Source organism: Lithobates pipiens, unplaced genomic scaffold (assembly GCF_037356315.1).
Source record: "Lithobates pipiens isolate NorthernLeopardFrog02 unplaced genomic scaffold, aLitPip1_a1.2 Scaffold_23, whole genome shotgun sequence".
Lineage (NCBI taxonomy): Eukaryota > Metazoa > Chordata > Amphibia > Anura > Ranidae > Lithobates > Lithobates pipiens.
The window spans coordinates 143270657-143340042 of NW_027507785.1; the positions used below are offsets into that span (position 1 = coordinate 143270657).

The window sequence follows — 69386 nt, forward strand, 5'->3', positions numbered from 1 at the left end:
GTCCCCTGCCCCAAAAGACCCCCATTGGACTGTTTTACAGAGAGCCGCTTCGAGCCAGGAAGTGTGGGAGCTGGAGTTTGGGGGTGGAGCTCCTCTACTGTAGTGCTGTTTTCCTTCCTTCCATTGTGTGGGGAGCCTTGGGGAAAAGTGTTCCGGCAAAACACAGGATTCAGGACACATGTGAAATTGTGCATTCACTCACTAGGCTGCTGTTAGAAATTATTGGGGCCCCATACAGCTATACTCATGGGGCCCCCATCCCCTGAGGAGGGAAAGAGGTGGGGGGAGTGAGGCAAGAAAGGGGAAGGTAAGAGGAGGAGGTGAGAGAGAGGCAGTGGTGGGGGGGTGAGAGAGGGGAGGGGGGTTAGTGAAAGGGCGTGAGAGTGGGGTGAGATGGTGGGGGTGAGAGGGATGGGGATGAGAGAGAGGGGGTGGGGGTGAGAGGATGGGGATGAGAAGGTGGGGGTGCAAGAGGGGGGATTAGAGAAAAAAGTGGTGGGTGCAAGAGAGGGGGTGAGCGAGAGGCAGAGAGAGAGAGAGAGGGGGTGAACAAGAGAGAGGGAGAGAGAGAGGGGGGGTGAGCGAGAGAGAGAGAGGGGGTGAGCGAGAGAGAGGGGGTGAGCGAGAGAGAGGGTGTTGAGAGAGAGAGAGAGAGGGTGTTGAGCGAGAGAGAGAGAGAGAGGGTGTTGAGCGAGAGAGAGGGTGTTGAGCGCGTGCGCGCGCGAGAGAGAGAGGGTGTTGAGCGAGAGAGAGAGAGGGTGTTGATCGAGAGAGAGAGAGAGAGAGAGAGGGTGTTGAGCGAGAGAGAGAGAGAGGGTGTTGAGCGAGAGAGAGAGAGAGGGTGTTGAGCGAGAGTGAGAGAGAGAGAGGGTGTTGAGCGAGAGTGAGAGAGAGAGGGTGTTGAGAGAGCGAGAGAGGGTGTTGAGTGAGAGAGAGAGAGGGTGTTGAGCGAGAGAGAGAGAGAGAGAGAGGGTGTTGAGCAAGAGAGAGAGAGGGTGTTGAGAGAGAGAGAGGGTGTTGAGTGAGAGAGAGAGAGAGAAGTTGTTGAGCGCGAGAGAGAGAGAGACAGGGTGTTGAGCGAGAGAGAGAGAGAGAGAGGGTGTTGAGAGAGAGAGAGAGAGGGTGTTGAGCAAGAGAGAGAGGGTGTTGAGCGAGAGAGAGAAGGGGGGTGGGTGAGAGAGAGAGAGGGGGTGGACGAGAGAGAGAGGGGGTGGGTGAGAGAGAGAGGGGGAGAGAGAGAGAGAGGGGGTGGGGAGAGAGAGAGGGGGGTGGGGCGAGAGAGAGGGGGTGAGCGAGAGAGAGAGGGGGTGAGCCAGAGATGGGGGTGAGCGAGAGAGAGGGATGGGGGTGAGCGAGAGCGAGGAAGGGGAGCTAACACAGAGGAAGGAGGGGCGTCACACAGAGGAAGGGGGGTCACACAGAGGAAGTAGTGGGGGTCACACAGAGGAGGAGTGTGGGTCATACAGAGGAGGAGTGGGGGTCACACAGAGGAGGAGGGGGTCACACAGAGGAGGGGGGTCACACAGAGGAGGAGGGGGGACACAGAGGAGGAGGGGGGTGACTCAGAGGAGGAGGGGGTGACACAGAGGAGATGGGGGGTCACAAAGAGGAGGAGGGGGGTGACACAGAGGAGATGGGGTGGCACAGAGGAGATGGGGGGTCACAAAAAGGTGTAGGGGGTCACACAGAGGAGATGGGGGCACACAGAGATGGGGGTCACACAGAGGAGGTAGGGGGTCACACAGAGGAGATGGGGGTCACACAGAGGAGGAGGGGGGTCACACAGAGGAGATGGGGGCACACAGAGGAGATGGGGGTCACACAGAGGAGATGGGGGGTCACACAGAGGAGGAGGGGGTCACACAGAAGAGGAGTGGGGTCACACAGAGGAGATGGGGGGTCACACAGAGGAGATTGGGGTTACACAGAGGAGGAGGGGGGTCACACAGAGGAGATGGGAGCACACAGAGGAGATGGGGGTCACACAGAGGAGGAGGGGGTCACACAGAGGAGGAGGAGGGTCACACAGAAGAGGAGGAGGGTCACACAGAGGCGATAGGGGGGTCACACAGAGGAGATGGTGGGTGCGAGAGAGGGGGTGAGTGAGAGGCAGAGAGAGAGAGGGGGTGAACAAGAGAGAGGGAGAGAGAGAGAGGGGTCGAGTGAGCGAGAGAGAGAGAGGGGGGTGAGCGAGAGAGAGAGAGGGTATTGAGAGAGAGGGTGTTGAGCGAGAGAGAAAGAGAGAGAGGGTGTTGAGCGAGAGAGAGAGAGAGAGAGGGTGTTGAGCACGAGCGAGAGAGGGTGTTGAGCGAAAGAGAGAGAGAGAGAGAGAGGGTGTTGAGCAAGAGAGAGAGGGTGTTGAGCAAGAGAGAGAGAGAGAGAGGGTGTTGAGCGAGAGAGAGAGAGAGGGTGTTGAGCGAGAGAGAGAGGGTGTTGAGCGAGAGAGAGAGAGAGAGAGGGTGTTGAGCGAGAGAGAGAGAGAGAGAGAGAGAGGGTGTTGAGCGAGAGAGAGAGAGAGGGTGTTAAGCAAGAGAGAGAGAGGGTGTTGAGAGAGAGAGAGGGTGTTGAGCGAGAGAGAGAGAGGGTGTTGAGCGAAAGAGAGAGAGAGAGAGAGGGTGTTGAGCGAGAGAGAGAGAGAGAGAGAGAGGGTGCTGAGCGAGAGAGAGAGGGTGTTGAGCGAGAGAGAGAGAGGGTGTTGAGAGAGAGAGAGAGGGTGTTGAGCGAGAGAGAGAGAGAGGGTGTTGAGCGAAAGAGAGAGAGAGAGGGTGTTGAGCAAGAGAGAGAGAGGGTGTTGAGAGAGAGAGAGGGTGTTGAGCGAGAGAGAGAGAGGGTGTTGAGCGAGAGAGAGAGAGAGGGTGTTGAGCGAGAGAGAGAGAAGGGGGTGGGCGAGAGAGAGAGAGGGGGTGGACGAGAGAGAGGGGGGTGGGCGAGAGAGAGAGGAGGTGAGCGAGAGAGAGAGAGAGGGGGTGGGGAGAGAGAGAGAGGGGGTGGGCAAGAGAGAGAGAGGGGGTGGGCAAGAGAGAGAGAAGGGGTGGGCAAGAGAGAGAGAGGGGGTGGGCGAGAGAGAGGGGGTGAGCGAGAAAGAGAGGGGGGGTGAGCGAGAGAGAGGGGGGTGAGCGAGAGAGAGAGAGAGGGTGTTGAGCGAGAGAGAGAGAGAGGGTGTTGAGCGAGAGAGAGAGAGAAGGGAGGTGGGCGAGAGAGAGAGGGGGTGGACGAGAGAGAGAGGGGGTGGGCGAGAGAGAGAGAGGGGGTGAGCGAGAGAGAGAGGGGGTGGGGAGAGAGAGAGAGAGGGGGGTGGGCAAGAGAGAGAGAGGGGGTGGGTCGAGAGAGGGGGGTGAGCGAGAGAGGGAGGGGGTGAGCGAGAGAGAGGGGGGTGAGCGAGAGAGAGATGGGGGGTGAGCAAGAGAGATATGGGCGGTGAGCGAGAGAGAGATGTGGGGTGAGCGAGAGGGGGTGAGTGAGAGCGAAGAAGGGGAGCTGACACAGAGGAGGGAGGAGTCACACAGAGGAAGGGGGGTCACACAGAGGAAGGAGTGGGGGTCACACAGGAGGAGTGGGGGTCACACAGAGGAGGAGGGGTCACACAGAGGAGGGGGGTCACACAGACGAGGAGGGGGGACACAGAGGAGGAGGGGGTTGACACAGAGGAGGAAATGGGGGGGTCACACAGAGGAGGAGGGAGGTGACACAGAGGAAATGGGGGGGTCACATAGAGGAGGCGGGGGTGACACAGAGGAGATGGGGGTGACACAGAGGAGATGGGGTGTCACACAGAGGAGTTGGGGGGTTACACAGAGGAGTAAGGGGGTTACACATAGGAGATGGAGGCACACAGAGGAGGAGGGGGGTCACACAGAGGAGATGGGGGGCACACAGAGGAGATGGGGGGTCACACAGAGGAGATGGGGGTCACATAGAGGAGGAGGGGGGTCACACAGAGGAGGAGGGGGGTCACACAGAGGAGGAGGAGGGTCACACAGAGGAGATGGGGGGTCACACAGAGGAGATGGGGGGTCACACAGAGGAGGAGGGGGGTCACACAGAGGAGATGGGGGGTCACACAGAGGAGATGGGGGGCACACAGAGGAGGACATGGGGGGCACACAGAGGAGGAGATGGGGGGTCACACAGAGGAGCTGACAGAGCAGATGAGACCTCAGGAAACACATTGTGAGGCAGGACTCCAGGAGGAAGCAGGCGCGATGATTAAATCCACAATGCAGCCCCGCCCCCGCCTCCGCCTCCACACCTGACCAGCACCAGCTCCGCAGGGCCATTCACAGACCCCCATGTCTGCCGCCCGGCCCGCCCCGCACATGGCCCATTCGGCCAATCGCAGGGCTCCTGCTGGCTCAGAGCACAGTGCACCTGTGTCATAGTGATAGCGGGCACGGAATCATGCGCACAGCCCCTCTAGATGTTGCGGCCGGGGACAGAGATCTGGCGGCCATAGGTCCGTGGAATGTGTGCCCGGGTTTCCAGCAGGCGGAGACCCGGGCACATGTGTCAAAACCCGGACTGTCCGGGTCAAAACCGGACAGGTGGCAATCCTAGGGGCTCTCTGTGGGATGTTCGCCCACCAAGCAGTTATTGTGGCTCAGTATAGTGTGTTATTGTGGCTCAGTGGAAAGTGTTAGTATAGTGTGAGTATAGTTTGAGTATAGTGTGTCAATATTGTGTAGTTTCAGTGTAGGGTTTCAGTATGGTGTGAGTATAGTGTACTGTGTCAGTATAGTGGGATTATAGTGTAGTGTGTCCTTCCTAAGTCCACAAACACAAGACCAATATTTTGGCTATAGCGCGGTCAGCATGTGGTTAACAGCTTCCCACCCGCCATATAACAAAATTACATCTGAGAAGTGGTTTCATTATCCTGACTGGGCGACATATGGCGTCCAACAGGATAAGATGCGATTGTGTGCCCGTGAGGGCGTGCATCGCAGCGATCGGCGGTGTGTCAGTTTGACATACTGCATCTTCGAGCTAAGGAGCCTCTGACATAGGTTCTTTACCATGTGATCAGCTGTGTCCAATTACAACAAATGTTAGATGACATGCTAGTAAATTTTTGGCAGACAACGGTCTGTTGTCAGATTTTTGCATCGTATGTACACAAGCTCGTTGCACAAAAGTCCAAAGTACAAATACGCATGAGCGGAATCAATGCTCACCAAACACGACATTAGCAGAAGGTGCCCAAAGGGTGGAGCTCAAGAGCTGAAATTCCACATAGTACATCACTGCATTTGTGTTTGTTGGCCGACAATTGTGTAAAATCTTGTATGCAGGACAAGTTCACGGCACATGCCTTTCGGACAAAAGTCTGACGTTTTGTTGGCCAACAATCCGATCATGTGGACGAGGCTTAAGGCATGGTAGACAGATGTGGCTCGCAGCAGGGGTCCAGTTAGAGTTGCCCTCTCATCCCTTTAAAACCAAACACATGTGAATTTCACGGGTTCTGTGGCTGAGTCAGGTGGTAATTTAACTCACTTGGTGCCTTATCTGCATTAAATTGGTTTCAGAACCTGTGTAATTCATATGTGTTTGGGTTTAAAGGGATGAGGTGGCAACTCTAGGTCCAGTGAGGCCAAATTTTTACCTGAATTCTGCCCTGAAATGGCACAACCACCGGAGATACGTGAACAGGCTCCATAGTAGAGTTGCCACCTCATCCCTTTAAACCTGAACACATATGAATTACACAGGTTCTGAGGCTAATTTCATGCAGATAAGGCACCAACTGAGTTTAATTATCACCTTAATCAGCCACAGAAACTGTGCAATTAATATGTGTTCAGTTTTAAAGGGATGAGGTGGCAACCCTACTCCATAGAGAGCCGGTCACAATCTCCTGATATGCAAATTGGCAGTGGGGAAACCCATTTCCAGTTCACACTAGTGTGAACCCAGTTTTATAGCTGTAAAGGGTGGGCCAACTCAATATTGAACCCTACAGACTAAGACTGGGATGCCATTAAAGTTCATGTGCGTGTAAAGGCAGGTGTTCCAATACTTATGATAATATAGTATTTATATTATAAGACCTAGAAACAAATCTGGCAGAACATTGTGCTGGGTTATAGGGTTAATCTTAGCAACATCAACACCAGTAATGAATCAGATACTCACTCACTGGTTCAGGGAGGTGTTGGAGAAGGTGGATCCTCACATTCAGTTTGTCTAAGGGTACAATGGCTACCTGACATCAAGAAGGTAAGACAATGTTAGATTTGGATCACAAACTGTATTTCCATGTACTATGGCTCACGCCTTTCAATAAAGTCTGCTTACCCTCCATCCAGCCACCACCATGGAACCAAACCAAGCTTTGTATATTATATCAAGTTATACCATTGCAGCATATAGTAAAAGTTCAAAGCTTTGGCTTGCAACCTTGTCCCTGTATCACCCTATCCACTAGGGATGAGCTCAGGCACGTTCGCATGGTCCACGTGCAGAGCCCGCCAGGAAGTCGGCGCAGCGCTGTGCTAATCACAGCCAGTGAGACATTGCCCGATCTCTGCAGCCGCGCATCGGGGCAATGTCTCACTGCCTGTGATTAGTGCAGCGCTGCGCCGACTTCCTGGCAGGCTCTGCACGTGGACCATGTGAACACGCCTGAGCTCATCCTTACTCTCCACATTGCATACCCTTTTGCAATTTATGGCCACAAAGTGGCATTCAGAGCTTCCGATCTGGAAGATTTTACCCCCTTCCTGACCAGAGCAATAAAATCAGCGATTTTTATTGTGACTGTGACATTACGGCGGACACAATTTTGACACTATTTTGGGACCACTGGCATTTATACAGTGATCAGTGCTATAAAAATGCACTGATTACTGTGTAAATGAGACTGGCAGGGAAGGGGTTAACCACTAGGGGGCAATGAATGGGTTAAGTGTGTCCTTGGGAGTGATTCTAAATGTGGGGGGGCTACTACTCACATGACAGCGATCACTGCTCCCGATGACAGAGAAATGCCTTGTTTACTTCCCCACTTCCCCATTCTGCCACTCCGCGACACGATCGCTAAGAGACCGGCGGACATCAAGTTTGCCAGTTCCGCGGGCACGGTCATGCTGTGCGCACTAGCCCAGCCCATACAGTTAAAGGGGATGTACAGGTACACCCATTTGTCCACTGCTGCCATTGTGCCGACGTATATCGGCTAGTAGTTAATGATGAAACTTCTACATTGCTAGTCTAATGTACAATACTACGGTGCTGCTTGTAAATTTACTTTGGAGGAGAGTTTTGCCAAATGCTGTGTGTAACTAAATTATCTTCAGGCCTCCTTGACCCCTGTGTATTAGGATGTGTTATATATACACGTTAATGTATGTGATGTTAACCCCCCCTTCATGACCAGGCCATTTTTTCTGCGATATGGCACTGCATTACTTTAACCCTTTCATCCTGAAGCCTATTTCTGACACTTGTTGCTTACATGTTAAAATCATTTTTTTTATGCTAGAAAACTACGTGGTCCCCCTTTTAATTAATATATATATATATATAAAAAAAAAATATATATATATATATATATATATATTTTTTTTTTTTTTTACTAGAGACCCTAATAAATTGGTGATTGTTGAAATTGTTTTTTTTTTTGGTCTCATGATATTTGCACAGTGCTCTTTCAAACACATTTTTTGGGGGGGGAAAATACACTTTTATGAAAATAAAACCCCCAGAGTTCTCACAGAGTTCTGATGGACTTTCCAAATGAACAGACTTGGCCACACACAATCACACCAAAGTCCGACGGATTCCTGAGCTGCTCCGGGTCGACCCCCTGGATGATGCGGCTGCGCCGGGGGGGATACAGGTGAGGGCGGTAGACGCTATGAAGCATCTTGGTATATATTTGACAGTGAACCCTAATCAGTACATCAACAAAAATTTAATTCCACTGTTGAATAGATTTAGGTCTAAGTGTGACGTCTGGAGTAGGTTGCCGTTATCAGTGATGGGTCGCTCCAGCCTGATAAAGATGATATGGATGCCACAATTGCTATATGTCTTACATAATGCACCGGTATGGATATGCAAAAAGTGGTTCAAAAAACTGGAAACCCTCTTCCGGGAGCTTATCTGGAGGAAGGGTATAGCCCGGATACGACTCCAGACGTTACAGTTACCGTTAGATAGAGGAGGCTTGGCGGTGCCACACCCTAGGAATTACTACCTGGCGGCGCAGCTGCAGCATCTGGCGGGTTGCGACTCGGAGCAGGGAAGAAAGTTAAGGGGAGGGATCAGGATGGTAGGAGCCCCACACGAACTTATGGCCGAGGCCTTGGAGGCAGACTCCTTTCAGCACAGTAATTCTGTAACTAAGATGCTGGGTAAGATATGGAAAGCGGTGAAATTAAAAATGGGATACACTGGGCTGCCAGAATTTACACCACTCTGGGACAATAAAAACCTACCGGAATTATTTAAAATAGGTAAGGTGGGAAGTGGAAGGCATAACCAAATTGATCCAACTCTACGACGGAGGGACCCTAAGAACATTCCCGGACTTAAAGCAGACCTATGATATACCCCAACAATCATATTTTAGTTATCTACAGGTGAGACACGCCTTAGCAGCACAGTTCGGGGTGCACACGATACGGTGGGATAAAACACCCCTACTCTGGAAATTACTTACAACGGATAGGGCAAGTGGGTGTATATCAGAAATTTATAACCAGTTAGGTATGAACCTAAACCTGGAAGTTGATCACCCGAATTTAAAAAGGAAGTGGGAAGAGGACATAGGGGAAATATCAGAGGTACAGTGGAGGAGAATATTGGAGCTTGGGCCGGTGACGTCGGTCTCCCCCTCTCAAAGGATCTCACACTTGATGTTAATACACAGGGCTTATTATACACCCAAGAGACTATGCCTGTTTGGCAGGAGAGCCGACGATAACTGCCCTAGATGTCGGGGACAGGGAGACCTTCTCCATATGATGTGGCGCTGCCCAAAGTTATTTCGGTATTGGAGGGAGGTGGTGGACACTATCAATAAGATCCATGAGTTAGAATTGGTAATGAACCCGATCCTGTGTGTTCTGGGTTGTAGACAGGAGCGGAGAGAATCAAAAAGTACTACGGCGGCAGTGGTACGTTGCTTATTCCAAGCACGTAGGCTGATCGCGCAAAGATGGCAAGCTGAGAGGGCCCTGTCGGTGAGTGAATGGACCCAAAGTATTAATGAATTAGTATGGAAAGAGAAGACACTATATGTAAAGAGAGGGAATTTTAGAGTGTGGAAAGAAATCTGGAGGCCCTGGATAAATGAGATGGGTTATCCTATTGATTAAAAGGAAGTAGTAGAGGGAGATACAGGTGTTGTGGTGGTGGTTTACCGTAGTCCTCGTGCTTATTTGAATGAGGGGGGAGGGTGAGGGTTGGGGGGGGGGGGTAGGGGAAGGAGGGGGAGGGAGGAGGGGATTGGGGGGGAGAGGGGAGGGAGGAAAGGAGTATGGGGGGAAAAGGTGAAGGAGTAAAACTAGGCTGTTGTTGTTAGTAGTTTCTTTGTTTTTAGAACGATTTGTAACCTTTGATGGAAAACTTAATAAAGAAGATTGGAAATAATCATTACAGGCCACGATGATGAGGAATCATGCTGAGACATAAATGAGCTGAAAGGTGATTAAGTCTCTTGCATAGGATTTCTGATGTGGAAAAAAGAAAAGAAAAAAAAAAAAAAAAAAAAGTCAGACGGATTCGAACGTGGTGACGTACGACCAGACTAGAATAAGGAAGTTCATAGCCAGTAGCTAATAGCTGCCCTAGCGTCGTTTTTTGTCTGTCGGACTAGCATACACATGAGCGGATTTCTCGGTAGGAACTGGGTCCGGCGGAGTTCCGGCGGAAAAATTTGAAACATGTTCCATTTCTAAAGTCTGTCGGATTTTTACAAATCTAAAGTCCGCTGCAGCCCACACACGATCGAATGGTCTGCCGGAATTGTTCCGTCGGACCTTTGATGTTGAAAAGTCCGCTCGTGTGTACGGGGCATAACAGAGGAGATCTAGTGCTAGTATTATTGCTCTTACTCTGACGATTGTGGCAATACCTCACGTGTGATTTGAACACCATTTATATATGCGGCGTGACTTATGTATGCGTTTTCTTTGCTGCGCAAGCATGCGAAGACCTGGGGGTGCTTTAAAAAAATCTTATTTTTTTTCTTATTTTGCATTGTCCCTTTTAAAAAAAATTAAAAATTCTGATCACTTTTATTGCTGTCACAAGGAATGTAAAAATCCCTTGTGACAGTAATGGGCATGTGACCGGAACTCTTTATAGAGGGATCAGGGGTCTAAAAGACCCTCCTTTTGCACTTACAAGTATTCAGAACACAAAAATCAGCGATTCTGAATACTGTTATTTTTTTTTATAAATCTGTGCCGTTGGGATTTTACATCGGAGACCCGATCCAAACCAAATCTGGCTTTGTTCAGGTCTCAGCCTAGGCGGAGGACGTGCCGACTAGTGGCTCAGGTCTAACAGTGGGACAGGAAGAGCAGCAGGAGGGGGGGTGGGACGCCTCCTCTCGAACGGCTTTTAGCCGCCTTTGGTTGTTATCACTAAAAAGCCAAACGCCCGTTCTAAAAAAAAAAAAGTAACCCCTTCAAGCCACAAACGCAAATTTGCATACAGTAAGAGCGATGTCGTGTCCAAATATTGTCCTTTTCCTTTTTTTTTCCCACAAATAAAACTTTCTCGTGGTGGTATTTGATCACCTCTGCGTTTTTGTTTTTTTAATTCATTTTTTTTTTTTTGCAATATAAACAAAAAAAGACTGACAATTTTGTGGGAAAAAATCGAATTTTCTGCTATAAAACATATTCAATAAAAAAAATCGAAAAAAAAATAAAATTTTCTTCAGTAATTTAGGCCAATGGGTATTCTGCTACATATTTTTGGTAAAAAAATAAATAAGTAAATGGTGGATAAATCGGGCACTAAGTGCCACTTTTGACACTTTTTTGGGGACCAGTGGAATTAACCGCTTCCAGACCGCTCCACACATATATACTGTGGCAGGCCGGCCCGGCTGTGCGAAATCACGTTCCAGTACGTGATTTAGTGCACAAGGTTTGGGGGGCGCGCGTGACTCGCTCACGCTGTAATTGGACACAGTGGGAGCCAATCAGCGGGTCCAACGGGACGCAATGTCCACCGGGACCAGCTGGTTGTTCACAGGAATGGCAGAACGGCAGTCTACCTATGTAAACCAGGCAGATTGCCAATCTGTGAGGGAAAGATAGCATTCTTGTGTTTCTGATCTCTTTCTTTCCCCAGTCACAGCAACCCCCCCCAGTTGGAAAGCACCCCTTAGGGAACAAGTTTAACTCTTTTGTCGCCCCTGATGTTAACCCCTTCCCCTCCACTGTGACTAGTACAGTGACAGTGCATATTTTTAGCACTGATCACTGGACTGGTGTCACTGGTCTCCAAAAAATGTCAAAAGTGTCTGATCTGTTTGCCACAATGTCGCAGTCCCGCTAAAAATCACAGATCACCACCATTACTAGTTAAAAAAAATCAATAAAAATTCCATAAAAATATCCCTTAGTTTGTAGAAGCTATAACTTTTGCTCAAACCAATCAATATACGTTTATTGGGATTTTTTTAACCAAAAATATGTAGAAGACATATTGGCCTAAACTGATGAAGAAATTTGATTTCTTACATTTTTTTTTGGGATATGTTTTATAGCAGAAAGTAAAAAAATTATTTGTTTTTTTTTCAAAATTGTTGGTCTTTCTTTGTTTATAGCGCAAAAAATAAAAACTGCAGAGGTGATCAAATACCAACAAAAGAAAGGCGAAAGTGAACCTTGTGGGGCTGAAGTGGTCAATGGTGATCAGTGCTAAAAATATGCACTGTAACTGTACTAATGACACTGGCTGGGAAGGGGTTAACATCAAGGGGCGATTAAAGGGTTAAATGTGTTCCTAGGGCAGTGATGGCGAACCTTGGCACTCCAGATGTTTTGGAAGTACATTTTTTTTTTTTGCAAATATAAGTTTATTCAAGAAATTTTCACACACAAAAAGGGGTAGAGCCCCCGAATAAAAAAATAACAACATAGGCAGTGAAGGTCGCAGCCTCCAGGATGTGCAGCACATTAACAGGAATACGACTCCCAGCTGATATAATACATCGTAAATAGTAAGGCGACTGTACCATAAACAGCCGGCAGAGGGGGTTAAAGATACATCAGAGCCAGTCTGGAAGTACATTTCCCCATGATGCTCAACTACACTGTAGAGTACATGAGCATCATGGGAAATGTAGTTCCAAAACATCTGGGGTGCCAAGGTTTGCCATCACTGGTCTAGGGAGTGCTTACTGTGTGGGGGAGGTACTTGTACTGTGGGAAGGCAGAGATCCATGTTCCTGTTTTGAGAAACGCAGGATCACTATCTCCCCTCCTCACAGAACGGCGCTCTGCCTGGTTTACATAGGTAGATCACCTTTCTGTTTCTCTTGGGAACAATCGGATCTCATCTGCTGGACCCACTGATTGCCTCCCTCTGTGTCCAATTACAGCGGAAATGGGGTTGTTGAGGGCACCTACAGGTACGCGATTCTGTGCAGGTGAGCCGCTTTGCCGCTGTATATATCGTACACAGTCATGTTGGAACAGGAAGGCGCCATCCCCAAACTGTTCCTACAAAGTTGGGGGTATGAAATTGTCCAAAATGTCTTGCCAAGCCCAACCCCTGAAAAACTACCCCAAACCATAATCCCCCCCTCCACCAAATGATTTGGACCAGTGCACAAAGCAGGGTCCATAACCACTTCAATACCGGGCACTTTCACCCCCTTCCTGCCCAGGCCATTTTTCAGCTTTCAGTGCTGTCACACTTTGAATGACAATTGCACAGCCATGTGAAATTGTTATCATTTTCTTCACACAAATAGAGCTTTCTCCTTCACTGATGGGTGCTGATGAGGCTGCACTGATGAGGAGGCACGAATATGCCACACTTATGGACACTGATAGGTGGCATTGATATGTGGCACTGATGAGTACTGATGGGTGGCACTGGTGGGCACTGATTGGCGGCACTGATGGGCAGCAGTGATGGGCATTTATGGGCAGCACTGATAGCCAGTACTGACTTGCATCACTATTGGCGCTGGTGGGCATTAATGGGCGGCATTGATGGGCAGCAGTGATGAGCATTGATGGGCAGCAATGATAGCCAGCACTGACTGGCATCACTATTGGCCACTGATTGCTGGCACTGGTGGGCACTCAATTGTAATTGGGCATTGATTATCAGTGCCCTGATTACATACCTAGCAAGATCCCCTACGGCTATATCACCCTGAATGCGCTCGATCTCGTCTGAACCCGGTTGCTAAGAAGGGTCAGGCCTGGTTAGTACCTGTATGGGAGGCCACCTGGGAAGACCAGGTCCCGTTGGCATTTTTTTAATATGTTGTTGGCATCAATGACCTGTTTTATTTTTCTGCTTGTTTGCCGAGATGACCATCTTCGCGTTTGTCAAGAGGGTCAAGAGGGTCAAGAGGGTCAAGAGGGTCAAGAGGGTTGAGAGTGGCCAGCAAGATCGTCTATGGCCACATCACCCTGAATGAGCCTGATCTCGGATGCTAAGCAGGGTCAGACCTGGTTAGTATCTAGATGGGAGACCGCCTGGGAATACCAGGTGCTGTAGGATTTTTTTTAATATGTTTTACTGCTTGTTTGCAGAGGTGACCATCTTTGCGTTTGTCAAGAGGGTTGAGAGTGGCCAGCAAGATCACCTATGGCCACATCACCCCGAATGCACCCAATCTCATTTGATCTCGGATGCTAAGCAGGGTCGGGCCTGGTTAGTACCTGGATGGGAGACCTCCTGGGAATACCAGGTGCCGTAGGCTTTTTTTTATATGTTGTTGGCGTCGACGACCTGTTTGATTTTTCTGCTTGTTTGCCGAGATGATCATCTTGGCATTTGTCAAGAGGGTTGAGAGTGGCCAACAAGACTGCCTACGGCCACATCACCCTGAATGCACCCAATCTCGTTTGATCTCAGATGCTTAGCAGGGTCGAGCCTGGTTAGTACCTGGATGGGAGACCGCCTGGGAAGACCAGTTGCCGTAGGCTTTGTTTTAATATGTTGTTGGCATTGATGACCTGTTTTATTTTTCTGCTTGTTTGCCGAGGTGAAATTGTTGGCGCTTGTCAAGAGGGTTGAGAGTGGCCAGCAAGGTCGCCTACTATACATCACCCTGAATGCGCCCGATCTCATCTGATCTCGGATGCTAAGCAGGGTCGGGCCTGTTTAGTACCTGGATGGGAGATCGCCTGGGAATACCAGGTGCCGTAGGCTTTTTTTTATATGTTGTTGGCATCAACGACCTGTTTTGTTTTTCTGCTTGTTTGCCGAGGTGACCATCTTGGTGTTTGTCAAGAGGGTTGAGAGGGGCCACCAAGATCGTTTACAGCCACTTCACCCTGATTGTGCCTGATCTCATCTGATCTCAGATGCTAAGCAGGGTTGGGCCGGGTTAGTACCTGGATGGGAGACCGCCAGGGAATACCAGGTGCCTTAGCCTTTTGTTTAATATGTTGTTAGCGTTGACAACCTGTTTTATTTTTCTGCTTGTTTGCCGAGGTGGCCATCTTGGCATTTGTCAAGAGGGTTGAGAGTGGCCAACAAGATCACCTACGGCCACATCACCCTGAATGCACCAGATCTCGTCTGATCTCTGATGCTAAGCAGGGCCGGACCTGGTTAGTACCTGGATGGGAGACTGCCTTGGAATACCAGGTGCTGTAGGCTTTTTTTTAATATGTTGTTGGCGTCGATGACCTGTTTTATTTTTCTGCTTGCTGGCCGAGGTGACCATCTTGGCGTTTGTCAAGATTGTTTAGACTGGCCAGCAAGATCACCTATGGCCACATCATCCTGAATGAGCCCCGATCTCGTCTGATCTCGTATGGTAAGCAGGGTCGGACCTGGTTAGTACCTGAATGGGAGACCGCCTGGAATACCAGGTGCCGTAGGCTTTTTTTAATATGTTTTTGGCATCGACGACCTATTTTCTTTTTAAGCTTGTTTGCCGAGGTGATCATCTTGGCATTTGTCAAGAGGGTTGAGAGTGGCCAGCAAGATCGCCTATGGCCACATCACCCTGAATGCGCCCAAACTCGTCTGATTTCAGATGCTAAGCAGGGTCGTACCTGGATGTGAGACTGCCAGTGAATAACAGGTGCCATAGCCTTTTTTATAATATATTGTTGGCGTCGACGACCTGTTTTATTTTTCTGCTTGTTTGCCAAGGTGACCATCTTGGCATTTGTCAAGGGGGTTGAGAGTGGTCAGCAAGATCGCTTATGGCCACATTACCTTGAATGCGCCCGATCTCGCCTGATCTTGGATGCTAAGCAGGGTCGGGCCTTGTTAGTTCCTGGATGAGAGCCGCCTGGGAATAACAGGTGTCCTAGGCTTTTTTTAAATATGTTGTTGGCGTTGATGACCTGTTTTATTTTTCTGCTTCTATGCCGTGGTGACCATCTTGGCGTTTGTCAAGAGGGTTGAGAGTGGCCAGCAAGATCACCTACAACAACATCACCCTGAATGCGCCTGATCTTGTCTGATCTCGTCTGATCTCGGATGTTAAGCAGGGTCGGACCTGGTTAGTATTTGGATGGGAGACCGCCTGGGAATACCAGATGCTGTAGGCTTCTTTTAATATGTTGTTGGCGTCGACAACCTGTTTTATTTTTCTGCTTGTTTGCCGAGGGGACCATCTTGGCGTTTGTCAAGAGGGTTAAGAGTGACAAGCAAGATCACCGACGGCCACATCACCATTAATGCGCCCAATCTCATCTTAGGGTGCTAAGCAGGGTCGGGCCTGGTTAGTATCTGGATGGGAGACCACCTGGGAATACCAGGGGCTGTAGGCTTTTTTAAAATATGCTGTTGGCGTCGACGACCTGTTTTATTTTTCTGCTTGTTTGCAGAGGTGACCACCTTGGAGTTTGTCAAGAGGGTTGAGAGTGGCAAGTAAGATGGCCTACAGCGACATCACCCTGAATGTGCCTGATCTCATCTGATTTCGGATGCTAAGCAGGGTTTGATCTGGTTAGTACCGGGAGGGGAGACCGCCTGGAAATACCAGTTGCCATAGCCATTTTTTTAATATGTTGTTGACGTCGACTACCTGTTTTATTTTTCAGCTTGTTTGCCGCGGTGACCATCTTGGCGATTGTCAAGAGGGTTGAGAGTGTCCTCCAAAATTGCCTACAGCCACATCACCCTGAATGCGCTCGATCTCATCTGAATTCTGATGCTAAGCAGGGTCTGGTCTGGTTATTACCTGGATGGGAGACCGTCTTAGAATACCAGGTGTTGTAGGCTTCTTTTTAATATGTTGTTGGTGTGGACGACCTGTTTTATTTTTCTGCTTGGCGTTTGTCAAGAGGGTTGAGCGTGACCAGCAAGATCGCCTATGGCCACACCACCCTAAATGCATCTGATCTTGTCTGATCTCGGATGCAACGCTGGGTCGCGTCTGATTAGCACCTGGATGGGAGACCGCCTGGGAATACCAGGTGCCGTATGCTTTTTTTAATATGTTGTTGGCGTCAATGACCTGTTTTATTTTTCTGCTTGTTTGCTGAGGTGACCATCTTAGCATTTGTCAAGAGGGTTGAGAGTGGCCAGCAAGATCAGCAATGGCCACATCACCCTGAATGCGCCCGATATCGTCTGATCTCGGATGCTAAGCAGGGTTGGGCCTGGTTAGTACCTGGATGGGAAACTGCCATAGAATACCAGGTGCCGTAGTTTTTTTAAAAATATGTTGTTGGTGTCGACAACCTGTTTTATTTTTCTGCTTGTTTGCTGAGGTGACCATCTTAGCCTTTGTTAAGAGGGTTGAGAGTGGCCAGCAAGATCGCCAACAGCCACACCCTGAATGCACCCGATCTTGTCTGATCTTGGATGCTAAGCAGGGTTGGGCCTGGTTAGTACCTGGATGGGAGACGGCCTGGGAATACCTGGTGCCGTTGGCTTTTTTTAATTAAGTTGTTGGCGTCGACGATTTTTTTTTTCTGCTTGTTTGCCGAGGTGACCATCTTGGCGTTTGTCAAGAGGGTTGAGAGTGGCTAGCAAGATTCCCTACGTCCACTTCACCCTGAATGCGTCTGATCTCGGATGCTAAGCAGGGTCGGGTCTGGTAAGTACCTGGATGGGAGACCGCCTGGGAATACCAGGTGCCGTAGACTTTTTGTTAATATGTTGTTGGCGTCGACAACCTGTTTTATTTTTCTGCTTGTTTGCCGAGGTGACCATCTTAGCATTTGTCAAGAGGGTTGAGAGTGGCCTGCAAGATCGCTAAGCAGGGTGGGACCTCGTTAGTACCTGGATCGGAGACCGCATGGGAATATCAGGTGCCGTAGGCTTTTTTTTAATATGTTGTTGGCGTCGACGACCTGTTTTGTTTTTCTGCTTATTTGCAGAGGCGACCATCTTGGCGTTTGTCAAGAGGGTTGAGAGTGGCCAGCAAAATCGACTGAGGCCACATCACCCTGAATGCAACTAATCTCGTCTGATCTTGTATGCTAAGCAGGGTTGGGCCTGGTTAGTTTCTGGATGAGAGACCGCTTGGGAATACCAGATGCTGTAGGCTTCTTTTAATATGTTGTTGGCGTCGACGACCTGTATTATTTTTCTGCTTGTTTGCCGAGGGGACCATCTTGGCGTTTGTCAAGAGGGTTAAGAGTGAAAAGCAAGATCACCTATGGCCACATCACCATTAATGCGCCCAATCTCGTCTTAGGGTGCTAAGCAGGGTTGGGCCTGGTTAGTATCTGGATGGGAGACCACCTGGGAATACCAGGGGCTGTAGGCTTTTTTTAAATATGCTGTTGGCGTGGACGACCTGTTTTATTTTTCTGCTTGTTTGCAGAGGTGACCACCTTAGCGTTTGTCAAGAGGGTTGAGAGTGGCAAGTAAGATGGCCTATGGTGACATCACCCTGAATGTGCCTGATCTCATCTGATTTCGGATGCTTAGCAGGGTTTGATCTGGTTAGTACTGGGATTGGAGACCGCCTGGAAATACCAGTTGCCGTAGGATTTTTTTTCAATATGTTGTTGACGTCGACTACCTGTTTTATTTTTCTGCTTGTTTGCTGCGGTGACCATCTTGGCGATTGTCAAGAGGGTTGAGAGTGGCCAGCAAAAACACCTATGGCCACATCACTCTGAATGCACTGGATCTCGTCTGATCTGGGATGCTAAGTAGGGTCGGGCCTGGTTAGTACCTAGATGTGAGACCGCCTAGGAATACCAGGTGACGTTTTTTTTTTAATATGTTGTTGGCGTCGACGACCTGTTTTATTTTTCTGCTTGTTTGCCGAGGTGGCCATCAAGGCATTTGTCAAGAGGGTTGAGAGTGGCCAGCAAGATTGCCTATGACCACATCACCCTGAATGCGCTTGATCTCATCTGATCTCGAATGCTAAGCAGGGTCGGGCCTGGTTAGTATCTGAATGGGAGACTGCTTGGGAATGCCAGATGCTGTAGGCTTTTTTTAATATGTTGTTGGCGTCGACGACTTTTTTTTTTTTCTGCTTGTTTGCCGGGGTGACCATCTTGGCGTTTGTCAAGAGGGTTGAGAGTGGCTAGCAAGATTGCCTATGGCCATATCACCCTGAATGCACCCGATCTCATCTGGGTAATACATGGTTAATACCCGGATGGGAGACCGCCTGGGAAGACCCGGTGCTGTAGGCTTCCATTTAATATGTTGTCGGCGTCGATTACCTGTTTTATTTTTCTGCTTGTTTGCCGAGGTGACAATCTTGGTATTTGTCAAGAGGGTTGAGTGTGGCCAGTAAGTTTGCCTATGGCCACATCACCCTAAATGTGCCTGATCTTGTCTGATCTCGAATGCTAAGCAGGGTCAACCCTGGTTATTACCTGGATGGGAGACTGCCTGGGAATACCAGGTGCTGTAGGCTTTTTTAAATATGTTGTTGGTGTCGACGACCGGTTTTATTTTTCTGCTTGTTTGCCGAGGTGACCATCTTGGCATTTGTCAAGAGGGTTGAGAGTGGCCAGCAAAATCGACTGAGGCCACATCACCCCGAATGCAACTAATCTCGTCTGATCTTGGATGCTAAGCAGGGTTGGGCCTGGTTAGTTTCTGGATGAGAGACCGCTTGGGAATACCAGATGCTGTAGGCTTCTTTTAATATGTTGTTGGCGTCGACGACCTGTATTATTTTTCTGCTTGTTTGCCGAGGGGACCATCTTGGCGTTTGTCAAGAGGGTTAAGAGTGAAAAGCAAGATCACCTACGGCCACATCACCATTAATGCGCCCAATCTCGTCTTAGGGTGCTAAGCAGGGTTGGGCCTGGTTAGTATCTGGATGGGAGACCACCTGGGAATACCAGGGGCTGTAGGCTTTTTTTAAATATGCTGTTGGCGTGGACGACCTGTTTTATTTTTCTGCTTGTTTGCAGAGGTGACCACCTTGGCGTTTGTCAAGAGGGTTGAGAGTGGCAAGTAAGATGGCCTATGGTGACATCACCCTGAATGTGCCTGATCTCATCTGATTTCGGATGCTTAGCAGGGTTTGATCTGGTTAGTACTGGGATTGGAGACCGCCTGGAAATACCAGTTGCCGTAGGCATTTTTTAAATATGTTGTTGACGTCGACTACCTGTTTTATTTTTCTGCTTGTTTGCTGCGGTGACCATCTTGGCGATTGTCAAGTGGGTTGAGAGTGGCCAGCAAAAACACCTATGGCCACATCACTCTGAATGCACTGGATCTCGTCTGATCTGGGATGCTAAGTAGGGTCGGGCCTGGTTAGTACCTAGATGTGAGACCGCCTAGGAATACCAGGTGACGTTTTTTTTTTAATATGTTGTTGGCGTCGACGACCTGTTTTATTTTTCTGCTTGTTTGCCGAGGTGGCCATCAAGGCATTTGTCAAGAGGGTTGAGAGTGGCCAGCAAGATTGCCTATGACCACATCACCCTGAATGCGCTTGATCTCATCTGATCTCGAATGCTAAGCAGGGTCGGGCCTGGTTAGTATCTGAATGGGAGACTGCTTGGGAATGCCAGATGCCGTAGGCTTTTTTTAATATGTTGTTGGCGTCGACGACTTTTTTTTTTTCTGCTTGTTTGCCGGGGTGACCATCTTGGCGTTTGTCAAGAGGGTTGAGAGTGGCTAGCAAGATTGTCTATGGCCATATCACCCTGAATGCACCCGATCTCATCTGGGTAATACATGGTTAATACCCGGATGGCTGGGAATACCCGGTGCTGTAGGCTTCCATTTAATATGTTGTCGGCGTCGATTACCTGTTTTATTTTTCTGCTTGTTTGCCGAGGTGACAATCTTGGTATTTGTCAAGAGGGTTGAGTGTGGCCAGTAAGTTTGCCTATGGCCACATCACCCTGAATGTGCCTGATCTTGTCTGATCTCGGAGGTGACCACCTTGGCGTTTGTCAAGAGGGTTGAGAGTGGCAAGTAAGATGGCCTATGGTGACATCACCCTGAATGTGCCTGATCTCATCTGATTTCGGATGCTTAGCACGGTTTGATCTGGTTAGTCCCGGGATTGGAGACCGCCTGGAAATACCAGTTGCCGTAGGCATTTTTTAAATATGTTGTTGACGTCGACTACCTGTTTTATTTTTCTGCTTGTTTGCTGCGGTGACCATCTTGGCGATTGTCAAGAGGGTTGAGAGTGGCCAGTAAGATCGCCAACGGCCACATCCTGAATGCGCCCGATCTCATCTGATCTTGGATGCTAAGCAGGGTTGGGCCTGGTTGGTACCTGGATGGGAGACCGCCTGGGAATACCTGGTGCCATTGGCTTTTTTTTAATATTTTGTTGGCGTCAACGATTTTTTATTTTTTTTTCTGCTTGTTTGCCAAGGTGACCATCTTGGCGTTTGTCAAGAGGGTTGAGAGTGGCTAGCAAGTTTGCCTAAGGCCAATTCACCCTGAATGCGCCCAATCTCGTCTGATCTCGGATGCTAAGCAGGGTCGGGTCTGGTAAGTACCTGGATGGGAGACCGCCTGGGAATACCAGGTGCCGTAGACCTTTTGTTAATATGTTGTTGGCGTCGACAACCTGTTTTATTTTTCTGCTTGTTTGCCGAGGTGACCATCTTGGCATTTGTCAAGAGGGTTGAGAGTTGGCAGCAAGATTGCCTATGGCCACATCACACTGAATGCTCCTGAACTCGGATGCTAAGCAGGGTCGGGCCTGATTAATACCTGTATGGGAGACCGCCTGGGAATCCCCAGTGCCGTTAGCTTTTTTTAATATGTTGTTGGCGTCGACGACCTGATTTATTTTTCTGCTTGTTTGCCGAGGCGACCATCTTGGCGTGTGTTAAGAGGGTTGAGAGTGGATAGCAAGATTGCCTACATCCACATCACTCTGACTACGCCCGATCTCATCTGATCTCGGATGCTAAGCAGGGTTGGGTCTGGATGTGAGACCGCCTGGGAATACCAGGTGCCGTAGGCTTTTTTTTTAAATATGTTGGTGGTGTCGACGACCAAGATGGTCACCTTTGCAAATAAGCAGAAAAATAAAACAGGTCGTCGACGCCAACAACATATTAAAAAAAGCCTACGGCACATGGTATTCCCAGGCGGTCTCCCATCCAGGTACTAACAAGCCCTGATCCTGCTTAGCATTCAAGATCAGACAAGATTGGGTGCATTCAGGGTGATCTGGCCATAGGCATTCTTGCTGGCCACTCTAAACCCTCTTGACAAACGCTATGATGGTCACCTCGCCAAACAAGCTGAAAAATAAAACAGGTTGTTGACGTCAACAACATATTAAAAAAAAGCCTACGGCACCTGGTATTCCCAGGCGGTCACCCATTCAGGTACTAACAAGGCTTGACCCTGCTCAGCATCCGAGATCAGACGAGATCGGGCACATTCAGGGTGATGTGACCATAGGCGAACTTGCTGGCCAAACCCTCTTGACAAATGGCAAGATGGTCACCTCGGCAAACAAGCAGAAAAATAAAACAGGTCGTCGAAGCCAAAAACATATTAAAAAAAAAGCCTACGGCACCTGGTCTTCCCAGGCGGTCTTCAATACAGGTACTAACCAGTCCCAACCCTGCTTAGCTATTGAGATCAGATGAGATTGGCGCATTCAGGGTGATGTGGCCGTAGGCGATCTTGATGGCCACTCTCAACCCTCTTGACAAACGCCAAGATGGTCACCTCGGCAAACAAGCATAAAAATAAAACAGGTCGACGATGCCAACAACATATTAAAAAAAAGCCTACAGCACCTGGTATTCCCAGGCAGTCTCCCACACAGGTACTGACCAGGCCCGAACCTGCTTAGTATACCAGATCAGATGAGATGGGGAACATTCAGGGTGATGTGGCCGTAGGGGATCTTGCTGGCCACTCTCAACCCTCTTGACAAACGCCAAGGTGGTCACCTCGGCAAACAAGCAGAAAAATTAAACAGGTCGTCGATGCCAACAACATATAAAAAAAAGCCTACGGCACCTGGTATTGCCAGGCGGTTTCCCATCCAGGTACTAACCAGGCCTGACCGTGCTTAGCATTGAAGATCAGACAAGATCGGGTGCGTTTAGGGTGATGTGGCCGTAGGCAATGTTGCTGGCCACTCTCAACCCTCTTGAGAAATGCCAAGATGGTCCTCTCGGCAAACAATCAGAAAAATAAAACAGGTCATTGACGCCAACAACATATTAAAAAAAAAGCCTACGGCACCTGGTATTCCCAAGCAGTCTGCCATCAAGGTACTAACCAGGCCCGACCTTGCTTAGCATCCGAAATCAGACGAGATCAGGCATATTCCACGTGATGGGGGTGTAGGTGATCTTGTTGGCTACTCTCAACCCTCTTGACAAAAGCCAAGATGGTCACCTCGGCAAAAAAGCAGTAAAATAAAACAGGTCGTCGATGCCAACAACATATAAAAAAAAGCCCACGGCACCTGGTACTAACCAGATGCGTCCCTGCTTAGCATCTGCGATCAGACGAGATCAGGCGCATTCAGGATGATGTTGCGGTAGGCCATCTTGCTGGCCACTCTCAACCCTCTTGACAAACGCCAAGATGGTCACCTCGGCAAACAAGCAGAAAAATAAAACAGGTCGTGGACGCCAACAACATATTAAAAAAAGCCTACCACACCTGGTATTCCCAGACAGTCTCCCATTCAGGTACTAACCAGGCCGACCCTGCTTAGCTTCCAAGATCAGACGAGGTCGGGAACATTCAGGGTGATGTGGCCGTAAGGGATCTTGACAAGCGCCAAGATGGTCACCTCGGCAAAAAAGCAGAAAAATAAAACAGGCTGTCGACGTCAACAACATACAAAAAAAAGCCTACGGCACCTGGTATTCCCAGGCGGTCTTCCATCCAGGTAATAACCAGGTCCGACCATGCTTAGCATCCGAGATCAGACGAGATTGGGTGCATTCAGGGGGATGTTGCCGTAGGCGATCTTGACTAGCCACTGTCAACCCTCTTGACAAACGCCAAGAAGGTCACCTCGGCAAACAAGCAGAAAAATAAAACAGGTCGTCGACGCCAACAATCCCATCCAGGTAATAAACAGGTCCGACTATGCTTAGCATCCGAGATCAGACGAGATCGGGTGCATTCAGGGTGATGTCGCCGTAGGCCATCTTGCTGGCCACTCTCAACCCTCTTGACAAACGCCAAGATAGTCACCTCGGCAAACAAGCAGAAAAATAAAACAGGTCGTGGACGCCAACAACATATTAAAAAAAAGCCTACCACACCTGGTATTCCCAGACAGTCTCCCATTCAGGTACTAACCAGGCCGACCCTGCTTAGCTTCCAAGATCAGACGAGATCGGGAAAATTCAGGGTGATGTGGCTGTAGGGGATCTTGACAAGCGCCAAGATAGTCACCTCGGCAAAAAAGCAGAAAAATAAAACAGGCCGTCGACGTCAACAACATATTAAAAAAAAGCCAACGGCACCTGGTATTCCCAGGCGGTCTTCCATCCAGGTAATAACCAGGTCCGACCATGCTTAGCGTCCGAGATCGGACGAGATCGGGTGCATTCAGGGTGGTGTCGCCGTAGGCCATTTTGGCTAGCCACTCTCAACCCTCTTGACAAACGCCAAGAAGGTCACCTCGGCAAACAAGCAGAAAAATAAAACAGGTTGTCAACGCCAACAATCCCATCCAGGTACTAACCAGGCCCGACCCTGCTTAGCATCCGAGATCAGACGAGATATCGGGAAAATTCGGGGTGATGTGGCCGTAGGGGATCTTGCTGGCCATTCTCAACCCTCTTGACAAACGCCAAGATGGTCACCTCGGCAAACAAGCAGAAAAATAAAATAGGACGTTGATGCCAACAACATATTAAAAAAAAGCCCACCGCGGGGCGCATGCGCGCAGCTCGACATGACGGACGCCTTTCACTAGAGCTCCGCATTCCCCACAGCGGTTCCGGGACTGTATAAGCTATCTACAGCGAGTTCAGAATCCTCAACCTCTTTACGGTCGGTCATTGATTGGCTGAGCGATGACCAAAGCGAACGCATTCACGTTCGCGCCAATTGTCGTCTTCCCCGTCATTGACTATAACATATACTAACCCGGAAGTGTCTGTTTGTCTTCTGGGAAAGGTACGGTCGGAGCTATATTTTTTACAGCTGTTAACTGCTCGTGTAACGCGATATCTTACAATTCTAACAAGAGGTCCACTATGGTCATAAACTATGGGCTTGTATACAATTTAATTTAATGCAAATTAACTCTGGTTTCCTGAAATGTTTTCATAATGAGGTGTGGAACGCACGCCGGCGGCCATTTTAGACCGGAAATTAGCTCCGGTGACACGGGTTGAATTAATCTGTGCCTAATTGGGGGTCTTGGTATTTAAGTGAGTAGGTTGCAGTTGAGTTGTACCCCAGATGACGTCTTCTATGACGAAACGCGTCGGGACTCTACTGCAATCGTGTTTTATCTTGCTAAGTGCTTAAACTACTGTACACATGTGAGTTTTGTACTTTTATCTTTTATTTTTCTATAAAAACGGAATTACACTATTTTTGGTCCCTGTTTTCTCTTCGTATGTATTTAAACATGCCTATGGATATATCTGGCTGGAGTTAAAATTACCTCTCAACATATGAAGGGATTGTTTATATTCGAGGCCCCCCTGGATAACTGGTTGCTGTGAGAATCTGCATTTGGTTGCAAAAGTCTGTATGATCCCCCAAATGTAAATTTGTGAGGATCCAATTATTCCGGTAAGCGTTCAATTCGCTTGGTGACGGGAATCCTCACGTGGTTATTGCACGAGTTTTTCTGAAAGGAGGTGTAACATATTTCCTGCACACTTGTGGATTATAGAAGGATACTATACACAAAGGACTCTGTACTGTGTTATTGGGACTTTGTTTTCCCCTTTTTCCTTTTTTTCGTTTCCTGGAATATTTTTTGGAATAGTGTTTTCTTTCATTTTTGAGTCACAAATACATGTTTATATAAGTCATTAATATTTATGTAAGAATTTATGTGTTATGTGCACCATTCCACGGTGAGATTTTTCACTGAACACATTTGTATAACTTTGCACTTATAAGGAAGGTATAATTATGTTTGGTGTCTAAAAATTCTCTGAGAAGCGCTACACTTTTATACAGCATTTATCTACAGCGAGTTCAGAATCCTCAACGCCGGTACAGCTCACCGACACAGCCGAGCACTCCCCGGCATGGTTTTAACGGGCCACGGCGGAAAATCAAAACCGAAGCCTATCAAAGAGGCGCTCGCGCGGGGTTCCTCCAAGATGGCGAAAGCACAGATGGCTTCACAACATCTCAGCTCCACCTCAGGCATAGCGGACCCGCACAGCGATGACGAGGAAGAGTGTGGACCTAGCTCAGAGGACTTCTCAGCGCTACTATACTCAGGTATGCCGCAAACTCCATATCCTCATATGGCCACCCCCAAGCGAGATCCTCGAGACCTGCAATCACCGGAATCCATCCGGAAAGGTACTCCATCGAGGGCTCCTACCATAAGCCTTGCTAGCCCTAGAGTATTTGTACCCCGCTGAACTGTTCAAGTCTCCTCACCATTGGTTTTACCACCTTGAGAATGTTCCTGGGAATCTTGTTCCACCGGCCTGAATAGCTTGCCATGTTCAACAGACTGCTGTGTGCATAGAGAAAACAGTTTTTTCTTTTTTTTTTCTTATTTCCTCTTCTCCGTTTCATGGCCATATGTGGCTATCACAAGACATTACCATCTGCTCTCCATCCAGGGCCTATGGCCCTAAGTTATGCTGCACATGAGAAGGTCTATGTACCGTATCCATTGAGTCTCTCCTGTGCTGCCTCTGACGGTGATTTTGCTCCCCCCTTTTTTTTTTCTTTTTACCTCTCCTCCACACAGAGTCTGATAATAAAGTTATTTGGTTTAATGTTTCTATTTTCTATAGAGTTGATTTATATCATGATGCTATCTCAAATGATCTCATTGGAATTGGAAAATGTTTTCCCGATGTGCTGCGGGGAATAGTCACTGCTCTCCCCCATGCTAGTGCGCCTTCTCTATGGCGGGTTTTCCGGTTCCAGTTGTAGAGACCGCGCACCCTAAGGTCGGGCGATTTGGATTTCCCTGTTTCACAACAGCCTTTCTATGCTTCGCCTTACGCAGTTGTTTTTTTGTTTTTCTGTTCTTTCCCCACTTTTCTTGCTCTTTCTATTGTCCTCCCCCTTTGCCTCCACCCCCCCTTCTGGTCGGTTGGCCCGGGCGGATCCCGGGTTCGGTTGTAATTCCTGCCCACGAGTCTATATTACAAAAGATTTGCCGGCATCCTGGCCCCTCTTCTGGCGAACTCGTTCAACGCACTGTTAAAAGGGGGTACTTTTGGGGGTGATACATTCACGGCCTCCGTTTCCATGATACCGAAACCCAATACTGACCATACCATCTGGTCTAACTATAGGCCCATATCGCTCTTAAATGTCGATATAAAACTTTTAGCGAAGATCCTATCTACACGTTTGAACCCACACATCGGAGGGTTGATCCATAGGGACCAAGTGGGTTTCATCCCTAAGCGCCAAGCGAGTGATAACGTACGTCGGGTCATCCTTTTACAGCACCTAGCCAGATCACGAGGCATACCCATGCACCTTCTATCCCTCAACATAGGCAAAGCTTTTGATACTGTGTCCTGGCCCTACCTTACTTATATACTGCAAAGATGGGGATTTGGCCTGCACTTTCTCCGCTGGATAGACGATCTATATACTCACCCTGAAGCTTTTGTTCGTTACTCCGGTTTTAGCTCGAACAGGTTTCCAATCCAACGTAGTACTAGGCAGGGGTGTCTTCTGTCCCCTCTAATTTTTGCACTCGCCATTGAGCCATTAGCAGCCCTGATTAGATCAAAGCCAGATATCCAAGGACTAGAAATAGCTTCCACGACACATAAATTATGTCTCTTTGCGGACGACGCCCTCCTTTTTATCACTTCACCCCATACTACCTTGCCAAATCTTTTTAATGTTCTTGACGCGTTTGCTCGGGTCTCAGGACTTGAGGTAAATCAAGCTAAATCTAGAGCCCTCGATGTGTCCCTCCCTGTGGAGATTCTCCAACGTCTGCGCGAAAACTACCCCTTTCAATGGTCCATATCCCATATACCCTATTTAGGAATAAAACTGACTAGAAATCCAGCCCAATTATACCAAGCAAACTACATACCCATGCTGCGTAATCTCTCATCACTTCTTAATGCCTGGCAGCCCCTGTGTGTCTCCTGGTTGGGACGTATTGCGGCTGCAAAAATGTCCCTATTACCCAAACTGCTGTATTTGTATAGAGTGCGCTCAGTCACGGTCCCGCTATATTTCCATAGGGCTATCCAGAGCCAAACTCTTAAATATATTTGGGGTAACACAAGGCCTAGGATCTCTAAAACTGTTCTTTTCCGCCACAAACTTAGAGGGGGCTTGGGGATACCAAATTTTAAAAATTATTATTATGCTGCCCAATTGTCGCAAATGGCCCTATATCACGCTACATCTGAAATCCCACTGTGGGTTAGTCTGGAAGCTGTAGAGGCCCATCCCATATCAGTTTCCCTCCTCAGACACGTAAACTACTTACCAATCCTGTTACCTGTCATTCCCTCAAAATTTGGCACACGGTAGACATTCCTTTTAAATTGCAATCACCCCACCTGCCCTTGCTCTCATTTTTGGGTCATCCGAACTTTTACCCAGCCTGTGTGGAGCCAAATGCCTTTTTGGCGTGGTCCCGTGCAGGCCTAACCCGTGTGTGTGACCTGTCTTCGGGTAACTCCTTCACTGCATTCCCAGATCTGCAGGCCCAGGCGCAATTACCCCCTAAAGAGTGTTTTCGCTATCTCCAGATAGTCCACTTTCTCCAGGCAATGGTCGAACCCTGTCCCAACCTCAGCTCTTTGTCTCCATTTGAATCCATATGCTACTCAGACCCGCACGCCCCAGGCATTATCTCACGCCTTTATACCTGCCTCTCCTCCGCATCTGATGACCCTCCACGATACTCTGTACAGTGGGCCACAGACCTGTCGGTCAATCCCGATGCGGAGTCATGGACTGACATATGGGCCAATACAAAAAATTCCTCGCAGAACGTTGTTGCCTCTGAAGCCAACTATAAGGTCCTAATGCGATGGTACCTGGTTCCTTCTAGAATTGCTAAATTTGTACCTAACTACTCACCAAATTGTTTTAGGGGCTGCAAAGATCAGGGCAACCAAGTCCATATATGGTAGACATGCCCAGTAGTGAAGAGATTTTGGACTACAATTTTCCAAATATTATCCTTATTGATGCAAAGCCCCATAGATCCTGACCCTGCAATGGCTTTACTGAACTGGTTACCCCATTAATTTACTAAAGCCCAAAATCGTCTTTCTCCAGGTGATGACCGCAGCCAAACAAACTATTGCGAAAGCCTGGAGGACACCCACCCTGAATATTTCCGAAGCAAAGCATAGAGTCACGCAGACTATGATCCATAGTACGATAGAGGCAGTAATCCTGGACAAAATCCCCCAATTTAATAAAATATGGCAACCTTGGTTAGACAACTTACTACCAAAAGATTTCAACACTCGCCTCATGGCTCCCTAGCCCAGAACGGCGGCCGTCTGGGCGCGATAGATACTGCCCAGGGTTCGCGTGGGCTATCCGGCCATTCCCTTTCTCTTACCCTACCCCTTTCTCATGTACCTCCTCTCTCCCCTATAAGTCTCTACATCTCTTCTCTAACTATTCCTTCTTCTCTTTCTCTTTTTCTGTATATAAAATTTGACACGCGGAACTTGACCATCTTCAGTTACCTCTTGTGATAGCTTACATTTCGAAAATGTTGTTTACATGTCTCTCCACTTTTTGAGATCATAAGTTTGCTCCAACCCAGCTCCCCTTCATAATGGATATGCACCATGTATATATGGTTTTCGGATCTGTTTTGGATCTTTCTGACGTAACTATTTCCGCAAACTTAAAGTGCAGTATATCTGGTTACTCTTTAATATTGCTACTATTGTAAAATGTTCTGCTCTTTCTGTTGTGTATTATTTGATCTCTTAATAAAACTATTTGAAAGTAAAAAAAAGCCTACCGCACCTGGTATTCCCAGGCGGTCTCCCATCCAGGTACTAACCAGGCCTGACCCTGCTTAGCATCTAAGATCAAACAAAATCAGGCGCATTCAGTTTGATGTAGCCATAGGCCATCTGGCTGGCCACTCTAAACCCTCTTGACAAACGCCAAGATGGTCACCTCGGCAAACAAGCAGAAAAATAAGATAGGTAGTTGACGCCAACAACATATTAAAAAAAAGGCTACCGCACCTGGTGTTCCCAGGCGGTCTCCCATCCAGGTACTAACCAGGCCTAACCCTACTTAGCATCTGAGATCAGACGAAATCGGGAACATTCAGGGTGATGTGGCCGTAGGAGATCTTGTTGGCCATTCTCAACCCTCTTGAAAAAAGCCAAGATGGTCACCTCGGCAAACAAGCAGAAAAATAAAATAGGTCGTCGACGCCAACAACATATTAAAAAAACCCTACGGCACCTGGTATTCCCAGGCAGTCTCCCATCCAGGTACTAACCAGACCTGACCCTGCTTAGCATCCAAGATCAGACGAGATCGGGTGCATTCGGGGTGATGTGGCCATAGGCGATCTTGCTGGTCACTCTAAACCCTCTTGACAAACGCCAAGATGGTCACCTCGGCAAAAAAGCAAAAAAATTAAACAGGTCGCTGACGGCAACAACATATGAAAAAAAGCCTACAGCACCAGGTATTCCTAGGCGGTCTCCCATCCAGGTACTAACCAGGACCGACCCGGCTTATCATTCGAGATCAGATGAGATTGGGCACATTCAGGGTGATGTGGCTTTAGGCATTCTTGCTTGCCAATCTCAACCCTCTTGAGAAACGCCAAGATGGTCACCTCGGCAAACAAGCAGAAAAATAAAACAGATCGTTGATGCCAACAACATATTAAAAAAAAGCCTACGGCACCTGGTATTCCCAGGCGGTCTCCCATCCAGGTACTAACCAGACCTGACTCTGCTTAGCATCCAAGATCAGACTAGATCAAGCACATTCAGGGTCATGTGGCCCTAGGTGATCATGCTGGCCACTCTAAAGCCTCATAACAAACGCCAAGATGGTCACCTCGGCAAAAAAGCTGAAAAATTAAACAGGTCGCCGACGGCAACAACATATTAAAAAAAGCCTACGGCACGAGGCATTCCTAGGCGGTCTCCCATCCAGGTACTAACCTGGACCGACCCTGCTTATCATTTGAGATCAGATGAGATCGGGCACATTCAGGGTGATGTGGCCTTAGGCATTCTTGCTGGCCAATCTCAACCCTCTTGAGAAACGCCAAGATGGTCACTTTGGCAAACAAGCAGAAAAATAAAACAGATCGTCGATGCCAACAACATATTAAAAAAATGCCTACGGCACCTGGTATTCCCAGGCGGTCTCCCATCCAGGTAATTACCAGGCCCGACATTGCTTAGCATCCGAGATTGGGCGCATTCTGGGTGATGTGGCCGTGGGTGATTTTGCTGGCCACTCTAAAGCCTCATGACAAATGCCAAGATGGTCAACTCGGCAAAAAAAGCAGAAAAATTAAACAGGTCGCCGAGGGCAACAACATGTTAAAAAAAGCCTATGGCACCAGGTATTCCTAGGCAGTCTCCCATCCAGGTACTAACCAGGCCCGACCCTGCTTAACTTCCGAGATCAGACGCGATCAGGCGCATTCAGGGTGATGTAGCCATAGACCATCTTGCTGCCCACTCTCAACCCTCTTAAAAAAAAGCCAAGATGGTCACCTCGACAAACAAGCAGAAAAATAAAACAGGTCGTTGACGTCAACAACATATTAAAAAAAAGCCTATGGCACCAGGTAGTCCCAGGCGGTCTCCCATGCAGGTACTAACCAGGCCCGACCCTGCTTAGCATCCGAGATCAGACGAGATCGGGCGTATTCAGGGTAATGTGGCTGTAGGGGATCTTGTTGGGCACTCTCAACTCTCTTGACAAACACAAAGATGGTCACCTCGGCAAACAAGCAGAAAAATAAAATAGGTCGTTGATGTTAACAACATATTAAAAAAAAGCCTACGGCACCTGGTATTCCCAGGCGGTCTCCCATCCAGGTACTAACCAAGCCTGACCCTGCTTAGCATCCGAGATCATATCAGATCGGGCGCATTCTACCTGTCCACTCTCGACCCTCTTGACAAATGCCAAGATGTTCACCTCCTCAGCAAACAAGCAGAAAAATAGAACATGTCGTTGACGCCAACAACATATTAAAAAAAAGCCAACGGCACCCGGTATTCCCAGGCGGTCTCCCATCCAGGTACTAACCAGGCACGACCCTGCTTAGCATCCGAGTTCAGATAAGATCGGGCGCATTGTGGGTGATGTGGCAAAAGGCGATCTTGATGGCCACTCTCAACCCTCTTGACAAACACCAAGATGGTCACCTCAGCAAACAAGCAGAAAAATAAAACAGGTCGTCGACGCCAACAACATATTAAAAAAAGCCTACGGCACCTGGTATTCCCAGGCAGGCTCCCATCCAGGTACTAACCAAGCATGACCCTGCTTAGCATCTGAGATCAGACGAGATCGGGCGCATTCAGGGTGATGTTGCCGTAGGCGATCTTGCTGGCCACTCTCAACCCTCTTGACAAACGCTAAGATGGTCACCCGGCAAAAAAGCAGAAAAACAAAACAGGTCGTCGACGTCAACAACATATAAAAAAAAAGCCTACGGCACCTGGTATTCCTAGGCGGTCTCCCATCCAGGTACTAACCAGGCCCGACCCTGCTTAGCATCCAAAATCAGACGAGATCGTGAACATTCAGGGTGATGTGGCCATAGGCAATCTTGCAGGCCATTCTCAACCCTGTTGACAAACGCCAAGATGGTCACCTCGGCAAACAAGCAGAAAAATAAAACAAGTCATCGACGCCACCAACATATTATAAAAAAAGCCTACGGTACCATGAATTCTTAGGCGGTCTCCCAACCAGGTACTAACCAGGCTCGACCCTGCTTAGCATCCGAGATCAGATGAGATCAGATGAGATCAGGTGCATTCAGGGTGATGTGGCCATAGGCGATCTTGCTGGCCACTCTCAACCTTCTTGACAAATGCCAACATGGTCACCTCAGCAAACAAGCAGAAAAATAAAACAGGTCGTTGATGCCAACAACATATTAAAAAATAGCCTACGGAACCTGGTATTCCCAGGCGGTCTCCCATCCAGGTACTAACCAGGCCCGACCCAGCTTAGCATCAGATGATATTGGGAACATTCAGAGTGATGTGGCTGTAGGGGATCTTGCTGGCTACTCTGAACCTTCTTGACAAACGCCAAGATGGTCACCTCAGCAAACAAGCAAAAAAATAAAACAGGTCGTCGACGCCAACAACATATTAAAAAAAGCCAACGGCACCTGGTATTCCCAGGCGGTCTCCCATCCAGGTACTAACCAGGCACGACCCTGCTTAGCATCCGAAATCAGATAAGATCGGGCGCATTCTGGGTGATGTGGCAAAAGGTGATCTTGATGGCCACTCTCAACCCTCTTGACAAACACCAAGATGGTCACCTCAGCAAACAGGCAGAAAAATAACAAATGTCGTTGACGCCAACAACATATTAAAAAAAAGCTTACAGCACCTGGTATTGCCACGCTGTCTTCCATCCAGGTACCAACCAGGCCTGTGTCTGCTTAGCATCCGAGAACAGACGAGATCGGGAACATTCATGGTGATGTGGCCGTAAGGGATCTTGCTGGCCACTCTCCACCCTCTTGACAAACACAAAGATGGTCACCTCGGCAAACAAGCAGAAAAATGTAATAGGTCATTGATGTTAACAACATATTAAAAAAAAGCCTACGGCATCTGGTGTTCCCAGGTGGTCTCCCATCCAGGTACTAACCAAGCCGGACCCTGCTTAGAATCCGAGATCAGATGAGATCCGGCGCATTCAGGGTGATGTTGCCTTAGGCAATCTTTCTGTCCACTCTCAAGCCTCTTGACAAACGCCATGATGTTCACCTCAGCAAACAAGCAGAAAAATAGAACAGGTCGTTGACGCCAACAACATATTTAAAAAAAGCCTACGGCACCTGATATTCCCAGGCGGTCTCCCATCCAGGTACTAACCAGGCACAACGCTGCTTAGCATCTGAGATCAGACAAGATCGGGCGCGTTCTGGGTGATGTGTTAAAAGCAGATCTTGCTGGCCACTCTCAACCCTCTTGAAAAACGCCAAGATGGTCACCTCGGCAAACAAGCAGCAAAATAAAATAGGTCGTTCACGTCAACAACATATTAAAAAAGGCCTACGGCACCTGGTATTCCCAGGTGGTCTCCCATCCAGGTACTAACCAGGCCCGATCCTGCTTAGCATCTGAGATCATATGAGATCAGGCGCATTCTGGGTGATGTGGCCATAGGCGATCTTGCTGGCCACTCTCAACCCTCTTGACAAACGCCAAGATGGTCACCTCGGCAAACAAGCAGAAAAATAAAACAAGTCGTCGACGCCAACAACATATTGAAAAAAGCCTACGGCACCTGGTATTCCCAGGCAGTCTCCCATCCAGGTACTAACCAGGCTCTACCCTGCTTAGCATCCAAAATAAGACGAGATCGGGCGCATTCAGGGTGATGTGGCCTTAGGCAACCTTGCTGGCAACTCTCAACCCTCTTGACAAACGCCAAGATGGTCACCTCGGCAAACAAGCAGAAAAATAAAACCGATCGTAGACGCCACCAACATATTAAAAAAAGCCTACGGTACCTGATATTCTTAGACCGTCTCCCATCCAGGTACTAATCAGGCCCGACCCGGCTTAGCATCTGAGATCAGACGAGATCGGGTGCATTCAGGGTGATGTTGCCGTAGGCTATCTTACTGCCCACTCTCAACCCTCTTGACAAATGCCAAGATGTTCACCTCCTCAGCAAACAAGCAGAAAAATAGAACATGTCGTTGACGCCAACAACATATTAAAAAAAGCCTACGGCACCTGGTATTCCCAGGCAGGCTCCCATCCAGGTACTAACCAAGCATGACCCTGCTTAGCATCTGAGATCAGACGAGATCAGGCGCATTCAGGGTGATGTTGCCGTAGGCGATCTTGATGGCCACTCTCAACCCTCTTGACAAACGCTAAGATGGTCACCCGGCAAAAAAGCAGAAAAATAAAACAGGTCGTCGACGTCAACAACATATAAAAAAAAGCCTACGGCACCTGGTATTCCTAGGCGGTCTCCCATCCAGGTACTAACCAGGCCCGACCCTGCTTAGCATCCAAAATCAGACGAGATCGTGAACATTCAGGGTGATGTGGCCGTAGGCGATCTTGCAGGCCATTCTCAACCCTCTTGACAAACGCCAAGATGGTCACCTCGGCAAACAAGCAGAAAAATAAAACAGGTCGTCGACGCCAACAACATATTAAAAAAAGCCTACGGCACCTGATATTCTTAGGTGGTCTCCCAACCAGGTACAAACCAGGCCCGACCCTGCTTAGCATCCGAGATCAAATGCGATCAGGCGCATTCAGGGTGATGTAGCCGTAGGCCAACTTGCTGGCCACTCTCAACCCTCTTGACAAACGCCAAGATGGTCACCTCGGCAAACAAGCAGAAAAATAAAACAGGTCGTTGACATCAACACAGGTATCTGCATAAACTGGGGGAAGTCTGTTTTATTCCACTGGCGGATGGGCAGTTGAAGAGGGTCACTTAATTTAAGTACCTGGGAGTAGAGATGCACCTCAATCTGGGGCAATATATCAACCTCAATCTGAACCCGGTGGTCACCCTGCTGACCCAGAAATGCAACACGTGGAGATCCCTGCCCTTATCGCCAGTGGGACGTGTAAATCTGGTTAAATGTCGGTTCTGCCCAAGTTTACTTACCTCTTTCGCCAGACTCCTGTACCTATACCTAACAGATTTTTTAGACAATTAGATAGCACCATCACGTCCTTTGTTTGGAATGGGAAAGCCCCCAGAATAGCCAGAGTGACCCTTCAACTGCCCCTTACACTCGGGGGTCTGGCGCTGCCATGCTTCCTGAAGTACTATTGGGCAGCGGTCCTATTGATGATTAAATGGTGGCTCTCTGAGAGCCCAGCTAATCCTGCATCCTCATTGGTGGCAGCTTTGTTGGGCTCGTATGCATAAATGAGATACCTGATCCATAGGGGGCCCTGCTCTAACCCTGGGATAACCTTCCTGATGCGCACGACTCTGAAGGGGTGGGAAATAGTTAACAGGCAAATGGTGAATCCAGATGTCTGGTCCCCAACAACTCCCCTCTGGTGGAGTCCCCGTCTACCTCACTTCCACTCCATCCCTGATCCAATTGTATGGGCCAGGCATGGGGTCACAACATTAGGCAACATAGTATAGCAAGAATGGCTGGTCCCCTTCGATGACCTAAAAAGAGATCAAGATCTACTGAACCATATGTTTTTCAGGTTTCTCCAGCTGCGACGCGCTTTTCGGTTCCAGTTCCCCACTCGGGCGAATTTGGGGGTGTCGGTGATAGAGTGCGCGCTCCAATCTCCGGAGGGGGAGCGCACACTCTCCACATCATATACTATGCCCAACCGTGAGAAATGATGCCCGTACAGTAGTAAAATGGTTTAGGGGCTGTCTTCTCTTCACATAGAGATACACATTTTGATAATAAATTAATGGCGGAAGTGGTGAATATTTTGGGGATAAAACAGCAGCTACATATCCCGTATAGACCACAAGCTAGTGGGATGGTAGAGCGCAGCAATCAAACTTTAAAGAGGTATCTTGCTAAGATAACTGCTAATGGAAAAAGTACATGGGTAGAAGCACTACTACCTTAGCAACCATAAGGACCACCCCTAAGGAGAAACATGGACTGTCACCTTTTGACATACTATTTGGACGACCTCCTAAAAGACTTCCTGCAACCCTTTTAGAGCCAGACACAGAGACTTTAATAAATGGTCAAGATGCCATGATAGAATATGTATGTAAATTGGCAAATGTGTTTTCTGATACTTTTTCCAGGGCCAAAGCTAGACAAAGTGGATACAAGTGATAGAACTCATGGACTAAAGTCAGGAGATTGGGGGTACATTAAGAATCACACACCCCGGACCACTTTGTCCCCTAATGAGAAAAGACCATTTCAGATTATTCTTGTATCTTCCACTGCTGTAAACCTGAAAGACTACATGTATTAGGAACACTGTAAAAGAACTGGTAATAGTAGGTTATCCTCGCGCTAAAATGGTGAATTAAACAGAACTGGTATGGTTGCAGCAAACCACCGACAGAGGTGCAAACCCTCCCCTCAAGTGATAAATAGTAAAAAAGAATGGTGTTGCGCTCCACACAACATTAATTAAATCTAGTAACAATAAATAAATAATCGCATATAAAATCTAAAAGACGCACCTATGCGATTAAAATTAATTTAAATTATATCTACAACCTATGTGCATAAAATCATTCAAAGTGATTAATGGGGTGTTCAGAATATACACATATTCCTAGTGTTATTCATACTAAGATCAAATAAAAAGATATAAATAATCTATCCAATCGTAATACAGTGCAAGTGAAGTAATACAAACGAAAAACGCAGATTCTGATAATATCAATCCAGAAAGTTGTGAAATCAAAAAGGTGTGTCTCAGTCCATAAAAGTGCATCCAAGTGCCCATCACACAGCACAGCGAGGATTCACTTTATCTTGCATGAACTGATATGGATTGCTAGTCTTTTATGTCAATTAGAGACACTTTAAGAAACCTTTTTTGAATTGCTGTTTTTTTAGGTTTATTTATTTATTCTTTGATATATTTTTTTACACATTTTTATTTATTTATTTGTTGGATTTTACCCTTACACAATTTTCTGTATACACGCTGGCACTTGGATGCACTTTTATGGACTGAGACACACCTTTTTGATTTCACAACTTTCTGGATTGATATTATCAGAATCTGCGTTTTTCGTTTGTATTACTTCACTTGCACTGTATTACGATTGGATAGATTATTTATATCTTTTTATTTGATCTTAATTTTAATCGCATAGGTGCGTCTTTTAGATTTTATATGCGATTATTTATTTATTGTTACTAGATTTAATTAATTTTGTGTGGAGCGCAACACCATTCTTTTTTACTGTAAAAGAACTGTAGCTCCAAGAGAACATATAGGTCGGTCTGCTGCTGGCAGATATTGTTCTGTGCCCTTACATTCTAGGTCATCTCCACCACCTACTAGTGCCCGAGCAAGAAGACTGAAGAATGAATCTCTTAGGACCTGATGTGAAGCTCTGGAGCATTGCCCTCTGTGGCGGAGCAGTCGTATGGATTACAGTCATGACAGGTCATCTCCACCACCTACTAGTGCCCGAGCAAGAAGACTGAAGAATGAATCTCTTAGGACCTGATGTGAAGCTCTGGAGCATTGCCCTCTGTGGCGGAGCAGTCGTATGGATTACAGTCATGGCACTCGAATGGACATACCATAAGGAAAAGGGTAAGATACATGATAGCTACCTTCTGAATGCTACTGTAATGGAAAGTTACAGTTTGAAACAAGTCTAACGCCTGCTCAGTGATTGAGTACAGACACAAATGAGTATCATGTACAGTTAGCATAACCCTTTCATCATTCTTTCATGTCTATGCATCAACAAGCAGCAAAGAAGCTGAACATCACTAACAGGGCTACAGGGTTGTTTCACTGCTACTGTTCACAAACGCTCCAATAAGAACACCTTAAGTCTATATTAACTTTACCCGAATCTACACACCTCAGGATTTCCAGAGTACTCGATTAATCAGAAATTCCAGATGTATGGATGATGTTGAGATCAAGTACTGGTTTGATGGTAAGGATACAGCATGCAGCACTGACTGATTTTAGGAATTGCATTACTACATACATCGCCAGTATTCTGGGGGGGGGAGGTTGTTGTGTGTTCTTAGAGATGGCATAATTTACTTTCAAACCGTGTTTGCGCTAGTACTGTGGATGTAGGGGAGGATGTGGGAGGGCTATAGGAGAACGTAGGCGGGTAGTGTTCTTAGAACTTTTACCGAGCTAATTAAAGGACTAACCTATATGAGTAGATTCGGTGGGGTACAGAGTGAGGAAGACAACACGTGAAATAGGTGAATGAATGTTGTGATTGGCCGCTACTTTCATTGCCAACAACAAATGAATGTATGTGTGCGTAAACCGCAGATTTGTGCTACCATGGGTATGGAAAAATGGTGGAAGTAGGCCTAGTTTGTTTGTCTGATATACCATTGTGATCAAACAGGAAGTGAGGGCGATAGGTGCATAAGATTGCCGCTTTTTATGTATAGATGAGACTGGATGGCCCATGGAGGCAAGACAGAATGGGGTGCATGAAACTTAAGCCGCGTACACACGGGCGGACTGTCTGGCCAACTAAGTCCGTCAGACAATCCGACAGACAGTCCGTCCTACTTTTGAATGAACGGACTTGACCACACACGATGAACAGACAGTCCGCTGAAAGCTTGCGTGATGACGTGTACAGCACGTACGACGGGACTAGAAATACGACGTCCAATACACTGCAATGCAACCTTCGGCCGTGTAAATCCTTTCTGAGCATGCGCCATACTTAGTCCGTCCAACTTGCCTACTCACGAGCGGACTGTCCGCTGAAACCAAAGTTGGACGGACTGTATTACGGAAATTCCGAAAGACTTAGTCCGCCAGACTGTCCGCTGAAAAAGTCAGCTGAAGCCCACACACGAGCGGACTGTCCGCTGAAATGTGTTTCAGCGGACTAAGTTGGACGGACAGTCCTCTCGTGTGTACGCGGCCTTAGTATTGCAAAAATTATAATATTTAACTGTGCTAACATCACATAAAACAAGAAAACATGTGTGATATGAACGCAACTTAAACATCTGATTCTCGGCCCATAGGTGTTGACATACAGGAACCATGTGGTACATCAATATAAAGGTGGTGCGGCAAAGTTAAATGGCAGTAATTTGACAGCTATACTGTCTCTTTTAGATGGTAAGAGGTGAGCAGAGTCTCTTAGGTGATGGGACAACCTAACTCACTAGCATGATAAGAGAGAAAGAATAGAGAGAAAAGAAGAGAGAAAAGGGAAAGGTAGAAAGAAGAAATAGAGAGAGAAGAAAGAGAGTAAGCGAGAGCGTGAAATGAAAGAGAGAAGATGGGAGAAAGAAAGAGATAGGAGAAAGACAGAAGTAGAAGATAAAGAAATAGATAGTGGAGAGAAAAAAAGAAAAATTATAAATAAAGAGCAAAGAGAGAAGAGAAGAGAGAGAGAGAAGAGAGAATAGAAAGTGAGATTGAGCTCATCGATCTCTACAAGAACATCTAACTGTAAAATGCTTATGCAGTGTTACTAGGCTTCACAAATTTTCATAGGTGGACATGTTCAAAGATCAGACAATTTTGCGTGGAGAATCAGAGGATTTCCCAAAATTTTACAGAATTTTTAATACCAGACGATGCTGCCTCCATTGCGCTCAAATCCCGGTGCAGCCTTAAAAAAAATCTGTGCTATGTCATTTGATTAATGCAGCCAAAAGCCTGTGTCACCTTGCATTGGAGCGACCACCCTTTATTACAGAGTGGCTGTAAAAAGTATGGGAGACGGGGGCCTTTCAGCTCAAAATAGGAGAGAGCAATATAATAAAACACAATGGGCAGTGTGCAATTTACTTATTTATTCGTGAGAAGGGAAGAGAATGATGGAAGTTTTGATCCCTTTTTAAATTTTTTGGGATAAAACAAAGAGGAGGACTTGTTTTTTTTTTTTTTTTATATATTCTTTATTTTTCTTTTTTCCACTTTATACATATTCATTTATAAAAAAAAGCCATCAATACAATTTATTACAGGGTCTTCTCACAACACTCTTCATTGCCTAATACAAAAACCACCCTATAATACCCTCTTGTCCCCCCCCCTCCCTCCGGGGCAATAAAAAAAAGGGAGATATGCCCCTCTATCTCCCCCTACACCCTCACCGTCCTCTCTGTCCTCTTCTCACACGAAAAAAGGCCCGACAGTCCCCCTTCGCCAAGAATGCCAGCCATTTTTGCCATTTCCCTTGGCCTTCCCCCTCTATATCCTGGATTTTTTGAATCGATTCTTCTATTAGCCTGCCCTGCTCCACCCTCTTCACCCATTCCGGAATTGTTGGAACCTGTGTACTTGTCCAGTAATATGGGATCAAGGCTTTGGCTGCATTCAACAGAAGAGGGACTATCGTACTTTTGTATTGCCTTACTCCTATCTCTGTATCATGGAACAGACAAGCCCATGGGCATTTACTAATCCTCCTTCCTGTCACCAAGAATATGATTTCGAGTATTTTGTCCCAAAACGGGGATATTTTCGGGCAGTCCCACCATATATGTTTAAGGGAACCTTGCTCCCTACATTCCCTCCAACAGGTTGACTGCTCTTCTATGGGGCGTCATATACCACCTCGCTATTAATTTGTATGACATTTCAATCGTTCGGGAGTCTCTTGGGAGCGAATGTGTCATTTTAAGTATTTTCATCCTGTGCTCTTCTTTTCTTAGTGACCCCAATTCCCCTTCCCATTTCCCTAGATATGCTGGTAACTGCAGATCTCCCTCATGTCTTAGTATTTTATATATTTTTGATACTCTTTTCACCAGACACTGTGCATCCTTAAACAATTTCTCTAGTGGTCTAAGCTGAGACAGTCCTCGTAAGGGCTGTGAAAGCCCCTGTGTGAAATGTGCTAATTGGTTGTGTCTCCATCTATCTAATGGTTTGTGCCCCCACTCTTGAGTGATTTCCTTATACGTGAATATCCTATTCCCTTTAATCACCTCCCCTAGTAATATTTCTTCTCTCTCTGCCCATCTACTAAAATATAGCCTCTCCTCTTTCCCTGGCAAAAAATATTCTGTGTCCAACAGTGACATTAATGGGGAGTTATATGGCCAATTATGTGACTTATTTATTTTGTCCCATGTTTTAAATGTGTGTCTTGTTATACTGCTAGTGCTTACTTTTTGCCAATTCCGTCCCGCTTAGTCTAGTTTCTAACTTCACCCAACTCTTCTCTTTCTGATTATGCAGCCAGTCTGCTATTCTAGATATTACTATCGTTTCATAGTATTTTTTTAAAGTCAGGTAATGCCACTCCTCCGCTTTCCTTTTCCTTTACTAGGACCTTATACGCGATTCGAGGTTTTTTGGGGACCATATATATGATAAAACCAGAGATTTAAATTTTCTGAAAAAAATTCCCGGGAGCAGAATGGGGATCATTTGAAATGTATAAATTACAATTGGCAATATAAACGTTTTTATTACGTTTATTCTGCCCATCCATGATACTGCTTTGTACTTCATCATTTTCATTTGTCCTTTAATTTTATTTAAGAGGGGCATGTAATTAGCTTCATACAAATTAGACCTTTGTGCCGTTAATTTTATCCCTAGATAACTCAGTTCTCCACTACACCACTTGAAAGGCAGAATTGTGGACAGAGTTCTCTGCTCTATCTCTGATAGGTTCAAGTTAAGGATTTCTGACTTCGACAGGTTAATTTAAAAATTTGAGAGTCGTCCATATTGTTCCAGTTCTTTAAGTGCCGATGGGATCGATGTTCTGGGGTTTGCTATATATAGCAATAAGACGTCGGCAAATGCCGATACCTTATATTCTCTTCCTCCCACCTCTACTCCCCTAAGATCCTGGTTCCTTCAGGATCGCTACTAGAAGGGGCTCCAGAGTGATCACAAAGAGAATCAGCGATAGGGGACATCCCTGTCTTGTTCCTTTAAACAATTAAAGGGGGCGAGACAGAGATCCATTCACCCTGATCCTGGCAGTCGGCCGAGCATATAACGCATTTACCCATCTCATCATTCTCTCACCCAGTCCCATATATTTTAGGGTCTCCTTTATAAACTCCCAATCCACTCTATCAAAGGCCTTCTCGGCGTCAACAGATAGAAGTAGTGTGGGGGTCTTCCTTCTTATTGCTTCTTGAATCAGAATGATCGACTTCAAGGAGTTATCCCTCCCCTCCCGTCCCTGTACGAATCCCACCTGATCGGTATGTATCCAATCGGGGAGGAGTGTTTTCAATCGCTCGGCCATTATTTTCACGTAGATTTTCACGTCCATATTTAATAGTGATATCGGCCTATAACTCTCCACAGCTGCCGGGTCTTGTGATAAGTATCCATCAGGCCACGGTGTGAGTAAAAGATAAAGTTATATGTGTATATATATATATATATATATATATATATATATATATATATATATATATATGTGTGTGTGTGTGTGTAAACTCCCTGGAGGTGGTGTAGTCAGTATGAATGTTAGTTTGAATGTTATAATGATGTTATAATGATAGAAAAGTATTTGGTGGAATGTGCGGTTACAATGTATTATCTACTACTCTTTTTTGATAAAGATAAATATTTTTTTTAAAAATCAGAAAAAAGAAAAAAAGAGACTCGAGAGAGAGAGAATATGGAGAGAGGAAAGCGAGAAAGAGATAGAAGAGAGGGTGGGAGAGAAGAGAGAAAGAAGAGAGTGTAGAGAGAGAATCGAGACGAAAAATGAGAGAAGAGGGAAGAGCATAGAGAAAAAAGGGAGTAGAACAAGAGAGAAAGAAAGATTTGAGAGAGGAGAAAGATAGAGCGAGAGAAGAAAGACATAGACTACATTGCTTAAAAGGGATACATTATCATAAAGTTTAATTCTCTTAAAAATACCAAGGCGAAAGGGAGAAAATTATAAGACATAACGTCGACTCAACATTTGTTACATTTAGTCAGGTTCCGTTAGCCTTGTTCTGTCTATTTGAGACACCGTTGCAATCAATCAAATAATATCAATCATATCTTACATTTAATGTAATCCGTTTTTCATTTATATTTCCAATCTTATAGCCGACCTATTCTATTATTACTAGGTTATTATTATTAGCATAATTCATCTATCTTCGAAAAAACTATCAACATACATGTAAACTACAAAAGTAAACTTTTTTTTACATTGTGCTCTCTTTGGCGATATACAAATATTAAAACATATCATCTCATAAAATTATCGACATACTGTCTTAATGAGGGTTTTGCAAATATCTCGGACAAAATATAAACTTATACACTGCTTTTCAAAAACCCATTTTGAGTATTACAACACCCATTTTGAGACCGATGCTGACTCAATGTTATCCTAAAATATATGTTTATTTTCTGTTTCTTAACCACTTCAGCCCCGGACCAATTGGCAGCCTAAGGACCAGAGGTCTTTTTACAATTTCACACTGCACCACTTTAACTGGTAATTGCGCGGTCATGCAATGTTGTAACCAAACGAAATTTGCGTCCTTTTCTTCCCACAAATAGAGCTATCTTTTGATGGTATTTGATTGCCTCTGCGATTTTTATTTTTTGCAATATAAATGGAAAAAGACTGAAAATTTTGAAAAAAAAAGATAATTTCTTATTTTTGTTATAAGAAAAATCGAATAAACTAAATTTTAGTCATACAATTAGGGCAAAATGTATTCAGCCACATGTCTTTAGTAAAAAAAATGTCAATAAGTGTATATTTATTGGTTTTCGCAAAAGTTATAGCGTCTACAAACTAGAGTGCATTTTCTGGAATTTACACAGCTTTTAATTTATGACTGCCTATCTCATTTCTTGAGGTGCTAAAATGGCAGGGCAGTACAACCCCCCCCAAATGACCCCATTTTGGAAAGTAGACACCCCAAGGACATTGCTGAAGGGCATGTTGAGCCCATTGAATATTTTTTTTTTTTGGGATTGAATAATGACAAAAAAAATAATAATTTTTACAAAAAGTTGTCACTAAATGATATATTGCTCACACATGCCATGGTTATATGTGGAATTGCACCCCAAAATATATTCTGCTACTTCTCCCGAGTATGGGGATACCACATGTGTGGGACTTTTTGGGAGCCTAGTCATGCACGGCACCCCGAAAACCAATCACCACCTTCAGGATTTCTAAGGGTGAAATTTTTTTTTTGAAAACTGACATTTTATTGAAATTTCAAGTGGAACAAAGAAATCAAAGAAGGATGGTGAACATTTTTGATTTCACTCCTTACTACCTGTTACAGTTTTAAAGGCCATAAAATGCCAAGATGGTACAAAGCCCCACCAAATGACCCCATTTTGGAAATTAGACACCCCAAGCTATTTGCTGATGGGCATGTTGAGACCATTGAATATTTTTTTTTGTCCCAAGGGATTGAATAATGACAAAAAATAATTTTTATTTTTTTTTACAAAAAGTAGTCACTAAATTATATGTTGCTCACACATGCCATGGTTATATGTGAAATTGCACCCCAAAATACATTTAGCTGCTTCTCCTGAGTACAGGGATACCACATATGTGGGACTTTTTGTGAGCCTAGCTGCGTACGGGGCCCCGAAAACCAATCACCGCCTTCAGGATTTCGAAGGGTGAAAATTTTTGATTTCACTCCTCGCTACCTATCACAGTTTTGAAGGCCATAAAATGCCAAAATAGCACAAAACCCCCTCAAATGACCCCATTTTGGAAAGTAGACACCCCAAGCTATTTACTGAGAGGCATGTGGAGTCCATGGAATATTTTATATTTTGCCACAAGTTGCGGGAATAGTACAAACTTTTTTTTGCTCAAAGTTGTCACTAAATGATATATTACTCACACATGCTATGGGCATATGTGAAATTACACCCCAAAATACATTATGCTGCTTCTCCTGAGTATGGAGATACCACATGTGTGGGACTTTTTGGGAGCCCAGCCGCGTACGGGACCCCGAAATCCAAGCACCGCCTTCAGGATTTCTAAGGGCATTCATTTTTTATTTTACTCCTCATTACCTATCACTACCTATCACAGTTTTGAAGGCCATAAAATGCCAAGATGGCACAACCCCCCCCCCCAATGACCCCATTTTGGAAAGTAGACACCCCAAGCTATTTGCTGAGGGGCATGTTGAGACCATTGAATATTTTTTTTTGCCACAAGTTGTGGGAATATTACAACCTTTTTTATTTTGCACAAAGTTGTCACTAAATGATATATTGCTCACACATGCTATAGGCATATGTGAAATTACACCCCAAAATACATTCTGCTGCTTCTCCTGAGTACAGGGATACCACATGTGTGTGACTTTTTGGGAGCCTAGCCGCGTACGGGACCCCGAAAATCCAAGCACCGTCTTCAGGATTTCTAAGGGTATTAATTTTTTATTTTACTCCTCACTACCTATCACAGTTTTGAAGGCCATAAAATGCCAAGATGGCACAAACCCCCCCCCCCCAAATGACCCCATTTTGGAAAGTAGATACCCCAAGCTATTTGCTGAGGGGCATGTTGAGCCCATCAAATTTTTTTTTTGTCCCAAGGGATTGAATAATGACAAAAAATAAAAATAATTTTTTTTTTACAAAAAGTTGTCACTAAATTATATATTGCTCACACATGCCATGGTTATATGTGGAATTGCACCCCAAAATAAATTTTGCTGCTTCTCCTGAGTACAGGAATACCACATGTGTGGGAGCCTAGCTGCGTACGGGGCCCCGAAAACCAATCGCCACCTTCTGTATTTCTAAGGGCGCAAATTTTTGATTTCACTCCTCACTACCTATTACAGTTTCGAAGGCCATAAAATGCCAAAATAGCACAAAACCCCCCCAAATGACCCCATTTTGGAAAGTAGACACCCCAAGCTATTTGCTGAGCGTCATGTTGGCTGAACAAAAAAAAAAGAGATTGATCGTGGGTATGCCCACCATTAGAATACCTCCCTTCATCCACCCACTTCTAATGATGGACATACATGCACCATTTATATATGCCGAAGCATGGGGGCATCCTCCCACAAAAAAGTTATGCCGCGTACACACGGTCAAACTTTTCCACGCCAAGCCCTCCGTTGGAATTTCGATCGCATTAGGAGCAAAATCGCTCCTCCGCCCCTGCTGCCCCCATGCTTTGGGCATATATGCTCTTTTTTTTTAACTGTAGTGGTGAAATCACCTCCTACAGCGTTGGAGTCGTGGCTTTATGTATCATGGGAGCAAACGCTGTTGCTGTCAAGATAAAAAAATCCACGCTGCAACTGAATGGCGTACCTGCTAAGCAAATTATGGTTAACGTTATAACAAGGTAACATTACAGTATAACAGTAAAACCTTACCATACCATACCTGCAAAGCAAATGCCAAAAAATACAGTAAAAAATAAAAAATTTTTTAACACAACCTGTGCCTAAAATATATATATGCCGAAGCATGGGGGCATCCTCCCGCAAAAAGTTATGCCGCGTACACACGGTCAAACTTTTCCATGGGCAAGCCCTCCATCGGAATTTCGACCGTATGTATGCGGCATTAGGAGCAAAATCGCTCCTCCTCCCCTGCTGCCCCCATGCTTTGGCATATATGCTCTTTTTTTTTTAACTGTGGCGGTGAAATCACCTCCTACAGCACTGGAGTCACGGCTTTATGTATCGTGGGAGCAAACGCTATTGCTGTCAAGATAAATAAATCCGCGCCGCAGCTGAATGGCGTACCTGAAAACAAAAAAAATGGTTAACAATAAAACACAGTAAACAGTAAAGTATAAAAAAAATTGAGAGAAGAGAGAGAGAACAATAAAATGACAACTATTTTTGGTTTTTATATTTTATATATATATTTTTTTTGTTTTACTTTTTTTTTATTTTTTTTACACTTTTTTTTGAACTGTAAAATGTAACAACTGTTCGGGTCTCTCAAAATGCAATGGCATCTTGGGAGACCCTGTGTTAGTGTGCCTAGCCTGTGAAATGCTGTACCCTACGCTAATACTTCATTAGTTCATGGTAGCGTTCAAAACACTCACCAAGGCAAAGACCAGGATTGCCAGGACAGCGTGGACAATAACAACGGGTGTCACGCCTATATCCGCGCTTGGTACAGACACAACATCTTCTTTGGGGGGCTCGTTGGGTAGGGGTACTCGGGTGGGCATAAGCATAATGCCTCTCATGCAGCCGGCTTACTGCATTTGGTTGGGAATGGTGAGGTGCAGAACCGTCTGGATACAGAAGCTCTGTGACAACCTCTCTCTGGAAGAAAAGAAAGGTTAAAGTCCCGTCTGAAGCTTTGTATAGCACAAAAGCATTCAGCATAGCCAATTGAAATAAGTAAACAGACACTTTTTTCTACCAGCGTCTGGCCTTATGGGCAACTAGATAGGGCGCCAACAACTGGTCATTGAGGTCCACCCCTCCCATATTTTGGTTATATTTGTGGACACAGAGGGGTTTCTCCACAATACCAGTTGCCGTATGAATTTGGACCGTCGTGTCTGCATGAAGGGAGGTAAGAACGAAAACATTCTTATTATCCCTCCACTTCATAGCGAGCAAATTATTACACCGATAGCAGGCTCTCTCCCCCAGCCTAAGACGGGAATCTACAAGCCGCTGGGGAAAGCCCCGGCAATTAGGTCGCACGGTGCCACATGCTCCAATCTGATGATCAAATAAATGACTAAACAGTGGCACGCTGGTGTAATAATTGTCCACGTACAAGTGGTACCCCTTTCCGAATAAGGGTGACACCAAGTTCCACACTATCTTGCCAGCGCTTCCTATGTAGTCAGGGCAGTTCTCCGGCTCTACGTGGCTATCTTTACCCTCATAAACCATAAAGCTCCATGTATAGCCTGTGGCCCTGTCACAGCACTTATAGACTTGACCCCGTATCTGGTACGCTTGTTCGGAATGTATTGTTTGAATGACAAGCGACCAGTAAACTTAATCAGGGACTCATCAATGCAGACAACTTGATGAAGAGTAAACAAGTCTGCAAAACGTTGGTTGAAGTGGTTTATGAGGGGCCGAATTTTGTAGAGCCGATCGTATTCAGGGTCTCCACGATGACAACAAAGTTCATTGTCATTGAAGTGCATGAACTGCAAGATCTGCTCGTATCGTTTCCTGGACATGGAGTTAGAGAACACGGGCATGTGGTCAGTCGGATGCGTGGACCAATAAGCCTGCAACGTCATGAATTTATGTGTGCCCATGTTGAGGGAAAGGCCCAGAAAGGTCTTAAATTCAGAAACCGTAACTGGTTTCCAATCTCTGGCAAGGGAAGGCAACTGGGGATTAGCGGCGATGTGTTGACCAGCATATAAATTAGTTTGGTCCACAATAGATCTATAATCTTCCGTGAAATACAGAGAATAAAAATCAAGTGGCGTAAAATCATCTGTATCCACCTGAATACCGGGTTGGGCAGTGAATGGGGGAAGAACTGGTGCTGCAGAATTGGTGGGCACAAAATCAGGATTGGCGAATTCTGCAGGAAGGGCACTATGGGAACGATGGGCCTGCCTTCGTCTTCTTCTTGGTGGCAGTGGGACATTACTTGTGCTTGCCACCTCGCCAGCTTGAACTGCACTTATGGGACTTGCCACGTCACCACGTAATACTGCAGTGCTGGATGTACGTCCAGGGTGTACTAGGCCACTGGTGCTTGCCAGTTCACCAGAAGGATGAGCGGCGCTAGTACTGGCTCTTTTCTCCATACGAGGGACCTGCAGTTCCTGCACCTCAACAACATCAGAAGATCGGGGTTGGGTACACCTGACATTAGCAGGGACCCCATCTTCATCATCAGAGCTATCTGTCATGGAGCCGCTGTCCTGTACAGGTTCGTATTCTGAGCCTGAATCTGACAGATCAGTGTCTTCCTCTTCACTATATGTCATGCTTAAAAACGTGTAGGCCTCTTCACTAGTGTACCTTCGCTTTGCCATTTTGGGCTCTACATTTAGGGGTACACTAGTGAGACTCACAGGTAAAAAAAAGCACCTAGGCTGTCAGCGACTGTATCAAAACGCTACAAAATAAACTGTTAGCGATCGCAGGGATCAAGCCTGACTCTGCAAATGCTGCAGTTATGTGTGTTGTGTTTTGTAAGTGACAGTGATCGATCGATACTGAACTTGGGTGGGCTGGGCTGGGCGGAGGGGCAAAACGCAGGTGCTAGCAGGTATCTGGATTGATCCTGCTAACAATGCATTTTTTTTAGAACCCTAAACTGCTGGGCATGCTAGTATAGATCTGATCAGATCAGATATTGATCTGTTCAGATTCTATACCACTAAGGGAGGTGTATGCTTTGCGCGTGGGTGTTAGCAGTATTGGCACTAACCTAGCACTGTGTTAGGGTCCTGGTGTTAAAGCCCGACTTGTAGGAGGAGACCTCTCTTACAACGCTGGTTCAGGAGCCGCTGGAATGGGAACAGCGGTCTCGAGAGCACAGTGGGTAGGAGTGCCTGCTGGATAGGGCCGCTGGAACTGATAGCAGAGCGGAGATTCCTCTGGAAGGCTGAGCGACTGGAGGTTGCTAGAAGGCTGAGAAATGCAAGTAGTAGCTTCAGAAGCCGAGGGCTGAACAGGCAGCAGGCTGGAGCAGGGTCAGACGGTCCGGGTCAGCAGGCAAGCAGACAGGTGGAATCAGTAGGCAAAAGAGGTGTCGGTAAAACTGGCAGAGGTCGGCAACGGAATCACAGGCAGAAGAAGTAGCGAGGTCAGGCAGGCTGGGTCGGGTTTGGAGAAGGCAGAGAAGTCAAGCGAAGCCGGGTCGGTAACGGTAGCAGGTAATCAGGTTCAGGATCAGGTATTCAGGTACACAGGAGCTGAGACGAAACAGCGCCGCACCAGCGCACTTGGGGAACTTTTAAGTGTTCAGTGGCGGCAAGTAGCGCACGCACACCACTCACGACCACGCAAACGAGCGCGCGCATGAACGCTCGCGCGAACGTGCACACTAACGCGTAAACGAACGCGCACGCGAACGCATACGCGAACGCGCATGAAACACGCGCCGACGCCTGTGTGCACGCAGCTGTGCCTGTCCATTGCTGGTAAGTTCCTGACATTGCCCCCTCCCAAGGGGCAGCCTCCGGATGCCCAACAAGTCCCTCTTTTCTGGATGGGCAGATAAGTATGCAGGAATTAACCGCCTGGCATGGATATTGCTGTCAGGTTCCCAGGAATTGTTTTCTGGCCCAAACCTCTTCCATTTAATCAAAAACTGAATACGTCCCTGTCTTCTTCTGCAATCGAGGATGGCCTCCACCTCATACTCTTCGTTTCCATCCACTAAGATGGGCTCTGGAGGTCTAGTTCCTCTATCAGGAAAAGGGTCAGGGACGGCAGGTTTCAGCAGTGACACATGAAACACCGGGTGAATCCTAAGCGACTCGGGCAGGGTTAACTCATAGGAAACTTCATTGATCTTCCTCTTTACCGGGAATGGTCCCATAAATTTAGGTGCAAGTTTCCTGGAAGGACAAGCCAATTTAATGTTATTGGTAGAAAGCCATACCTGGTCGCCAGGTTGTAGGGTCAGTTCCCCTCTTCTTCTCCGGTCAAAGGCTCTCTTGCTGTCTGCCTGGGCTTTAGCCACTGCCTCCTGCAGCGCCCGGTTATTGTGGCTGAGGAAGTCCACTGTCTCCTGGATCGCTGGAACTGAGGTTTCTGAAAGAAAGTCAGGCAGAAAAGTTAAATGAAAGCCATAATTGGCGAAAAAAGGGGACTGACCGGTGGCCGAATGACAAGCATTGTTGTAGGCAAATTCTGCCAAAGGCAGCAGGGACACCCAATCATTCTGTACGAATGATGTGAAGCACCTAATGTACTGTTCAAGAGTCTGGTTGGTCCTTTCTGTCTGCCCGTTAGTTTGGGGATGATAGGCCGAGGACAGGGCCAGCTCAATTTTCAGAATCTCACACAGGGCCCTCCAGAAACGTGAGGTGAACTGCACTCCTCTGTCGGACACTATATTTGCTGGAATTCCATGTAACCTCACAATCTCCTTAATGAATACGCGGGCAGTCTCCACAGCAGACGGGGTCCCTTTTAGGGGTAAAAAATGGGCCACCAGAACGTGCGTTGTACGAGCTCAAGGGTCTTGCGGACCCCAAAGTGGCCTGCCAGCGGGTGGTCGTGAAGAAGGGACAACACTTTGACTCGAGCATTCTTGGGGACAAAGATTTGACTTCCCCTCCAGAACAAGCCATCTCTGGACATTAAGGTGATCCCGGGGGGTTTTGAGGAGTCAGAGGATGCTTCTTTGATCACAGAGAGAAGGTCTGACTGTAAAAGTAAAAAATTTCCGGCAGGCAGGATGGTATCAGGAACAGATGAGTCCTTTGGATTGTCATACATACGTGACAGCGCATCCGGTTTCACGTTCTTCGATCCGGGCCGGTACGTGATATGAAAGGAGAAACGTGAGAAGAACAGAGCCCAGCGGGCTTGTCGGGGTCTCAGTCGTTTGGCAGACCTTAGGTACTCTAAGTTCTTATGATCGGTATATATTAGTACCGGGTGAGCAGCGCCCTCCAATAGATATCTCCACTCCTCCAAGGCAGCTTTGATAGCGAGCAATTCTCGGTCGCCCACGTCATAATTTCTCTCTGCGGAAGAGAGTTTCCTGGAGAAGAATCCCACAGGGTGCATTAGGTCCTTGTTGCCTCGACGTTGGGAGATGACTGCTCCTACAGCCACTTCAGAAGCGTCTACTTCGAGGATGAAGGGTAGAGACGGGTCCGGATGACTGAGAATTGGGGCAGACGTGAAAAGTCGCTTAAGATCTTCAAAGGCACTCTGGGCCTCCTGAGTCCAGCAGAAGCGAAAGTTTTGTTTGGTCAGTTGCGTGATGGGCGCAATTATAGCTGAAAAACCTCCAATGAATTTCCTATAGAAGTTTGCGAAGCCGATGAAGCGTTGTACGCCCTTCTTATCCAGAGGCGCTGGCCAGTCTAGCACAGCAGACACTTACTGGGGATCCATCTTGATGCCCGTTGGGGAGATCACTAGTCCCAAGAATCGGATGCTCTGTAACTCGAATTCGCATTTCTCAGCCTTTGCGTAGAGTCGATGTTGACGAAGACGGTTTAGGACCTTGCGGACATGTTCCCGATGCTGATCGAGAGAACTGGAAAATATTAAGATGTCGTCCAGGTAGACAATTACGAATACATCAAGAAAATCCCTGAATACGTCGTTAATTAGGTGTTGGAACGTGGCCGGGGCGTTGCAGAGCCCGAAGGGCATTACCAAGTATTCATAATGCCCGAATCGGGTCCGGAAGGCTGTCTTCCATTCATGCCCGGCCTGAATGCGAACTAGGTTATACGTTCCTCTTAGATCAAGCTTAGTGAATATGATAGCGGACCTCAGTCTCTGGAAGAGTTCGGGTATCAAAGGTAAGGGGTAGCGGTTCTTAACCGTAATCTTGTTTAACTCCCTATAGTCCACACACGGTCGGAGGGTCTGATCTTTTTTAGTGACGAAGAAGATTCCGGCTCCTGCTGGGGAAGTTGAAGGGCGAATGAACCCCTTCTCTAGGTTCTCATCCAAGTAGGTCTTAAGTGCCCCCTGCTCCTTTTCTGATAGAGGAAAAATACGTCCGAAAGGAATCTCGGCCCCAGGGAGTAGTTCAATCGGACAATCATAGGGGCGGTGAGGAGGTAGAGTGTCTGCTCCCTTCTTACTGAAAACATCAATAAATTTGTGGTAGTGCTTGGGTACAGTCTGAAGTAGATCTTGATCAGAGTCTACACATAAAAGGGTGGCAGAAGGCTTGGTGGAGTCTGTTAGGCAGTGCTTCAAACAATAGGAAGAAGGAAACGTGACTTCTCTAGTAACCCAATTGATGTAGGGGTTATGGGCTTGGAGCCAGGGTATGCCCAGAATGATCGGAAACATTGGAGAGGAAATTACATCAAGGGGCAGGAATTCCTTATGCTGAGAGGAGATGATGACAGGCAGAGGAAGAGTCTCTTGAATTACCTTCCCAGAACTGATGCTAGATCCATCAGCCAGAAAAACTGAAAGTCCATGAGCCTTGTCTCGTAACGGGATGCCCTGTTGGCCCGCAAAGGTGGAATCAATAAAGCAGCTGCACGCCCCGGAGTCAATGATAGCGTTGACTGTCACCGTCCTTCCTTGGAGCTGTAGTAAAAGAGGAACAGCAAGGTGGGTTGAATTGGCAGACAATGCAGAGAGACTAGTAGAGGCAGAAGATAGACACTTACTTGTCTTGACAGGGCAGTTAAAGACATAGTGACCCGAACCACCACAGTAGAGGCAGAGATTCTGCTGCCGGCGACGTGCACGTTCTTCTGGAGGTAAAGCAGGCCGCATTAGACCCAATTGCATGGGCTCAGAGGTGTCAGGAGCCGAGCAGGGCGGAATAGAGCTGGGCGGAGGTAAGTAACGGGAAGCAGGCATTGGGGCTTTCGCTGTCATCCAAACTGGGCGGGCTTGCTGGGCGGAGCGCTCTGATCTTCGCTCCCGGGGACGACGGTCAATCTGGATTGCCAAGGAGATCAGGGCCTCCAGGGTTTCTGGTATGCCGACTCGAGCAAGTTCGTCCTTAAGCCCCTCGGATAATCCCATGCGGAATTGATGCCTCAAAGCCGCATCATTCCATTCCGTGTCTGCGCTCCAGCGTCGAAAGTCCGTGACGTAGTCCTCGGCCGGTCTACGGCCCTGCTGGAGCGCAAACAGGGCAGATTCAGCTGTGGCAGTCCTTTGGGGGTCCTCGTAAAGCTGGGCCATGGCCTCAAAAAAGGATTGCAGAGAGAAAGTCGAGACTGAATCTCCTTCAAGTAGACGGTGGGCCCAGGTCTGGGGTTCTCCTTGTAAGAGGGAGATTACAAATCCTACTTTAGTGACTTCCAGGGAGAAAGTCCGTGGTTGTAGGGCAAAGTAGAGCTGACAGGCGTTCCGAAAAGCCCGAAATTTGGTTTGATCCCCAGAGAACCTCTCTGGGATGGGCACCCTTGGTTCAGGTGGAAGCATGACAACGGATGGTGAGGCGGCAGGCTGTACTGGTGGGGGGGAAGGAGCAGAAGCCGCGTGACCAGTATCAGTAAGGTTCTGGACCTGTCCTTCAAGTCTGGCGTAGCCATCCTGCAGCGATTTTACGGCTTGGGTAAGGGCCGTCAGATGCGTGCAAATCTCCTTCATGGGAGAGGTCTCTCCTGCGGGCTCAGTCATGGCTGTTTCGTACTGTTAGGGTCCTGGTGTTAAAGCCCGACTTGTAGGAGGAGACCTCTCTTACAACGCTGGTTCAGGAGCCGCTGGAATGGGAACAGCGGTCTCGAGAGCACAGTGGGTAGGAGTGCCTGCTGGATAGGGCCGCTGGAACTGATAGCAGAGCGGAGATTCCTCTGGAAGGCTGAGCGACTGGAGGTTGCTAGAAGGCTGAGAAATGCAAGTAGTAGCTTCAGAAGCCGAGGGCTGAACAGGCAGCAGGCTGGAGCAGGGTCAGACGGTCCGGGTCAGCAGGCAAGCAGACAGGTGGAATCAGTAGGCAAAAGAGGTGTCGGTAAAACTGGCAGAGGTCTGCAACGGAATCACAGGCAGGAGAAGTAGCGAGGTCAGGCAGGCCGGGTCGGGTTTGGAGAAGGCAGAGAAGTCAAGCGAAGCCGGGTCGGTAACGGTAGCAGGTAATCAGGTTCAGGATCAGGTATTCAGGTACACAGGAGCTGAGACAAAACAGCGCCGCACCAGCGCACTTGGGGAACTTTTAAGTGTTCAGTGGCGGCAAGTAGCGCACGCACACCACTCACGACCACGCAAACGAGCGCGCGCATGAACGCTCGCGCGAACGTGCACACTAACGTGTAAACGAACGCGCACGCGAACGCATACGCGAACGCGCAGGAAACACGCGCCGACGCCTGTGTGCACGCAGCTGTGCCTGTCCATTGCTGGTAAGTTCCTGACACACTGCCTGGGGCGACGCAGACCCTATCTGACCCTAAAACCTAATTGATATCACCCGCCGGGTGATCAGGGGGTTAAACCTTTATTGGGTAATAAATGGCGGGTGCCCTGATGCTATAAAAAGCGAACTACCTAACCAGCGTCACCCGTAACACTTATACGGTGATCACTGGTGAAAGGGTTAACTAGGGGCAATCAGGGGGTTAAAACCTTTATTGGATATTTATATGAGGGTACCTGACGCTATATAAAAACCTGATGGGGGACCTAAATAACTAAATAACTAACTGGCTAACCAGCATCACCAGTGACACTTATACAGTGATCGCTGGTGAAAGGGTTAACTCTAGGGGCAATCAAGGGGTTAAAACCTTTATTAGGTTATATATCGGGGTACCTAACGCTATAAAAACCTGGCGGTGAACCTAAAAAAAACTATCTTCCTAGCGGCACCAGTGACACTAATGCAGCGATTAGAAAAACGATCGCTTAGTGACACTGGTAAAAGGGGGTGAAAAGGTTAACTGGGGGGGGCAATCAAGGGGTTAAACCTTTATTGGGGGGTAGGGGGCTACCCTGGACCTAAAGGGGCCTAACACTAGCTGCCCTGACACTTTTTACAGTCACAACTGACACTAAATGCAGTGATCAGTAAATAAACGATCACTGCAATCAGTGACACTGTGACTGGGGGGGGCGGGGGGTGATCGGGGGGCGATCGGGGGGGTGACTGGGGTGAAAAGTGTGCCTATGTGTACCTATGTGTCAGTGGACTGTTGGTGCACTTACTTGGATGTCTTCTCTCCTCAACGTCCGGTCAAAAAGACCGACAGGAGGGGAGTGACATCACTTCCTCCTTCTTGTGTTTTCACTTACACATGGGAGGAAGCTTCTCATTTGCCAGGAGCGATCGAGAGGGGATGGCCAGAAACCAACGGCCATCCCCTCATCCCGGATTGCTCCTGAAGCGAACTGGACCACCGCATCCAGCGGGAGGGGGTCCGATCGGACCCCCCACCCGCTGGAAGGCGAGCACGTACATGTACGTGCTTGTGCCTGTTGGTGCCATTGCACCGACTTACATTGCCATGCGGCGGTCCTTAAGTGGTTAAACTATTTCTCACACGATGTAAATCATCTCCTTTCAGTGGAATGGAATAGTGACCCAGCATTGAAGTCAAATAAGGAGAGAGGAGAAAGAGAGAGCGAGAGAAGAAAGACATAGACTACATTGCTTAAAAGTTCATAAAGTTTAATTCTCTTAAAAATACCAAGGCGAAAGAGAGAAAATTATAAGACATATTGTCGATTCAACATTTGTTACATTTAGTCAAGTTCCGTTAGCCTTGTTCCGTCTATTTTAGACATTGTTGCAATCAATCAAATAATATCAATCATATCTTACATTTATCTTACATTTAATGTAATCAGTTTTTCATCTATGTTTCCAATCTTATAGCCGAACTATTCTATTATTATTAGGGTAATTCATCTATCTTCGAAAAAACTATCAACACACATGTAAACTACAAAAGTAAACTTTATTTTTTTACATTGTGCTCTCTTTGGCGATATACAATTATTAAAACATATCATCTCATGAAATTATCGACATACTGTCTTAATGAGGGTTTTGCAAATATCTCTGACAAAATATAAACCTATACACTGCTTTTCAAAAACCCATTTTGAGACCAATGCTGTCTCAATGTTATCCTAAAATACATCTATATTTTCTGTTTCTTAAACTATTTATCACACGATGTTACATCTCAGTGGAATGGAATAGTGACCCAACATTGGAGTCAAATAGGAAGACTAGTTACCGAAAATTGTTGTCAGTAACCCATCTGTGATGTCAGTGGCAGGAATTAGAGACCCATCACTGGTGTTAGTGTGAGGAGTACTATGTTGTCATGTTATGTTGGTATTCTGGATTTGGTGTCAGTAAAAGGAATTGTTGATGTCTGACAGGTTGATGCGGTGTATTGTGACAATAGTGACATATCATTGTTGTCAAGGGAAATAATAGTGATTTAGCAGTAGTAACAGTGAAAGAAATATGTCAGAGAATGAGGACTGGAATAATAGTGACTCATCATCGAATTTAGTATAAATTTAGGATAAATGTGATTATGCAAGAATCTCATCTAAATCGCTAACTAATATCAGCCATGTCAGCCATGCAACAATGTATTTATTCATTGAAAACTGGCCCAATGTATAAATAATGTTTTGCTATCAATTATCAAACAAACTAATCTCATTGATTTTCCAACATTATGTCTTATTTAGGTTGATACCATCTCTTCACCAATATAAACGTGAACACTGCTTTTCTAACTCCACTTTTTGTGTACTTAAACTTTATCTCATTGTTCAAATGTTCCTGATTTATTGTTATATTTATAATAAACCACCATTATTTACAATGTATCAGTGCTAAACTCATAGAATTATATATTATAACTATCTCTTAGCTGATGTAAAAAACCTGTCCTGACCAGTATTGAGTGTAATCTCACAAACCAGTGTCATCCGTCTCACTGACACAGATATGGTAATCTGTGCACGGTGCAATCTGATTCACTGTTATAAGGTAGTCACTGTTATATTATGGGTAATTCAAACATGTAAACCGTCTCTCTGCTCACCTGCATGATAGAGCAACGCCAAATTGTTCAGCTACTGAAAACGAGTCCAATGTATAAATGTATTTCTATCTCCAAATGTACTTCATTTAACTTCAATATTTCCACTCTGCTGTATTAACCTTTCTTAATCGTATCGGAATAGTATACTTATATCCAAACCATCACTCAATCTATCTTTGCATTATTCTATTATTGCACGGTTCATACTCGGCATACCTATTATTTAGGATACGTGGGTGTAATATTTTCTCTTCCATAGTTTGTGTAAGTGAAACGAATAGTCACAATAACACTGGAAAGACACCAGATATTCTGTTTGAGATTGTTGTGTCTGTAGGAGAAGATGTATCCCCGAGATTGGTGTCAAGTGAGAGGAATTGTAGGAAGGTCTTAAATATCAGTGTTGGTTTTAAGTTTTAAAACTGTTTGTGTTTGTGTGTCTCTGGTGTAAATGAGAGAGATACTGACAATCCATAATGTGGACTATTGCTTTCACTTACCACAACAATTTTTCCCCCCGACCAAAACCATTGATGGGTTATTAAAACCATTGATGGGTTATTTGCAATTTTTAGCCTAAAGATTGCAAAGAATACACTAAATATAACCGGATATATTGCAGATTGCAAATGTATATTGTTCGAGAGCTTTAATGTCTGGAAAGAACTGATAAATTGTGATATTAGTAGAGTTGCTAATTCAGCTAACTTCACCTCCAATACAATGGGAAACATTAAAATGCGTGCTGAGGGGAATATTCATCAAGCATGGAGCAAGAATAAAAAAAATGAAAAAAAAATAAAAAATCTCAGTTGAAAATAGAGATTAGAGAATTAGAAGTAATACATAAGAAGAATATGAAATCAGATGAGAGAGCTAAACTAAAGGAAAAACAATTGGAATTGCAATCAATGCTTGATGAAGAATTCCTTCAGATAAGGGATAAGAATAGAGCACAATGGTATAAATTTGGAAATAAACCTGGGAAACTACTAGGTTGAGCATTAAAAAAACAACAACCCCCAACAAGTTACATACAAAAAATGTTAAAATCAAATGGGGAAACAACGTATGACCCAGAGGAAATATCTGAAACTTTCCATACATACTATTCGAAACTATACAATATAAAAGATGGACAGGAAGACAAGGGAAAAGAAGATAAAAGAGAGTAAATACGAAAATATGTAAAATAAATGGCTATATTTAATTGCTCAAAAGGAAACATGGAGGGATTAAAGGAGGAAATTACAACAGAAGAGATACAACAGGCTATTAAAGAGCTTGTTTTAGGGAAAAGTCCAGGTCCAGATGGATATACCGCCAGATTTTATAAGACATTTAAGGATTTAATAATACCCATTCTTAAGAAAACATATAATTCTATATCTTTAGAACAGCCATTTGCGGTACAAAGTACAGAAGCTCATATTGTTTTAATATTAAAACCAGAAAAGGATCAATCATTATGTGAAAATTATAGACCTATATCCTTAACGAATATAGATATAAGAATATTCTCAAAGATTTTATTTAAACGAATATCTGCGATAATATCAGAATATATAAACCTGGAACAAACGGGATTTATGAAAGGGAGAGAAACAAGGGATAATATTATTAAGACATGTACATTGGTTGAATACGCCCAGAGAGCTGCCATCCCTACCTGCTTATTAACTATAGACGCTGAAAAATCATTTAATAGGGTGGATGGCACTTCTTAGAGGAAGTATTGAAACAAACAGCAATGGGACCTAAGATGCTAGGCTTATGGCATTATATAAAAACTCAAGGGCTAAAGTGAGAACAAATTGGATATTATCTGAATATATAAAGATTTCAAATGGAACCCCAGAAGGGTGTCCCTTATCCCCACTTTTATATATTATGATAATGGAACATCTTATGGAAGCCATAAGGATAAATAAAGATATTAAAGGGATAAAGATAAAAGATAAAGAATATAAGATGACCTTGTATGCGGATGATCTTTTAGTGTATATAACTAACCCTATAATTACAATACCACATTTAATAAATGAGTTTGATAGATTTCGGGAAATTAGCAACTTTAAAGTAAATTATGATAAATCTGAATTAATGAATATTACACTAGAAGAAAAAATGCAAAATCTCTTACGAAAGGATTTCCCTTTTAAATGGAAATTAGATGCAATAAAATATTTGGGAATATATATTCCAAGAGATTTAAAACTGTTGCAAGATATGAATTATAGTTTGGCAATTCATAAGGTAAAAAAACTTTTAGGAAAATATGATAAAATAACTTATTCATGGTTTGGGAGAATAAATATTGTAAAGATGGAGATCTTACCAATTATGCTATATATCTTTCAAACAGTACCCACTATACCATCAAAAAAGATTATGAAAGAATTAAGAGAAATGGTAGAAAGTTTTGTATGGTCGCATAAGACTCCCAGAGTATGCAGAGAAGTATTAATCAGAACAAAAAATAATGGAGGATTGGCAGTGCCTGACTTCCTTAAATATATTCAAGCTGCTTCTCTAATGAGAATAATAGATTGGCAACATAATACAAAATACAAGCAATGGATAAAACTAGAAGAAGATATACTAGGGGTTAAAATAAAACATCAACCATGGGTGAATCCTAAGTTAAGACCAGAGGAGAACTCCTATTTTTGTAAGAACAACTTTAAAAATATGGGATGATATGATAAAAAAAGGTAAATTGTCATCATTAATAGGCCCTATGACTCCACTATTCACTAATCCTGAATTTATGCCAGCCTTAAAAGAGAATAAATTCCTGAAGTGGAATATGGAGGAACATGAACGGATAATACAAATCATGGAGGAGGGGAAAATGCCAACACTTCAGGAACTGGGGCAAGAATATAAAAATAAATGGTTTCAGTATTTTCAACTAAAAACTTATATACCGTATATACTCGAGTATAGGCCGACCCGAATATAAGCCGAGGCCCCCAATTTACCCCCAAAAAACTGGGAAACTTATTGACTCGTGTATAAGCCAAGGGTGAGACATGCCTGTCCATCCCTGTGTGTCCGTCCATCCCTGTGTGTCCGTCCATCCCTGTGTGTCCGTCCATCCATCCCTGTGTGTGTGTCCATCCATCCCTGTGTGTGTGTCCATCCATCCCTGTGTGTGTGTCCATCCATCCCTGTGTGTGTTGTGTCCATCCATCCCTGTGTGTGTTGTGTCCATCCATCCCTGTGTGTGTTGTGTCCATCCATCCCTGTGTGTGTTGTGTCCATCCATGCCTGTGTGTGTGTCCATCCATGCCTGTGTGTGTGTCCATCCATCCCTGTGTGTGTGTCCGTGCAGCCTTGTGTGTCCAGCCTACCTGTGTCCCGAGCCTCCGTCCCGTCCCGAGCCTCCGTCCCGTCCCGAGCCTCCATCCTTCTGCCATGCCAGGATCGCCGCTCTTCGTCGGCGCCTCGGCGGCCATTCCACTGTTCAAAAGCCGCGCCTCCGTCTGTGATAGGCGGAACACTCAATTTCCCAGCAGTCTGTGTTCCGCCTATCACGGACATCCTCTCATCCTCGTCCGTAGTATGAGGATGAGCGGATGTCCGTGATAGGCGGACCACTGACTGCTGGGAAATTGAGTGTTCCGCCTATCACAGACGGAGGCGCGGCTTTTGAATAGTAGAATGGCCGCCGTCTGTCTGCTCGACACGCTGATCGGGCAGGCAGACGGAGATGACTCGAGTATAAGCCGAGGGGGGCACTTTCAGCCTCAAAAAAGAGGCTGAAAATCTCGGCTTATACTCGAGTATATACGGTAGATCCAATGGTGACAATGATTAATAGACAATTAACTGTATTTGAACAAATGGCAATAAATAAGGATAAAGCAAAAAAAAATCTAAAATATATAACCTATTACTTCACTGTTGGTGATATTAAAAAAATAGTAGGAGTAAGAAAATGGGAGGAAGAAATAGGGAATGAGATGACAGAGAAAGAATGGGAAGGGATATTTGCAAGATTATATAAAATACCTTTAGCCACTAAATACCAGGAAAAAAATTATAACATTATCTTAAGATGGTATAGAAGCCCAGTGGTTATGAATAGAATAAATAAAGAAAACTCTTAAATCTGCTGGAGGTGTAAGATAGAAAAAGGTATTTTAGAACATATTTGGTATAGCTGTTGGAAGATAAGAGTATTTTGGGTTAAGATAATAGAACTATATCAGAAGGTGACAGGTATAAGAATAGAAATGGATATAAAATCAGTATTATTCTCTCATACATCAAATAAATTAAAACAGAAAGAGATATAATTTTTGCATCAGATGACTTCAGTAGCTAAAGCTGTAATAGCACGTAATTGGAAAAAAGAAGAGGCCCCAACATTAACAGAGTGAAAATGTGAGATGAGCGAAGTGCTTTTTTTGGAAAAGCAAATAAGGCAAGAAGGTTATGTAGAGAAAAAAATGTCAACGTATTGGAAAAGATGGGAGGAATTGGGTACCTCGGGGAACTTGTAAGAATTTTTGTAATAAGAAGGAAAGGGGGGATGGATGGGATGGATTTGATGTATCCATCAAATACATCAAATTTTTCTTTTGGGATAAATTTTGAATGTAAGTTTTAAAATATAAAATAAAAAGTAATTTGAAACAAACTAACAACTACACCACCTCCAGGGAGTTTACACCTATATATATATATATATATATATATATATATATATATAAAATATACACACGTCCACAGTACTAGCGCAAACACGGTGTGAAAGTAAATTATGTCATCTCCAAGAACACGCAACACTCCCCCCTCAAAATGAAAGAAAAAAAATCACAACTGATTCGACTGCTGCATAAAGCAGGGCGGATGTAGTTTTTCTCTAAGAAACACATTTTAAATCGGACAGTATTCACAAACTTTTCAATTCATATTACACAACGATGGTATACCCCAACACTAATAAGCATTACAAATCAAAGAGAATATTCCATCCTAATATCCAAACATTGCCCCATGCAAATCCATGGCACAATGATTGGCAACATCATCTTCATTATTTCTTTCTTTCTCTCATCTTTTTTCTTTCTTTCCTTCTCTCCCTCCATTTTCATACTTTCTTTCCTTCTTTCTTACTTTCTTTCCTTCCTTCTTTCATTCCTTGCATCGTCTTGTTTCCATCACTCTCCCTCACTTTCCTCTCTCTTTCTTTCTTTCTGTCTTTCTTTTTTCCTTTCTTTTTTTCTTTCTTTCCATCTCTCTCCCTCCCTTTTACTTTCTTTCTTTCTTTCTTTCTTTCTTTCTTTCTTTCTTTCTTTCTAACCCTCTTTATTTCTCTTTATTTCTTTCCCTCTATTGCCCTAATTTTTTCTTCCTTTGTTTCTTTCTTTCCTTCTCGCGCCCTCCCCTTTCCTTCTTCCTTTCTCTTTCTTTCAATCTCGCTCCCTTTCTGTTTCTTTCCTATTCTCCCTACCTCCCTTCTTTCGTCTCAAAAAGATTTTATTGAACATACAATAGAGTATTTGACATAAGGTTAAGTACATAATATACAACAGAAGTAACGAGGCTCAGATTTATGTATTCAATACAGTGTAAATTATATATTCAACTATAATTACTACACAATAACACATATTAATGGCATGGTTTACAAATATTTTATTTATTCCAAGAACAGGATCTGGTACAATTTCAATCTCGCTCCCTTTCTGTTTCTTTCCTATTCTCCCTACCTCCCTTCTTTCGTCTCAAAAAGATTTTATTGAACATACAATAGAGTATTTGACAATAGGTTAAGTACATAATATACAACAGAAGTAATGAGGCTCAGATTTATGTATTCAATACAGTGTAAATTATATATTCAACTATAATTACTACACAATAACACATATTAATGGCATGGTTTACAAATATTTTATTTATTCCAAGTACAGGGTCTGTACAGTCAGTTGCATCATATAAACATATGGATATATACAGGCAGTTACATAATACAGCATTTCAGGTGTATACTATGTTTGGAGGCAAATTTCGGCCTTCAAAGGGAAAACTGATGGTCTGCCATCTATGGTGTCTCCAGTGTTCTTCAAGTTCTTCAATTGTGATGGGGTCCTCAAGAATGTCTCTTTCCACATCAGCCAATCGGGGCATATGTGACGATGAAAGATTTTTATTTCAGCGCAAATGACACCCCTGACTGTGACCCTGGGGTTATCTGGGAGGCACACAAGGTGGTTATCTGAGGCATGCTGATAAAGCACGGATCCAGAATCAAGCGAACCGAACAACTCTGTTCCTGGGTGGGAGGGTTTGGTCACCAGATTGTACAGGGAATTCCTGTGCTACATCGTGGGGTTTCGTGACTTTGGGTCTGTTGTGTGGGACTATATGTGTGACGTAAGTCGCCAGTCTCTGCTCTTGCAGCGCGTTCGGCAAAAGTTTCCCGCACTTATCTCCAGATTCATAGGAGAACCTCCTGCACATCTGTAATGCCACTTTGGCCTTAAATTGGAGAAGTTCTGCAATTTGTGTGCATTTGAGAGGGGGATTGTGCCCTTTTATGGCTTCTCTCCAGTGCGGCAAGGTCCGCAAAAAGCACCCTGAGTTGTTCGGTTCGCTTGATTCTGGATCCGTGCTTTATCAGCATGCCTTGGATAACCACCTTGTGTGCCTCCCAGATAACCCCAGGGTCACAGTCAGGGGTGTCATTTGCGCTGAAATAAAAATCGAATTCCTTAATTACATCTGCCAGCACCTCCTTATCCTGCAGGAGACTTTCGTTCAGCCTCCAGTGATTGGTCTTGGTCATCAAGAAAGTCATGTAGGGCATAAGATAGAAAAATCGGGGGGGGGGGGGGGGTCAGACCAGGTAATGGAGCCTATAGTGGAGGCTTGTACTGCGCGTAGTTGGGCATGAGGAATGAGGAAGTAGTCAATACGAGAGTAAGTTTTGTGTGGAAGAGAGTAGAAGGTAAAGTCTTTTTCTGTGGGGTGTAGAAGGCGCCAAATGTTAATTAGTTGGCTGTTATGCAGAGATTGTGTGATGCGGTTTCGTGAAGAGGACTAAACTGATGACAAACCGGAGGATGTGTCATCCGTTGGGGCCAGTGGGACATTCAGGTCTCCCCCAACAATAAGATGGCCTTCTGAGAAAGTGGTCAGTCTCCTAAGTGTTCTACTCAAGAACACCTCTTGGCGATCATTCGAGGCATACAAATTAGCTAACGTAATCCTGACGTCACCCACCCTTCCCTTCACAAACAGGAAGCGACCCCCGGGGTCTGTGATTGAGTCTACATAGGTCCAGGGTACCCTCCCGGGAGGAGGATAAACACCCCCTTGATTTAGCTGACTGGTTAGTAGAATGGAACACCGTAGGGAACGAGCGGCTCTTAAGGATAGGTAGTTTAGCTTCTCTGAAGTGTTTCTCCTGTATAAAGGCTACATCTGATTTGAGACGATGTAGATCCTGCAGGAGGATCCGCCTTTTCCCAGGCGTGTTTAGGCCCTTGGCGTTGAGCGATATCACATCCAGGACCTCCATGGGGGGGGGGGGTAGGGTAGGTTGGGGTAGGATAGGAAGGGGAGGGAGCGGAGAGGGAAAGAGAAAGAGAGAGAAAAAGGAAAAAAAAGGAAAAGGGAAAGTCAGAAATCAGAAGTGAGGGAGGGCAGAGAAATTATAGGAGAAAGCAGAAAGCAGAACAGAACTAGGCAGCTGTGTTAGAGTACGACAGCCTGAAATAACCTATAACCGAGGCAAGAGAATGCCAAGACGCTCCCCAGCTAACAGCTGGGGGTTGAGCGCCAACCTATTTGGGAGAGGGGCTAGACAGGACCAAGAGGGGGAGCCCCCAGCCTGCCTCACCCACCTCAACAACCTAAGATGATCAGCAAAATAAACATATCAACATGGCAACATTACAGCTAAAGTGCAACATGTGTAAACCTGTATTAACATTCACAGTCTTATCGATAGGGAACAAAACATCAGTATCGATGTGAGCATGTATCCCCCCCAGGACCCCCCACTTTATTACGATGTCTGCATCTCGGCCCCCCCCCACCCAAAGCCGACTCACATCCCTCACAATCCCGCGCGGGTATTGCCTATGACCTCTAAGACTAATCAGCGGTGTAGCAGCGCCGGACAGACCCCAGGTGTTCTCAGCTGTGTGCGCCCCCCATGCTCATCGTTGCTACATGAAGCTGCCAATATGAAACTATTAGTAGGCCAGCAATCTAGGGTTCTCCCGCAGGGGACCCTCACACCGCTCCCCCTCTACGGTGAGGCGGTGTGATTCCCACCCCCAGGTCCCCGATACAACACCAGGAGACACAAATGCAGTGCAAGGCCGGCAGTTCTTCACAGTGTACCCCCCTCTCACCCCCCAATAAGGAAGAACAGCTCAGATTGATTAGTCAGAGGAGAAGAGACCCCCCCACCATGGCAGCACTCCCCACACCCTGCCAGCCAAACACCCCCCATCCCTATGGCGGCTGAAATGTACACACATAAGGTCAAATAAAAGTGCACGAGCTGTTAATAGTCACTGATAACAGGTATCCCTAAAAACACACGGATCCTGGGTCCTCGTATCAGGTGGAGCTAATCTCCCTGCTGCGGTTGTGTCAGCAGGGCGGCTCAACATGGGGATAGATAGGGGAGGGGGAGAGAGGGCCTCTGCTTTGTTCTAACCTGTGCAGGGGGCTAAACCAGGCATCTGAGAAAGCTCACGGGGGTTGTAGGGGGGCGCCGTTGCGCTGAAGGAAATTCTGCAGCAGCAGCAGGACCGCAACGGCCCGGCAGTCATGTGGAACGCAATTATGTGAGGGCCATAGGGATGGAGAAGAAGGGGATCGGCTCACCTAGGGCAGCAGCGCTTTCAGGACTCTCGTGACTGATCCCAGGAGGATGCCCGGGATCTCCCCCTTCCTCTCTGCAGGTGTGCTGTCGGGGATCCCCGGGCTGCAAGCGTGCCTGAACTGCCGGTGGATCTCGGGAGGTATTGAAGCCAATCGGGAACCTGTATGGGGGATGTGCCCAAAAAGGAGAATAGGGCTGGTAGATCTGCCATCGTACGAAGCCGGAAGGAAGAGGAATCTTACTTAATCAGGATGGCCAGCAGATATCCCCAATGGTAAGAGCAGCCATGTCTCCTCACAAGTTCCAGTACCGGTCGGAGGAGTGCTCTGCGCCGCAACGTTACTCATGAAAGGTCCGGTAATATTTTGATCTGTGCCCCATTCTCCCTGGTCCCATGCTCTGCGGAAAATCTCCTCCTTCAGAGTGTAGTGGTGTAATCGACAGATTACATCCTACGGCCGATTAGGGTCATTGGACCTCAGTCCCAGGGCCCTGTGCACCCTATCAAGTTCCAGCGAGGGTGGAGGGGCGTCCAGCAGCTTGTGAAAGATGGCAATAACAGTAGCCCCGAGATCCTCCACACCGTGGCCTCCGGTATGCCACGGAGCCGCAGGTTGTTCCTGTGGCTCCAATCCTCAATGTCTTCCATATGCATCTGTAAATCAATGGATGTGCCCATGTGTGAGGCTTGGGATTGCTCTAAGGCCATAACCCGTTGGATCAGGCTGGAGAGTGAGTTTTCTCCCAATGTCATCCTGTCTGAGAGACCCGCACCTCTTCTCGCACCTCTTGAATGTCACTCTGGTGTGTCTCCTCTATCCGTAGGATTAGAGCCTCAATCTGCGTCCTGGTGGGGAGGGCCTGCAGTAAGGCATGAATGTTTTGGTCTAACTGACCTGAGAGCGGGGGGTGCAGGGGGGGGCGGTGTGTCGGCTCGGAATGCCGCCGGAGTCCCCGGCAGGGAAACTGTGGGGACTGAGGCGCCAGGGGACGGAGGTTGTGAGTAAGAAACCTGGGCCCCCAGGGCAGAGCCACATGCAGCCGCCATTGTGGCATTCGGGGATAATCTCTGGAGCTGTGAGAAAAGTTGTTGGATTTCGTTCCTGGGAGGGTGCTGGGCACATGCCGGTAAAAGCAGGTTTAGAAGCTGAGGTAGGCAAAGGGAGGCCAGGAGCTCACGAAGTTGCGACTTTACTCAGCCATGTCCAGGCCACGCCCCCAGAATTGGCTTCTTAAGTAGGAAAGAGCTTCAAAATCATAATAGGAATAGATAGAGGAGAAAGGAAAGATAGGGAGAGAAGAAACTAGGAAGGGAAGAAGAGAGGTCCGCAGGGTCGAGTCGAGGGCCGCCATATCACTCAGAATCCATATACTGCAATTACTTACCCATCGGGTCAGCTATCATGGTAATACAACTTCTTTGTTAAAATTTGATGGTAAATAATTTTTTATCCATGGATGCCATACTTTTTCAAATTTTATAAGTGTGTCAGCTTCAAGAGCTGCCATTTTGGCTTGAGTCATAGTGTTGTGATTCACTACCTCATCCACAATCAATGAAAGGGATTTCCAGGCTGTGGTGAATAAATTAACAATTCATTTAAATTGGGTTTGTATTAGAAAGTCTGGCTTTCGATTGATGAGTGCCATTGAGGGATCTGGGGTAATGGATATTGCTAACATTTTAGATGCTATAGTAAAGATCTCATTCCAATAAATTTGAGCTTTGGGACATGACCACCAAATGTGGAAATGTGTTCCTAATGCAGCGCATTCACGGTAACAATCTGATGAGTAGTTATGCATATATTTTGCTTTTGGTTGTTAACCCTTTCATGACTAAGCCTATTTTTGGAATTTGGTGTTTACAAGTTAAAATCCATATTTTTTGCTAGAAAATTACTTGGAACCCCCAAACATTATATATATTTTTTTAGCAGAGGCTCTAGAGAATAAAACGACGATTGTTGCAATATTTTATGTCACACGGTATTTGCGCAGTGGTGTTTTAAACGCAACTTTTTGGGAAAAGGGACACTTTCATGAATAAAAAAAAAACAAAACAGTAAAATTAGCCCAATTTTTTTGCGTAATGTGAAAGATAATGTTACGCTGAGTAAATAGATACCAAACATGTCACACTTTATAATTGCGCGCACTTGTAGATTGACGGCAAAGTACGGTACCTAAAAATCTCAATAGGCGACGCTTTAAATTTTTTTTACGGTTACCAGGTTAGCGTTACAGAGGAGGTCCACTGCTAGAATTATTGCTCTCGCTCTGACGATCGCGGCGATACCTCACATGTGTGATTTGAACACCGTTTACATACGCGGGCGCGACTTCCGTATGCGTTTTCTTTGCTTCGCGA

General features: G+C 46.0%; 3 non-coding genes and 42 pseudogenes across 3 annotated transcripts; 16 read left to right on the top strand and 29 right to left on the bottom strand.

The window, feature by feature from the left end:
• Positions 1–13332: 13332 nt before the first annotated feature.
• On the top strand, positions 13333–13451 carry LOC143929095 (5S ribosomal RNA; annotated as a pseudogene).
• Positions 13452–13787: 336 nt separating this feature from the next.
• LOC143928460 (5S ribosomal RNA) lies at positions 13788–13906 on the top strand. Its single transcript, XR_013262409.1, has one exon. It is a non-coding gene; the product is annotated as a 5S ribosomal RNA (ribosomal RNA).
• Positions 13907–14013: 107 nt separating this feature from the next.
• On the top strand, positions 14014–14132 carry LOC143928451 (5S ribosomal RNA; annotated as a pseudogene).
• A 108-nt stretch (positions 14133–14240) lies between these two features.
• On the top strand, positions 14241–14358 carry LOC143928504 (5S ribosomal RNA; annotated as a pseudogene).
• A 107-nt stretch (positions 14359–14465) lies between these two features.
• LOC143928475 (5S ribosomal RNA) lies at positions 14466–14584 on the top strand (annotated as a pseudogene).
• Positions 14585–14692: 108 nt separating this feature from the next.
• Positions 14693–14811, top strand: LOC143928629 (5S ribosomal RNA; annotated as a pseudogene).
• Positions 14812–14919: 108 nt separating this feature from the next.
• LOC143929099 (5S ribosomal RNA) lies at positions 14920–15038 on the top strand (annotated as a pseudogene).
• A 549-nt stretch (positions 15039–15587) lies between these two features.
• LOC143929049 (5S ribosomal RNA) lies at positions 15588–15716 on the top strand (annotated as a pseudogene).
• Positions 15717–16273: 557 nt separating this feature from the next.
• Positions 16274–16392, top strand: LOC143928984 (5S ribosomal RNA; annotated as a pseudogene).
• A 313-nt stretch (positions 16393–16705) lies between these two features.
• LOC143928718 (5S ribosomal RNA) lies at positions 16706–16824 on the top strand (annotated as a pseudogene).
• Positions 16825–16932: 108 nt separating this feature from the next.
• On the top strand, positions 16933–17048 carry LOC143928786 (5S ribosomal RNA; annotated as a pseudogene).
• Positions 17049–18447: 1399 nt separating this feature from the next.
• Positions 18448–18566, top strand: LOC143928660 (5S ribosomal RNA; annotated as a pseudogene).
• A 315-nt stretch (positions 18567–18881) lies between these two features.
• LOC143929056 (5S ribosomal RNA) lies at positions 18882–19000 on the top strand (annotated as a pseudogene).
• Positions 19001–20007: 1007 nt separating this feature from the next.
• LOC143928530 (5S ribosomal RNA) lies at positions 20008–20126 on the top strand (annotated as a pseudogene).
• A 632-nt stretch (positions 20127–20758) lies between these two features.
• Positions 20759–20874, top strand: LOC143928490 (5S ribosomal RNA; annotated as a pseudogene).
• A 110-nt stretch (positions 20875–20984) lies between these two features.
• LOC143928474 (5S ribosomal RNA) lies at positions 20985–21103 on the top strand (annotated as a pseudogene).
• A 534-nt stretch (positions 21104–21637) lies between these two features.
• Positions 21638–21756, bottom strand: LOC143928921 (5S ribosomal RNA; annotated as a pseudogene).
• Positions 21757–21864: 108 nt separating this feature from the next.
• LOC143928459 (5S ribosomal RNA) lies at positions 21865–21983 on the bottom strand (annotated as a pseudogene).
• Positions 21984–22087: 104 nt separating this feature from the next.
• On the bottom strand, positions 22088–22205 carry LOC143928969 (5S ribosomal RNA; annotated as a pseudogene).
• A 108-nt stretch (positions 22206–22313) lies between these two features.
• Positions 22314–22432, bottom strand: LOC143928753 (5S ribosomal RNA; annotated as a pseudogene).
• Positions 22433–22539: 107 nt separating this feature from the next.
• On the bottom strand, positions 22540–22658 carry LOC143929133 (5S ribosomal RNA; annotated as a pseudogene).
• Positions 22659–23193: 535 nt separating this feature from the next.
• LOC143928981 (5S ribosomal RNA) lies at positions 23194–23311 on the bottom strand (annotated as a pseudogene).
• Positions 23312–23396: 85 nt separating this feature from the next.
• Positions 23397–23515, bottom strand: LOC143928486 (5S ribosomal RNA; annotated as a pseudogene).
• Positions 23516–23807: 292 nt separating this feature from the next.
• On the bottom strand, positions 23808–23925 carry LOC143928869 (5S ribosomal RNA; annotated as a pseudogene).
• An 86-nt stretch (positions 23926–24011) lies between these two features.
• On the bottom strand, positions 24012–24130 carry LOC143928745 (5S ribosomal RNA; annotated as a pseudogene).
• A 5552-nt stretch (positions 24131–29682) lies between these two features.
• LOC143929029 (5S ribosomal RNA) lies at positions 29683–29801 on the bottom strand (annotated as a pseudogene).
• Positions 29802–29909: 108 nt separating this feature from the next.
• Positions 29910–30028, bottom strand: LOC143928808 (5S ribosomal RNA; annotated as a pseudogene).
• Positions 30029–30135: 107 nt separating this feature from the next.
• LOC143928483 (5S ribosomal RNA) lies at positions 30136–30254 on the bottom strand (annotated as a pseudogene).
• Positions 30255–30361: 107 nt separating this feature from the next.
• On the bottom strand, positions 30362–30480 carry LOC143928833 (5S ribosomal RNA; annotated as a pseudogene).
• Positions 30481–30588: 108 nt separating this feature from the next.
• LOC143929127 (5S ribosomal RNA) lies at positions 30589–30707 on the bottom strand (annotated as a pseudogene).
• A 107-nt stretch (positions 30708–30814) lies between these two features.
• LOC143928854 (5S ribosomal RNA) lies at positions 30815–30933 on the bottom strand (annotated as a pseudogene).
• A 325-nt stretch (positions 30934–31258) lies between these two features.
• On the bottom strand, positions 31259–31377 carry LOC143928482 (5S ribosomal RNA). The gene has a single exon (XR_013262411.1). It is a non-coding gene; the product is annotated as a 5S ribosomal RNA (ribosomal RNA).
• Positions 31378–31486: 109 nt separating this feature from the next.
• LOC143928683 (5S ribosomal RNA) lies at positions 31487–31605 on the bottom strand (annotated as a pseudogene).
• Positions 31606–31919: 314 nt separating this feature from the next.
• Positions 31920–32038, bottom strand: LOC143928721 (5S ribosomal RNA; annotated as a pseudogene).
• Positions 32039–32145: 107 nt separating this feature from the next.
• On the bottom strand, positions 32146–32264 carry LOC143928481 (5S ribosomal RNA; annotated as a pseudogene).
• A 107-nt stretch (positions 32265–32371) lies between these two features.
• LOC143928447 (5S ribosomal RNA) lies at positions 32372–32490 on the bottom strand (annotated as a pseudogene).
• Positions 32491–32599: 109 nt separating this feature from the next.
• On the bottom strand, positions 32600–32728 carry LOC143928720 (5S ribosomal RNA; annotated as a pseudogene).
• Positions 32729–33055: 327 nt separating this feature from the next.
• LOC143928805 (5S ribosomal RNA) lies at positions 33056–33174 on the bottom strand (annotated as a pseudogene).
• A 335-nt stretch (positions 33175–33509) lies between these two features.
• LOC143928915 (5S ribosomal RNA) lies at positions 33510–33628 on the bottom strand (annotated as a pseudogene).
• A 334-nt stretch (positions 33629–33962) lies between these two features.
• On the bottom strand, positions 33963–34081 carry LOC143928448 (5S ribosomal RNA). Its single transcript, XR_013262408.1, has one exon. It is a non-coding gene; the product is annotated as a 5S ribosomal RNA (ribosomal RNA).
• Positions 34082–34188: 107 nt separating this feature from the next.
• LOC143928473 (5S ribosomal RNA) lies at positions 34189–34307 on the bottom strand (annotated as a pseudogene).
• Positions 34308–34414: 107 nt separating this feature from the next.
• On the bottom strand, positions 34415–34533 carry LOC143928702 (5S ribosomal RNA; annotated as a pseudogene).
• A 110-nt stretch (positions 34534–34643) lies between these two features.
• On the bottom strand, positions 34644–34762 carry LOC143928415 (5S ribosomal RNA; annotated as a pseudogene).
• Positions 34763–34868: 106 nt separating this feature from the next.
• LOC143929036 (5S ribosomal RNA) lies at positions 34869–34987 on the bottom strand (annotated as a pseudogene).
• A 107-nt stretch (positions 34988–35094) lies between these two features.
• Positions 35095–35213, bottom strand: LOC143929131 (5S ribosomal RNA; annotated as a pseudogene).
• Between the last annotated feature and the right edge of the window lie 34173 nt (positions 35214–69386).